The sequence below is a fragment of the Phascolarctos cinereus genome, unplaced genomic scaffold (genome assembly GCF_003287225.1).
Source record: "Phascolarctos cinereus isolate Bilbo 61053 unplaced genomic scaffold, phaCin_HiC Scaffold_4;HRSCAF=312, whole genome shotgun sequence".
Taxonomy (NCBI): domain Eukaryota; kingdom Metazoa; phylum Chordata; class Mammalia; order Diprotodontia; family Phascolarctidae; genus Phascolarctos; species Phascolarctos cinereus.
Window position 1 is genome coordinate 480,071,212 of NW_027555847.1, and position 72,089 is coordinate 480,143,300.

The 72,089-nt window shown below is 37.4% G+C and overlaps 1 protein-coding gene across 2 annotated transcripts; it reads left to right on the forward strand.

Moving 5' to 3' along the window:
* The first annotated feature begins 24,741 nt into the window (after positions 1–24,741).
* On the forward strand, positions 24,742–59,945 carry OPRK1 (opioid receptor kappa 1). Of its 2 annotated transcripts, none has more exons than XM_021005962.2 (4): positions 24,742–25,279; positions 26,005–26,327; positions 47,556–47,908; positions 55,658–59,945. In XM_021005962.2, the coding sequence occupies exons 2-4, from the start codon at positions 26,071–26,073 to the stop codon at positions 56,188–56,190; spliced, it is 1,143 nt and encodes a 380-aa protein (XP_020861621.1). In that variant the 5' UTR covers positions 24,742–25,279; positions 26,005–26,070; the 3' UTR covers positions 56,191–59,945. The 2 variants fall into 2 exon arrangements, with proteins under 2 accessions (XP_020861621.1, XP_020861620.1); XM_021005961.2 differs by lacking the exon at positions 24,742–25,279 and adding an exon at positions 25,503–25,913.
* The last annotated feature ends 12,144 nt before the right edge of the window (positions 59,946–72,089 follow it).

Sequence of the window (72,089 nt, forward strand, 5' to 3'; positions counted from 1 at the left end):
TCTCTGACTTGTAACATTTATCTATTCATCAGTGATCAGGTCTAGTCTAACAAAATGAAGTGGAAAATTGAGATAATTGAGCAGGTAAATGAATTGGGAAGCCCTAAACACTGTGGCCTCTGTTATCTGTAGAAGTTCTTTGTTTCAATTTTCTTGCCCGTAAAACAAAAACAAATGATGCCCATCCTGCCTACCTTGCAGGGTTGTTGTAAATATCAAATGAAAAAAGTATAGGTGAAAGTGTTTAAGTATAGGTTTAAGTGTTAAAGCATACAAATATACGGCACACCTATTATTGTTACTTGTGAAAGCCTATTTCTGCTTTGAATTATTTGACTAGTTCAGTACTGAAGTTCATGTTAGCAGTGCAATGCTGGCTCATCAAAGCCCATTGAATGGATATTTCTGCCATTATCCTGTTATAAAACTTCATCTTGAAAACAAAAAATGTCCCTTTTTGATTCCAAAAGTAGCTAAATATTTGATAGCTTGCAACATTTTAATTTTGTGGGAACATAATAAAATTTTATGTCTTTCTCATTGAAGTTTATGGGCAGTATATAAGTAATTCTCTTAACTTAAGTTGGTATTTTACTTTTGATAGGTTAAGAAAATATGAGAGGCAGCATGGTATGTAATGGAAAGAAGGCAGCTTGGCAGCACAGTGGATAGAACACTGGGTACGGTTGGAAAGATCTGAGTTCAAATCTGACCTTAGGTACCTACTAGCTATGTCATACTGGACAAATCACTCCTCCATTTCATCAACCTCAGTTTCTTCAAATGTGAAAGGGGGATGATAATACTATCTACTTCCCAGGGATGTGAAGACCAAATGATATTTATAACTGATACACACACACACACACACACACACACACACACACACACACACATACATATATATGTATATTTATAACTGGATACAATACCTGATATATAGTATAGGCACTTAATAATTGCCTGTTTCCCTCCTAAGCATTCTTACACATATGGAAATAACTTTTAATATCTATTTTAAATCTTGCCTTTAAGACAACCTTCCCTCCAATGTATGTAAGTAGATAACAACAACTAAAGAAGGCAAATAAAATTACTGTTAATTATTTGTTCACTTAATGTCTATCACAGCTAACATAATAGTTTTGAATGGATCAAATGTGTGTCACAGGGCTTCATTGTTTCTGTTCTGAATAATATATTGGGGTCATTTGTATTATTAACATGCATGGTACATTTAGGCCCATGTAGGATATGCAAACATAAACTTATCTAAATTATTACAGAAGTTTGTAATTTTATATGTGCTTTTGTAAAATATAAATCATTGTAGTAATGATTTATTTAATAGTCAGTCCTCCATTAGGCACGTATCTCTAAATATAATACTGTTCCTATGAAGTAGTAGGAGCTACTTTTCGGCATCATTTCCAGGAGCTTTATGGCCCAAGTCAAGGCATGCTTCTATTGCTGAATTTCATTTCCCTTTTTGCTCATAGGAGAGTATTAGTGGTATTCAGAGGAACTAAGTGTTTCTATACCCTCTAGCCTCCCAAGGAGACACATGAAGTTCATTGGAAGCCCATAGCCCTGGCTCTATTCACTGGGGAAATGGAAAAACATCAGCTGCTCTAACCAGGACACAACATTACATTTTAGAAAGTGTACCAAGAACAGAGAAAATGGTTGAGGAAATTTGTTGCTATAGAGTTCCAGATGACTCAGTTACTGGCTCCCTTTAGTATTTGGGGATTGTATGAACACTGACAAAGACAGCTGTACAATAAGCTCATGACCTATTTACATGGCAATTGACATTCTTTTGTGCATAAGTATAAAATCATTTTATAGATTTCTTTTATTCTGAAATTTCTTTAAGTCAGCCTGCCTTCCTGATTATTAATATATAAATCGAACAAAAAGAATCCCTTAATCTCATCATATAGCTAGCTGTTGTGGGTCTTAATAACTGATACACCGTACGTTTAAAAAGGTTCATTTGCTAATATATATTATGTGCATTACATATAAGCATATATGTAAATATATTTTCCTTCCCTATCTTTCTTTAATTTTAGAAAAATATAAGAAAAACAAAAATATTCAAAAATATTTTAATATACTTACATGTAAACGGAAACATTTAGCTAAGCCACAATTTCATTTGCAAGTAAACTTATGTAGTCATATGTTCTTGCCTATGAGTCCTTCAAATTAAATCTTTTGACTGTAAAGATAGATATTAGGTGGTTTTCCTCTAAATATTCAATGAATTTAAAAGAAGGAATAATACAGTTGCCTTAAACACAACATCTAATGACACCACTATGTTTATCCTGTATTTATTCAGGAAAGAGTTCCATCTTCAGTATTAGCATTACACTTCTTTCTCAGTAGCAATCTATCAAATCTATCTGTGGTCTTGCTTCTCTTCTCAAGCGTCTCACAAGAAATGGTTTTTTAGAAACACATTAGGTTTTTCTCCATATAGAGATTCTTTGGACCTGAATATCCTTAAGAAAGAATAAGATCAACTATAAAGATGATATTAATAGGTGACTACTGTATTCCAGGTACTATACTTCTCGGTAAAAATACAAAAACAAACATGAATCCATCTGTCCTCAAAGAGCTCATATTCTATTCTGAGATGTGGAAACTCTCTCTAATGATGCAAGTCTCTCAATGTCTTCTCTCTAATTTAGTCTTTGAGTGCCTACCTAGCACTTAGAGGTTAAATGACATGCTCATGATCACAAAGTAAGTATGTGTCAGAGGGGGCATTTAAACCCAGGTCTTCCTAGCATTGAGCCAAGCTCTTTAGCCATTGCATTAAGGCTGCCTTTGCAGTTAAATACAAAATGAAGTAAAAGACAAAATAAATACAAAATAATTACAGTGTGGTAGAAGGGAGCAGAGCACTAACAACCAAGGGAATCAGGAAAAACTTATTGTAGGAGGTGGCTTTTGAGCTAAGTCTTGATGGGGGCTACACAGTTTCCAAGAGATAGAAGAGAGTCTTCCAGACAGGAAGGATGGCCTAAAGGTGCTAAGATGGGAGGATGATGATCATGGTCAGGACACAATGTAGACTAATTTGGTGGCAAGGTAAATTGTGTGTGAGTGAGTGTGTGTGTGTGTGTGTGTGTGTGTGTGTGTGTAATATGTAATCAGCTTAGAAAGATAGGTTAAAGTCAGATTGTGAAGGGTTAAAAATGCCAGTCAGAGCCATTGATGGAGGAAATCCCATGTTCACACTTTTGATTTAGGAATACCAATTTGGCAGCTGTCTAGAGATCGATATCAAATTCAAAGAGGAATAAGGGTGACTGAACAGTTCATTGGGATCCTTGAGGGCCACAGATTGACTTTAAAAAACCACATAATAACATTACCTCTGTTCTATTGCATTTTTATTTTACAAATATCTTCCAATTACATTTCAATCTGGTTTCTAGCACTTGAGAGTGTTGCAGCTGAAATTGCTGTCTGAAGACCACACTTGACATTTCTGGTGTATAGGATCTGAGGTCGGATGAGGTTACTGCAATAGTTCAGGTGAGAAGTGATGGGACCTTAAATTAAAGTGATTGTCATGTGAGTGGAGAGAAGGGGAGAATAGAAAAGATTTTATGGAAGTAGACATGGCAACTGATATGATATGTAGGATGAGTGAGAATGAAAATCTGTAGATGGCGTTTGGGTAACGAACCTGGGTGTCGAAACTAATCATAGTGGCCTTGGTAGCAACAGAGAAGTTAGTAAGAGTGGTGAGTTTAGGCAGAATAACTCATGTGCACAGCCCTAATATTATAAAAAAAATAGGAAGGATAGGGGGAAGATAGGAAAGAAAGGAAAACCTGTAACCATTTCCTAGAGGTAGTAGTGGAGCAGCATAGGTGGAAGAGTTATAAGACAGCAACCCAAGAAGGGGAAGTAATGGGAGGAAAAGAGAAAAGGGTAGTGGTGGATGCATAAGCTACTTATGCTGGCTTTATATTTTATCAAGTGAGTTAATCCACACTAAAAACTGGAAGTTGCAATTGTTAAATAGTGAACCATTAGTAGCTTATTTTTAAGTAAACCTCTTGAAATTATTTAGTTCAATAAAAACATTAGTAAAATGATGGTGACCTTTTCAGTCACTTATCTTTCATGACTTTACAAAGATAAAAATGCCACAAGGGTAAATGTATGCTCAGATTGAAAAAAAAATTATAGTATGTTTTAGCTAGAAGGGTCTTAGAAATCATCGATTTCAACAAACTTATTTAGAGGTGGAGAAACTGAGGCTCTGAGAGTTCAAGGTGTTTATCTGAGATCACCTAGCTCGATTCTGGCAATGGTAAAACCAAACTTTAAAAAATGAGAGTCATAATTCCATTTTAGAGCTCTTCTTTAACTTAGTTTTTCCTTTATATCTTTTGTTCTATGGATTTTTTTTTTTTGCCAAATGGAGAGCCACCAAAACTTAATAGAATGGGAAATGTTTGTATTTCAGGCACCAGACAGTTTTATTTTGAGACCTGATAAGAGGTTTAAGGGAAAGTAGGAAATGTTCAGATGAAGTTTGAATAATTTTCTATCTACGGTCAAACCTGAAACTGGTATAATTTACATAAAACTTAGTTTAATGAATTACTGTTACTGGTGGGCTTGCATTTACATACATATAGGTTATTTAAATATATACATATACACATACGTATGCACAAACATGTATGTATATACATGGGTGTAGGGTGTGTTCAGAGAAGACTAGTACCTCTCAGGTGAAGGCTGCTGAGCCCTTTCAGGCCTGTTTTCCATTTTTTATGCCCACCTGATCCACCTAACTCTCACCTGTGGCTTCAAGAAGCTGTAGCATGCACAGCAGCCACATCCTGGTAAATCATTTCAGCAGATAGGCTAAACTAGGTTGAGGGTAACCAAGGAATCTGAAATCCATTGTTGAGTTAGGGTGGTGTCTACCCCAAACACATGAAGACTTCCCCTGGCAGAGTATGTATGAGAACAATTTATTCCAAAGGCCATGACGGTGGCTGAAGCACATGGTGTGGAGCACTTAGAGCTTGGTTAGACATTGAAGACACCAAGGTCGTCCACTGCATCTTGAACCATCATGAGGCATCTTGACTCTACCCTGCCACTGGACTGTGATTACTAGAGAGAGTGAGGTTGAAGACTTTGTACAACTCTACTTCACTTAAATCCAATTAGCACAAGAATCAAAAAACATCACCCATATTACTTTACCATTTTTGCCTGTCTCAGTGTCCTATGGTGACAAGCAAGTGATGAAGCAGCAGGTGCAGATACACGGGAAGCTGTAGTCACAGCCTTGCACACAGGCAGCCCAGGCCACAGGGATATCTTCTCATTAGAAGTAGCAGTGGAATTTGGTGACCCCTGGATGTTTGTCTTTAAGGATCACATCGCTCACTTCCTGGTGTGAGGACATGGTTAGAAAAGGTGCCCTAGGGGGCAGCTAGATGGTGCAGTGGATAGAGCACCAGCCCTGAAGTCAGGAGGACCTGAGTTCAAATCCGGCCTCAGACCAAACACTTGACACTTACTAGCTGTGTGACCCTGGGCAAGTCACTTAACCCCAATTGCCTAAAAAAAAAAAAAAGGGAAGAAAAGTGCCCTAAAAATTGTCTGCTTACCCAAACCTGGCCTGTTTACCATGGTAGGCGGGGATAACTCAGTGTGGTCAAAACACAAAAAATGTACAAAAACTTCTGCAGAGATGATTCTACTCACCATTGGTACATGGAATATGTGCACACTTATAAACTCCACAACATCCTGTAGACCTGAAAGACAAACAGCTTTTGTTTCAAGAGAACTCAGCAGGTATAGCATTCAAATAGCAGCCCTAAGTAAAACAAGTCTGGCAAATGAAGGCCAGCTTTTCAAAGTTGGAGAACTGATTGAATGAAATGAGAGACATTGGTGCAGGACTGCCCAGCAGAGTATGCCCTTATCAAAGAAGATGCTGTGCTGTATGAGCAAAGTAGAATTGAAGTAGCTCAAAAGAAATGAGAGATGTGCAAATTTAGAGAATCCACCCCAAATGCCCAACCTGCGATAGATAATTCTGAGCTCACACTAGTCTGATCAGCCACAGTTGGACATACTGTTAACTTGACTGTAACATAGTAATGTCATTTTGGTCCTCTTTGACAATGAAGGACAATAATCAACCAATCCTGTATAGACATATATATATACATATATATATATATATATATATATATATATATGTATATATATATGTATATATATATGTATATCTATTGCATCAGGGGTCAGGGTAATGAAGCATTACAACAGGAAGGCTTTTTCCTTAGAAATTGCTTGGGTCATCCTTTTTCAGGACCATGGGCATCTTCAATACACCTAGAAAAGGCCTAAAGAGCATGTGCAGGGTACTGAAAGAAGTCTCCGCTGAGCTCCCCGAATTCTCCTACATTAGTCAATCTTTGGGGGTTCAAATATTGTTATCAAATATATTATTTCAATAGAAATGTTGCCTCTAAAAATAACTAATTGAGCCATTATTTCTCATTAACGGCTTATTGTAAAGAAGATAATCAAGTTAGATAAATTATAACTTAATAAAACCTAGAAACTTGATTTTGGTACTTCTCCCACATCCTTTCCACTAGATTCTCATGACACTACTCTATCCTTCTCTCACCTTTCTGACTGCTACTTCTTAGTCTCCTTTGCTAGACATACCTGATAACCTTAAGTATCCCGCAAGTCTTTGTCTTGGATCTTCAACAGCCTACCAGACAGCTTGTATTAGAAATCTCGTACGTTGTCTCATAGAATCTTAAATTCAACATGTCCAAAACTTAACTCATCTACCTCCTTCCCATAATTTCCCTTCTTCTTAACATCGTTATTACTGTCAAAGTCACCACTATTCTCCCAGACAATTCAGATTTTATCTTTGACTCTTCAATTTCTCTCACCCCCCCCATATCCAATCTGTTGCTAAGGCCTGTCAATCTTTCTTTTAATTTCTCTCTCATAAGTCCCCTTCTCTCATCTGATACTGCCACCACCCTGGTATAGGCTCATTATCTAATGCCTGGACTATTGCAATAACCATTTAGTTGTTCTCTTTGACACAAATCTCTCTCTACTCTAGTCTATCTTCCATTTAGCTGTCAGAGGTCCTCCTAAAGTTCAGGACTGACCATCTCACTCCCCTCCTCCTCCCCCTGACCTTTTAATTAGTAAACTCCGGTGGCTTCCTATCACCTCCAGGATCAAAGCCCTACATAATCTGCTCGCCTATCTTTCTAGTCTTCTTAGACCTTACACCATCACCCCCATAATCTGTGATTCTTGATATCTTTGCTGTACCTCACTGGCTGTCCCCCATACCTGGAATGTTTTCTCTCCTCATTGCCTCCTGGTTTCCTTTAGGTCCCAGCTAAAATCTCATCTTCTACAGGAAGTCTTTCCGAATCTCCCATAATTTTAGTGCTTCCCTTTGTTTTTCATCTCCAAGTTATTCTTCCTGTAAAACGGTGTTACATAGTTATTTGCATATTGTCTTCCACATTAGACTGTGAGCTCTTTGAGAGTGGGGTCTGTTTTTCCTCTCTTTGTATCCCCAGCCTTTAGCACAATGCCTGGAACATAGCAGATGCTTAATAATTGTTTATTGACTGGATGATTTCCCATTTTTACCTTCCCGTTTCTTGCCAGGTACCTACCCTAGAGCCATTCTCCTAGGATTTCTACTCTCTGGAAAGTATCTCCCAAACTAATCCTTGCTAAGATGTTAACAAGTAATAATTTAAGGAGTTATTACTCCTATAGGTATCAGCAAGTCAATAAGGGACCAAGGAGAACTAATAAAACAAAAACAAAACAAAACAAAATCCAAATCAATTTAACTCAAAGGATTGTTGCATTAATGGTATAATTTCTGTCACCCTGTTCAGCCAGACATTTCTGGTATCCTTCAAATCAGTCCCCAGAGGCCTGCCTACTTTCTCTATTCTTAAGACCATTTATGCCTGAGAGAAAGATACAAAGGACAGGTAATTTCTGAGTAGTAGAGGAAGAGAAAAAGAGGCCCAAGGAGGCTACTATTCTGGTATCTTTGGGCTACACTAACAACAGTAAGTGTTTAAAAAGGCATGAAAAGAGAGAAAAGATGTGAGGAAAAGTGAGGAATTGGATAGAGAAGGTGGATATAAAAAAACCCCACCAAACTTTAAAATTTGAGTTAAGAGCCCTGTAATATATACATTTTTACTTGGTAAAAATGATAATAGAGGAGGATAGGGAGAAAAAAGAAAGATGATGTGTCCTTGTCAAAAACTTCACACATAGCTTTTCTTGTGCGTCTTACGCACCCATAGCAGACACTCATTAGCAGTTTCAGCCACCAAACTCAGCTGCTCTGTTTGAAAACCATTCATTCCTATTCCTTGAAATATGTCAAATATACTTTACATGGAATATGGAAATTCCTGTCATGAGTCATATTATGGCACTTTCCATACCTTCGTATATAAAGTGAAATAGAAGGTGTTGGGAGTAACATGATTATTTGAGATGTCTCTAGTTGAAGAAAAAAATGTGTTTTGTTGATTATACATGCTGGTCAAAATTCTGTTTAGTTCATGTTTAGTGCTCTGCTGCATCTTTGCTAGGTACACACGAATGTAGTGACCTTAAAGTGACCTTTAGGACTACTATTATGCAATTCATTTCCTCATTAAAAAAAAGAAACTTACAGTCAATAATATGGAAGCATTCAATTCCTTATATAGGCAAATGATGGTAAATTTCCCAGATGAAAGAACACTTCAGGGATCAGCATTAACACTGGTTTTATCATCTCTATCAATCATTTGTAATCTTGAAGAAGTGGTATGGGGCCTGCTAATTTCATCCTCAAATGATACCAAATTGGCAAATGGAATAATGGTAATGAGAATAGGCCCAAGAGATAGTAGGAATATAGAGAAGGAATAAACATAATTCACCTGAGACAAGTATAAGCTAATAAATCCAGCAGGCAAATTAGGAATAGCAATTGTTATGTTTTTAAGTAACAGACCTGTCAAATAATAAGCAGTAAATTTGACACTTGGGTTTGGAATATGAAAATATATCATGAGGCATAAATTCTACAAAATGGAAAATCAGAATTCTATCATGCCAAATACTAAATACTTCAATGGCCCAGGGATCTCTTTTCAGTGTGGATACTCTTCATTATAGACCATAGTTCTCCATATTTCTTTGTGGCTTTCATACATATCCTTCTGTAAAGCCTCTGGAGAAACTACATTCAACACACTGAGGGTCTTCTGCTGACTAAACTCACAAAAACATTTATGAAGTACCTACTCTTTGTAAGGTACTATTCAGAGATTGGCTTAGAATATTTAGAATCAAATATTAAACCATCAACAATCCTGCATAGAAAAATGAAGAGATAAGGAAAATATCATGACCATTCCTTGTGCTGGCTATATCCTCTTAGTTATTAAATTGAATTCTAGTCATCATTTTCATGTCTTTTTGAGAGTTTTTATGTGGAACTGATTCTATCCAGGGAAAACAGTTTTCAAGTGAAATGAATAAAAACTCAAAAAATCTCAATTGCTAAGAAACAGACCCTGAAATTATTTAAATGTCAGTGATTGTGGCCTATGGGTTCCAAGTGAAAGCCAGTATTGTTAGGACAATGCCAATAATATTGACCCATAGAAATTTAAGCAAAGGAAATTGAGGACTATGGAAGGAAAGTGACTTTCTCAAGGTCAAACAACTAGTAAATGATAGAGACAGGACTAGTACCCAGGTCTTCTGACTCTTAGAGTATTGTTTTTCCCATTGTGTCAGCTATTATACTGTCAAAGATGAAAGTTATTAGCACAAAGGGTGACTCTGGGGCCCATAGCCTCCGGGTAACATTACTTCTCAGAGAAAGTTTGCAATTATACAGCAATGGACTCATCAGAGACTTTATTCAATGGAAAGCTCCCAAGGTAATAATTAGAGGGAAAATATAACTTTAAACATAATGTAATTTCTAAAGTTGAGCACTGGTGTGAGTAATCAAATCTTAGACTTCTCTTGGAGAAAGAACCGCGCTTAAATGCCAAATCAAAGTCCTGCATAAAATTGATTGTCATTATTATGAGTTAGGTATTTTAGCAAATGTCATCTATCCGATAGTCTGGACAGAGCTTGAAGCATGGTACAGCGGCAACATAATTAGATTCAGACCTGGAGGACTTGGATTCCGATCTTGACCTGGTAACTTATTACTTGAGCGTCCTCAGATATGTCACTTAAACTCTTAGGGCTCCAGTTTCTTTATTTGTAAAATGGGGATTTGGTTCTAGCAAAGAGATAGAAGACTGCTTGTTTGGCATTGTAAAACAAGGTTTCTGAATATTTTTGCTTAATTGTTTTCCTCTGTCATAAAGGAAGGTTCAGTCTGGGGTTGGTTGGAAAATGACTATGATATAAAACAAAAAAGCCCCAATAAAACCTATAAGAATAAAAATTTGAAAACTGTGAAACAGGAGGATTTATGGGAAGCAGTCATTAAGAAGTAGTGGCAATATTTTAAATCAACAAAATGTTTATCTTTTTAAAATAAAAAAAAAAGAAAATTAGTATTACTGTTGGCTGTAAGTTCTATGACCCAATGATATTCTAAAATATGATCTTCCAATATTAGAGTTAAAATATATGAAAAAAGCATGTGAATAGGATATTTTTATGGGAACAGCCTTGATTAGAAACTGGTTTCTCTAAAGAATTCTGCAAAAGAAAAATAACTGAATTTAGTTTTGCTTTCTTTGTGATGATGCACTTATATTACGTGCTGATAATTCATATGTGTAAGTGTGATCTTTCTAGATAGGTGATGCAATGAACAGAGCACTGGACCTGGGTCAAGAAGACTTGACTTTAAATCCAATCTCAAACCCTTACTTGTTTTGTAAATCATTTGACCTGTGCCTGCCTCAGGATTCGAACTCGGGTCATAGGACTCCAAGTTTAGTTCTCTTTCCATCCACATATGAAAGGGTGACAATTTGTGCCAGGAGAGGATGTACTCATTTGGGCAAATGATGAATCTCTAAAGAACTGGGATAGCACATTGAAATAACTTATTTTTAGAAAATAATTGCTTAAGATGAAAACAATCCATTTCTGGAACTAATGTCACAGCATTCTCTGGTCACATTTCCATTATGGTAGTCATCTAGTAAGATAGCATTCTGGGCTTTAATGTCTTTTATTGGGATCTATTACTTAGCTCAGTGCTATTTTCTAATTTATTCACTGCCTCTTGGCTTTTATAAGCACTACATTGCTTAAGCAGGTGAAAGATTTCTCATATTACACTCTCTTGAGAGATTGAATTATCGCATAATATTGCTTCTTTTCAACAACTTACTCAAGCTATAAATGTGAACACATCAAATTAAATTCAGGTAACAGTATTTTGGCTCCCAGTCATATCTCCATTCGCCTCTCTCCTTTTTTTTTCTATTTCTTTTTCTTCCTGGAAATATGCTCAGGTGTTTCTGTTTTTTTTTTCTTTTTTTTTAAGTCGGTTCTGATCTATTACCTTGTTCTTGGAAGCCAAAAACCACATGTCTTATTGTTGTATCACTCTCAGCGCCTAGCACTTTGCTTTGTTTATAGTTGGTACTTCATGTTTCTTTAAGGAATTATTTCATTTTAAAAAGATGGCTGCTAGATTTATATCCTGCTCCTTTGAACAAAAATCTATTCATATCTGTTTCCCCAGAATTATGTAAAAATGAGCAACATCTGTGCCCTAAGAATCCATGTGTAGAAGTATTTGCTGAAGCTAAGACTTTGCAGAGATTCCTCATTTATTCAATGTCTTTGGGATGTATCTAGATTATAGGATTATAGGATCAAAGATCTAGAGCTAAAAGAAGCCTTAGGGGTTATTTGGTCCAACTCCTTCAAAGTACAAAAGTGAAGCCCAGAAAAGTTGTCACTTGTTCAAAGTGACAGGACGGTAAGTCACACAGGCAGGATTTGAACACAGATCCTGTAATTCAGTTAGGATCTTCAAATTCTAGCCTTTTTGCTAGAGGCCTGCATTGCCCTGCCTCCCAATGTTGTACCACCATTAAGGAATTTTCCAGATAACTGAAAATTAATCTCTTCTTTGTTTACTTAGAACTTTTTTTTAGAAGCTAACAATTAAAAAAAAAATTAAACATTTTCATTTAAACCAATTCCATCCCTTGCTCTCTTCTTTCCCTTCCCCCACTCCCTGTACTTAGAATTTTTGATGCAAATCTTGGAATGATCTTTACACGTAACTTCCTTCTGAAACATGGGATCCTGAGTAGGGAATCTCACTTTTTTATGATGAAATAACTTAATGAATGCTGATTGATGATGAAGATCATGATGATCCAGAGCCAGATTGACTAGAAGCATTCAGACCTACTTATATAGACCTGCAGTTAAATCCTGAGCTGGTGGATGCCTCATTAGACACCAGCATCATCTGACTTCTTAGTTTCAGTTCAGCTGGTGAACCATCAGTTCCCATTCTCTATGGATGGCCTTCATTCCCACTGAGTTCCTGTACTTCAGTGTCATGACCATTCATGCTTGTACTACGAGCCAATACAAAGCCAGCTCTCACTTGTTTTTAAATTTGCTACATTCTCCTGCATTGACAGGCTGTCACTTTTCAATTTGTTGTCACTCTTGCCTCCAGGAGTGCTGTCTTCCAAACCACTATTTTGCTGCTTCTTTTCCAAATAAGCTGGATGTTAATATTCTTTATTGTGCTGAGTTCATATTAAAGCTCTTGAACCTCAAATCCAGAAGTATAAATAACATGATCATTAAGATAGCTTCTAAAGCTAAAAGTGCCCTTCAAGGGCTCATAGTTCAACCAACTTCCTCTTTTTTACAGATGAGGAAATTGAGGCCCAGAAAAGTGAATTAACTTCCCTACAGTTATGAACTAGGATTCAAACCCAGGTTTCCAAACTCCAGAGACAGTGTCTTGTTCTCTATATTATAACTCTACTTACCAAATTTTGCTTTTGATTTTGTCCAAAGACTTGGGATTTCAGTGACATTGGGAAATGCAGGTGAAGAAACTCCTTCCACCTATGTAGATTAGCCATTGCTCTGCCATGTGTAGCCTTTGAGAATTGCCTGGAGGCGCTGAGAGGTTAAGTGATTTGAACTTAGGCCTTCCTGACTCTGACACTAATGTGTTAGACTTAGGGTCAGGAAGTCCTGATTTCAAACGCTGCCTAAGATGCTTATTAGCTGTGTGACCTTGGATGAGTCACTTAACTTTTGTCAGCTTCAATTTCTTCATCTGTAAAATGGGATAATAATAGCACTTACCTCATAGGATTGTTGTGAGGTGAAATAATGAATATATATTAAAAAAGAAATAATGAATATAAAGCACCTTGTAAACCTTAAAACAATATATAAATTCTAGCTATTATTGTCCACTAACATTTTACATAAGACAGCTTAATTATGAGGTTTTGGAAACATTTATTCATTCAACCACAAACAAATTGTATGAATCAAATGTTTAATTCCTTTCCAATTTGTCTCGGGTCTTATAAAGCTTGACTAAGAAGGGCAACAGTGCACAAAGGAGTAAGTAATAGGAGATTCTGTGTCCCGTGAAGGGAAACTGAGGAGGCTTGTAGTATAAGAGAAGAGAATTGGGTACTGAATGCTTAAAATTTCATTAAAGTGTAGGATCCAGGGCTGGAAGACACCTCTGAGATACCTGTATTCTGATAAATCCTTTAGTGATGAGGAGAAAACTAAAGCCCTGAAAGGTACAGTGAGGCACAGACTACATGTTAAGAGTGTTTCAAGGCAGAGGACCTGGATTCAGACCCCACCCACTGTTTACATGACCACAGGTAGTAACTTGCTCCCACTGAGCCTCAGTTTCCTTCTCTTTAAGATGGGGGGGGTCGCTAGATGACATCTAATGTTCCTTGTATTTTTCACTCGGTGATCTTATAATCTATGATTTGTTCGAGGCCTGGTGAGTAACAGAGCAGTGATTCTAATCTAGGGTTTTTGGCTCCCGAACTATTGTGTTGTCTATTATCGAATATCACCTCTGGACAGTTTCTTGGCACCTGCTTCAAATCATTGCCTCAGTTGTTTCCAGATGTACTTGGGTAGCTGACGTCATAACTATACTTTATCAATTATCTTAACAGCCTTAATGCCCACGTCGACAATTTTCTAACTTGTTAGGAAGTATATTCAAAAATTATATCTTTGTTTTCCATGAAAACTGCTGATGAAACATTCAGACGCATCAATATGAGACCACTAAATTGACCATTTTAGCCATTCTGACCAAATCACCAGTTATTTTAGCAGAATGAATGGTTTATTTAATTTTTTTTTAACAGAATTGCCTATTTGTTTGGCAGACACTTAAGAGATGAAGGGATATGATTGCTGGTTTTAAGTATTTGAAGGGCTATAACTACCCGGACAAAGGATTTGATATGCTCTATTTGGTACTAGAGGGCAACTAGTAGCAACAAGTGGAAGTTGAAAAAGGCAAATTTAGCCTTGATGTCAGGAGAAGCTACATAACAGTGATAATCAAAAGTGGACTGGGCATCTTCAGGGTGCAATGGGTTCCTTCTTGCTGGAGGTCTTTAAGTAAAGGCTGTATATATTGTAGAGGGAATTCTTTGTATATAGGTTGGACTAGATGCTCATTGAAGTCCTTTTGGACTTTTGACATTTGGGGACTCTAATTTTGTAAAATGACTCATTTTAGTGTTGGGTAGATGTAGATTCAGAACTTAATCATTGTCATGCAACTTCTGATAGTCTAGCAACAAGGAATAGCTTGAATTACATTTAATCAACATTCGGTATAATTTCCAATACAGTGCAGTGACAAATGACATTGTGTCATTAAGCTTCAACACTAAATGAATAATGAATGCCTCACTGCTTTCTAGTTGTCTCCCTCTATTCTCAATTTATTTTGTCTCCTAATTTGGTATTAATTCTAATAACATGGAGCTTATAGTCTTATTTTGTTTCCATATCCATTAACAATGAAATCAATAGCTTTGTGTTTACTGTTTATTTTTCTTCATATTCAGAGACCAGAAATGGCATTGAGAGCAAAGTGATGGTAAAGGTGACTAAGACAAGTCTCCTTTTAGTATGTGTTAGTAGCATCTGTGATTTATATGCTACCATTGGACACTATAGTTTGGCCAACTGAGTGAGTTAGTCTGTCTCTATCCCTAGAAATGCTAGATCAGACTGTTATAAGTATATATACATACATACATACACACACACACATATAGTATGCATGTGTGTAAATGTGTGTGTGTATATATATACACACACACACATATATGTATGTATGTATGTATGGGTTTTTTCCCTTTGTTTTGCGAAACAAATGATGACCTCCCATCTACAACCTATTTTTCAGGGAAGAGAATTCTTCTAGTTTCACATTAATCATATAGATTTAGGCAGCCTTGGGATTTCTACAGTTGTAATATACAACATCCATTGCCCTGACCCATTGCTCAAGTGTTTTCTGTGATTCTACTTACATTGCTAATTTCTGCTTAATAGGCACATTGGCGCATTCAGAAATTCAACATACAATCCTTTTTGAAGTGATTTGGAAAACTGATGCCTTCTTATTTTCTTCTCACTTCCTTAATGTGGACAAATATCTGTCACAGGTCAAATTTACATATTGCACGAAATATTCCTATAGTTTTTACGTAATCACCTCCATAATTATTATTAATCTCAGTATCAAACAACGTATTAACTAGTTCTTATACAGCAAGATGTGCCAGTGTGTGGTTAATAAGATCAAAGATTTATAAATAGAAAGGACACTTGAGGACATCTAGCTTGACCCCTCATTTTATAGATAGAAAAACTGAGATCTAGAATTACTAGCCCAAAGTAAAACAGGGAGTGACAGAAGAACTTGTATTAGAACCCAGGTCCTCTAATGATAAATGCTTTTCTTTTCCTATTGTTGTATACTTCCTATTTATTTATGCTGTTGACTTGCTGTATTTTTGTTTGTCTTATGACTCACATTCGCCTTACTTCCCAATAATATGGCTGTGCAATGTGGTGGAATGAAAAAGGAGAATTGAACAGGATGAACAGGGAATCATCTGACTAGCTAAGCCACTCAGCAGGTTTTCATTCCTGAGTAAGTTACTCTGAGCTGGAGGCCATCTCCAGTCATCCTGATCTATATCTCGCCACTGGACCCAAATGGCTCTGGAGGAGAAAGTGAGGCTGGTGACCTTGCACAGTTCCTCCTCACTCAAATCAAGGTCAACTGCAAGTCATATCATCGATTCCCTGATGTCATGGTCCTCTTTGAGAATGAAGGACAAACACAACTCTGAGCCTCAATTTACTCACTTGTAAAATGGGGATAACATTATCTAATATCTATCTCAAAGAGTTGTGAGGGTCTAGTGACATAAAACAATATGGAAAGTATTTACGTAAGTCTTAAAGCTTCATATAAATGCTGGCTAATGTTATTAACTTTTCTGAGTCCCGTGTGTTCTTCTTCCATAAAAATGGAGATATATATATTCTATCTATCTCATAGGACTGTTATGAAGTTCAAATAAGATACTACTGCATGTGAAAGCATCCTTATAATTATAAATTTAATACCTTAAAAATGTAAGGCATTGCCATTATCTCTAAAACATTGTTATTTATATAGTACAGAGCAGATTTTGAGTTTACCAAAACAAGGCGAATTCAAAATTATCTACACCATTATGTAACATGCATATGCCAATTCTATCCTTGTTTGTTTTTATCATCTCCCAAAAGCAATATTTTATCACACTTACTCCCTCTGCTGTTCATATTCCCTAATTCTCATATTTCATTGAATTTTTGAACATTAAAGAAAAGGGAAACCAAAATCCATCTCTGTAGCACTCAATCCTAAAATCTGCTTGCAATTGTCTCAATTCAGTTTAACCTCTCTTTCTTGAGGGCCTACTATGTGGAAGGTATTCTAAAAGTTCCAAAATTCTCTCTTTGGTCTGGTTCCTATTCTAGGTAAATCATTTAAATACTTTATCTTCTTTTCTGTATTTTCCAGAAGCAAATTTTAATCCTGTTCTAGGACCACCAGAGCCTGGCTGTACCCTCTGGCTCTCAATTTAAATAACATACAAAGTATAGCTGGAGTTTGAAGCAGATCATTGTCATAACAAAGAGGAATCAGGCAAAGCTTATGTGATTATCTACTGGCAGCTATTGTGGCTGCCTTGCTTTGTGAGGAACTCAGTTTTTAGATTCTGAGAGCTATTGAAATAACTGTTTGCTTTCTAGCACCAGGAGCATATTCAATAAACACTATCATCAGGGGAAGGCTTGCAATGAGCTTTAAACTGTTTCCTGTTATTTTTACAGTTTTATGTCACCTTCTGTTTGCCTCCTTGTCTCTGATACATAGAGTGCTATTAGCATATTGTTATACTAAAACAAGTCTCCCAACTCGTAGATTTTGTTTGTGTTTTTAGCTTATCCCATGGGTATTCTTTGCTGTTCTGTTTTTCAAGCTTTTTCAACAAATATACTTATATACAAGGAGATGGAAAGGTAGTACAGTTGGTAAGTTGACTTGTTATTTACTGACCCAAATTATCATAGCTGTGCAAAACATTCCATCAATTTTCCCTTCCATGCCCTCATACTGGTCCTTGAGGGGTACAGAAAAACAAAACAAAACAAACAAACAAAAAAGAAAATAGATACCATTCTTTACTCCCTGCAGATCCAAGAAAGACAGGGTAGTACAGGAGCCAACCTTGGGGCCAAAAGACATAGATTCAAGTGCTACCCATGAAAAATACTGACCATAACTCTGGGCTGTTACTTAACCCCCCAGTACCTTCAACAACTAAGTGTTTTAGAAAAAGTGCTAACCTTCATTGGTTGGGAAGGTTTTAAAATTAAGAATGTCCCTATACCAGTGAAATAACAGTTGCAGTCTTTATCCTTACCACTATGTCTACCTAGTATGAGTGGACCAATAAATAGTTATTTAGAATATGACCTGCATTTCTTTACCCTGCTTGTGTGATATAAGTGAAGGCAAAAGTAGAGAGCTATTCTACCTAGCACCTAGCTGCTAGGTTATTGGCTAACTTGTTAGCAAATGGAACCACTTAAAAAGTCTACTTGCCTTTATGATAACAGCAAATTAAATATGGAGCCTGCATCTACCCAAGACAATCAAATTGACCATTTTAATCATTTTGAGCAGATTACCAGTTATTTTAGTCAAATAACTGGTTTGACTGATTTCTTTCCCTCTTCATTGATTTGTCTACTTGTTTGGTAGGCACTTGAGGGGGGGAAGAACATCATTATTCTCTTCAACTATTTGAGGAGCTGTTACAGGATATAGAGACCAATATAGGAAGGAATTTTTTCCTGCTCAGTGAAGGAATGGGGCAGTCCATGCAAGGCTGCTTCATGGGATCTGGCCATGTGGGGTCAGGATTGGGCTGGTACAGTTCCCATCTGGCTTTTTTTTCTGGGAGTATTGAACTGTTTCGCTCCATCTTTTTGTGGGTTCTGCTGCCCAAATTGAACAACTCCCAAAGGTGGTGCCACTTTTCAAGTGAAGTTGGGAAATGCTATGTGGGTGGCCCAAGAAGTTCACCAGCCACAGAGGAGGACTTCATAAGTATACAAATTCTCATCTTACTTTGATTTTGCAGACATGACCTAAAAGTCCTGTCTTGCTGTGCTATATTCTCAGATATTATGGTTATTCATGAAACAAAGATGCTGACTTTCTTCTTTAAAACTGATAGCTACCACAAAACAAAATGGAAAATTAGAGCATTGTAATATAGTGACCTAAGTGGTCTGGTGGTTTGAGATGGCTTTTCAAAACACTTTTAAAATTTCAGTCTTGATGAATTCTGAATTGGATTGCCTGTATCTAGGACACTTTTCCATTTGAGACTCTTTCCCAGTTAAATTTCATGTTTCCCCCTTCATGTCCTTGATATTTACAGTCAGAATGAATTACAAGCTATTTCCCAAAGTTGGTGTGACATTTCCAGACTCTAAACATTTGTACAAGTTATCCCTCATGCCTAGAACATGCTCCACTTTTCATTTCTTCCTTTTGAATTTTCCTTTTCCTTTAAGTTTTTTTCTAAGGTACAACCTTCTTTACGAAACCTGAGGACCACAGGGGAAAAGATTCTATTCCTCCTCAAATTTTTAGCACCTTGCTCCAGTCCCTTCTTTGCACCCATTATATTCTTCCTTATATGATATTTGACTGTGTTCGTGTGATAAACCCCATAATAGAATCTTAGCTTCTTAGGGAAATGGACTATGTCATTGTTTTAACTTTGTTTTCTCTATACCGAACACAGTGCTTTGCATGTTGTCTGAGCTAAATGTTTGCTACATTTGAGTTAACCTCAAGGAGTTTTATTTGTCTTGCTGATGAGTATTCATAGAAATAGATCCCAGCTTTGTGGACCAGTGAAGTACAGCATATGAAGCTGTTTCTCATCCTACCAGGATTTTGTATCCATCATCTCATGATAGCTATGGAAGAAACAGCTGCTACTTTGGCTTGTGATTTTGACTGCTAAGAGTCATGACAGCATGAACTCCTTGTTATCAGTGAATGCATTCAGTTGTAAAAGAAACATATTAATACAGTTGTGTGGGAAATTAGTTTAAGTCAATCCTGAGCAACCAAATGCATGAAACGTGGATCCCAACAACTCTTTAGGAGAGCAGGAGTTATGACAGGGAAAGATTATACTAAGTGGGGCAATTAATAGATCAGGAAAAGGATCCCAGTTGTCAACATTTATCCTCCCTCCCTTTATTCAAACATGGGCCAATCTGATGACAAAGAGAATCACAGGGTTTAGAGCAACAAGGGGCCTTAGAGATCGAGTGCCATCTCATCATTTCATAGCTGAGGAAATCTGAGTTGGAGAGGCATGAATGGCCAAACACTTTGCAGAGCACAGTGGGCATTAATTCAATGTTTTAGGAAAGCAAGATCAAGTTACCTAATGCACAAAATAGAATGTCAATTGTAAAAATGTTTTCAGCAAGCATTTACTTCTGAAACACATATCCTGGCCAGAAGGGTAAACATTTGCTCAAGTGCAATGTGTCTGGGCAAAAGACAACCCTGGTATGTAGGTCTTCAAGGAGATTGGAAAGGAAACAATGATAGTCAAGAGCATAAGAACTCAGCCCCCTTCTTCCCAATGCTGTTTGCTTTTGAAGGGACCCTGAAAGCAAGAAACAGCTGACTCCCTGTGGAGAAACATAATCGATCTTGTTCCGGGACTAAAGAAACAAAAATTTTAAAAAAGCCAACATACAGAGAGGGAATTGGGACCTGAGACAACCTGTGTCCTGCTTGCTTAGTAGCTGTAGACAAGTGAAGCACCTCAGATTTCCTTCAGAGCTCTAAGGCACCTGTGAGTTCAACATATGCATCCAGCTTCAATTCTGTTAGGAGCCAGGGTGATTTTGCAATATTGTCCTAGAACCGAAGAGCTTGGCCCCAGGAATAGCACAACCACCATTGCAGATTTATAGAATCATAGATATAGATCCAGAAGAGACTTTGAGGCCATGGAGTCTAATTCCCTCATTTTATGAGTAAGGAAACTGTGGCACATAGATATTAAAGTCTCTAGGTGGTGAAGTGACTAGAAGACTAAACTGGGAATCAGGAAGACTTAAATTTAAATCTAGCCTCAGATCCTGGGCAAATCATTTAATCTCTGCTACCTCAGTTTCCTCATATGTGAAATGAAGATAATACCACCTACTCTCAGGGTTATTGTGAGGATAAAATTTGTGAGATAATATTTGTAAAGCACTTTGTAAATGTTAAGTTCTATGTAAATTCTAGCTATTGTTATTACTAATTACATGACTTACTCAAAGTCACACAGATAATTTCTGATGTGGAATTTGAATTGAGTTCTTCCCAATTCTAAGTCTGGTACCCTCTCCCATCACAATGCCTGTCAGCATGACATGGACCTCAACTTGCCTTTTGGATGGGTTGGATCCAGGGACCAATTGGAATTTATAATCCACATCTATGTTACATTTGAATAATGCTTCTGCTTTTATTACATTTTATCTACACTTAGTAAATTCTTAAAAATTAATTACTTATAAAAAGTAAATAAATGAGAAACACAGCCAGGGTCATAACAATGGGAGTTGCTAAGTAGGTGGAAGGGGGGGGGGCAACAAACTGAATAAAATAATGAGAAGGAAATATGCGTACCCCTAGACTGATGAAAAATGACAGACACCTGGGAACTAGATACCCATACAGGGGCAGAGCAAAGAGTGATTGCCAGCTTCTTCCCTGAGATCCTGACAGGAGGTACAGGCAGGGTGTCTGAAACCCACAGTATTACCTGGTAATGAGAAGGCCACGTAATTCTTTTAAAGTTATGCTATTTTCCAAAATTATATATACTATTCTATTTCCTTAATTTTTAAAATTTCAGATACTTTATGCATAGCCCTCCTATTATAACATATTCAGTTGTGATTGATTTTTTTTCTCAATGGAAAAAAATTCTGAACTTGGAATCAGAATAGTTTGAGCTAGTGTTTGTCATTGCTATGAAATGACCGTGTTTATTTGCACTAATAACTTGTTTCTAAAAGGCAACTCAACTTTGTTAATTTCCAAGACAACATGAAGGAGAGCCCTGCTACTTTAGATAAAGGCAATGCACTGAAACACATTTTAAAAAAATCAAATCAACACCAATGTTCAGAGGAAGATAGCAGGTTGAATCCAAAGTCTCAGTGCTGAAGGTGACTTTAACAATCATATATATACAAGTAACTTCCTATTATTCATAAAGGGATTATATGAGCCTATCTTTGCCAAGAAAACCCTCAAGTGGGATAGTGCAGAGTCAGACAAGACTGAAATGACTGAACAACAATAACAACAGCAGTAACAACAAAAAGAGAGTCACATGCTCTAGTATTGCTCAGAGCCTCACTCGCTGAAGCAAGAAAACTAATTAGGGGGCAGGGATGCATTGCCAAACATAGAGCAGGCTAAGGAAATGGTACTGGAAATGTTGCTAATTCCCTGGGAAAGATTGTTTTCAGCCTAGATGTCATAGTTGTTCAGAAAATGAAACTGTGGCCTTGACGTAGGGCAATAACGTTACCCTAGAGTCTGCAGTTCTCCATTAATAGGGTTCCTTTCTACCTACATCAGGTGGGTATGTTACTCTTCCTTCTTTCACATATTTGGGGCGCATGATGGGGAAGCGACTTTTTTCCAAGCTAGATAACAAAGATCTATCTTCTTCCAACCTCTATAACACCAACTTGTTCTTTCCCCCTGTGTTGTTGTCATTTCAGTCATATTTGACCTTTTGTGATCCTATCTGGGGTTATCTTGGCACAGATTTACCATTTCCTTTCACAGCTCATTTTATGGATGAGGAAATGAGGCAAACAGGGTTAAGTGACTTTCCCAGGGTCACATAGTAAGTGTCTATGGCCGGGTTTGAACTCAGGTCTTCCTGACTCCAGGCCTTGTGTTCTATCTACTTCGACACCTTGCTGCCCTTCCTGTCCCTTAGCATAATACATAGATGTGTTAAAGTTCTGTGGTAAGTTTACTTCTGTGTGGAAGAGATCAATGACCTAAAACCAACTTTGTGAATTGGACACAAATTGTAATTATCTGTTCTAATTCTACTAATCAATAAAAATTAAAGTGATAATAGTTGACTATAAGTATCCTGAGGATGTGGAATGTGACATATATCTGTATATTTCTCCCAATGATGGATGCTTAAGAAATCTTTATTAAATAATGAAGTGAAGGCTATCTTATATTTTGCATCATGCTTTTGGCTTTTTTCAAAGCCCTTTTTCATTGGCTTAGAGCTGGAAGGAAACTTAAATGCCATCTAGTCTGATTTCCTTCAATTTAAGAGTGAAGAAAGTGAGGAACCAAAGGGCAAGATTACTTTCCCAAGGTTAGACAGTAGTAACAGAATCAGCATTTGAACTCAGCTGGATTCCTCACTAGTATTCTTTTCTCTACTATACCATTTAATGAAGACAGTCTAGAATTAGCTTTATGTTAGCATGTCACCTAGGGTGAAAAAATATTAATAGTATGCATATATACAGGCACATGGTTGTGTGAGTGCATATAGGTGTGTGTGAATATGACTGTGGGTGTTTATATATACATATATACACATATACACATGCACACATAATATATATGTGTGTGCATATATATATATACATATATATGTATATACATACATATATATGTATATATATGCATGATCTAAATCCTTATTCAGTACATAACATTTTGAAAGGTTATTTGTCTTTATAAACTTTATTCAATCCTGTAATTAAATCTTATATGTTTGAAAGCCAGACTCCACAGAAGCATCTGGTCTGAGTGTGTACAGAGAGACACTCTAGTTTCCCTTAGCAACAAGATCCACCTGAAGGCTTTTTAAATGCTCCTCCCATTTAAGGTTTCATTGTATTCTAATCACTCATTTGGCAAAAAGTGTAGACAGGATAAATGTTTGCATATTTGTATGTATATATGCATATGTATATGTATGTATTTGCATGTTTATATATATGCATGTTTGTTCATATAGGCATATATAATATTCATATACAGGTTGTCCCAAAACTCTTCATGCACTTTGAGATACCCTATATCTCTCTCCATCAATTTATACTCATCAGCAATATATATAGCTGTATAGACACTCTATGTCTGTATACATACATGTATAGTACATATGTGTATATCTAACTAAAGCAAAGTTTATCTTCACTATTATTTGCCCATCTAGAACACTCAGTGAAGTGTCACAGTACAGTGATGGGTGTATGAGGAGTTAACAAAGTTATTGTTAGAGTCAAGATGAGGGAATTGAAAGGAATTGAATAAACAAAAATATTCTATTTAAGTCTTAAATCAGATTTTGTGATGTTCTCATTATAACTGAATCTTTTCCATTCACCTCCTCTGAGCTATCTTAGGAAGAGGTAAATCAGCTCTAACTTTTCTTCTGACCCAAAGAAACTATTTCGGACAAGTTGTCCCTACAGTTACAAGACCATAGATTTAGAGCTGGAAGGGACCTCAAAGGTCATTCATTTTCCAGATGAACAAAATGAGGCCTAGACAGGTTAAATGGCTTGTGCAGTGTCACTAGTAGTAAACAGAAAAGTTAGACTTTGAACCCAGAGCCTCTTAGTCCACTTTCATGGCTCTTCTCTATGCAGTTCAATATATGCCATGCACAGTACCTTCCAACATTTTTCCCCCCAGTATCAACCTCCTTGCTTATATAAATACTGAAAGAATCTATCTGCTAGTCATTTCCAAATTAAGGGAAACAGACACAGCAATCCCTAGATTCTAGGTTACGAGAACAAAACAGGAAAGCCATGTTGAAGCACATTCACCTTTCAAAGAAGTGTGTACTTTGGGGGTGATTTTTATGAATTCCAGAGGGCATGCCTGGATTAAGCCAGTAAGGTCAGTGTTTCACAGGCAGCGAACCCTGACTATGTTGCTGTACGAACATCCTCAGCAGGGACTCTAACTAGCTTTGTCTTGAAGACTTGGCGATGGGGGCAGGAATTTTGCCAAGAGTGTAAAAATAGGTGCAGTTTGCAGCAGGGTCTCTCTTTCTTCCTTGTCTACCTTGCTTTTCAGAGTCTCAGCCTTGGAGTTGAGTTAGAAGTCATGTGAGCCTGACAACCTGCGAGCTGCAGCGGAGACGGAGCTGAAAGAGAGTGTGTGACCATTAGTTCAGAGCGCTGCTGGCTGGAGAGGCTGGCAGAGAACTGGCGCCGTCAACAGGAGTCAGAGCCAGGGGAACTACAGGGGGGAAAGGGAGAGTCGGCAGCGGTTGCTGCAGCTGTAGCGGCAGCCGCTAACTCACGACAACAGTAACAACAAAACCCCATTGCTTTGCTCCACTTGCGGTTCACCTCGTGGCGCAGATGTACCAGTATATACAGAGCTAAGACTGCCCGGCCAGCTAGTTCCTGGGGAACCTGAAGGAGCTCGCCCGGACTTTGAAGAGGCACTGTTCAGGGGCAGTCCTGCAAGGGGACAGAGGTGAGCTTCGTGGGGCTACCGGGTCTTTTTACACTTCATTGTCCTTGGGGATTCTAAGTCCATCCTTCCCCCGCCCTCTTTCAGGGGTTACTTCAGGGGAAGAATTCGGGGTCAAGGCGCGTTTGTAACGTATCAAGGGAGGAAGGGTCCACTCCCCTGCAGCTTTATAGCATACCACCTAATTCACCAACAGCCTGCCAACGAGCAACTCGTGTGTGTGTGTGTGTGTGTGTGTGTGTGTGTGTGTGTGTGCGTGTGTGTGTTTGCAAAGGTTTTGGTACTAGATCTGTACTCTCACCTTCCTCAATTGGATCTTAAAGCTCTGTCTAGACACTTTCGGGGGGATGGCGAGCTGATGTTTCATCCTGGGGGTGGGGTGGAGCGTGTGGACCTGGGTCAGCATAAAAAGACTCTCCCTTCAAGGTAGCCCTGCGGTGCGTATAAGAGAGTTGTGGATTTGGAGTCAGAGTTTTCTTCTTGGCACTGCGACTTAAAACACTTGGGTACCCTTGAGCAATCATTTGCCCTCTCCGGGCTTCAATTGCCTCATTTGTGCATCTGAGAAATAAAGGGTTTGGACTAGATCGCTAAAGTCGTTTCCAGCTTCAAATCTATGGTGCTGTGTTCCTTTATGGTTCGTAAAACTTGAGATTTGCGCAAGGAAAAAGTTTTCCTCGCATTTCCCCCAGCACCTATAAACGCTCTTTCTCTTCTCCCTCCCTCAGGCTTCGCAGCTTCTGCTGACTTCTGGCCTCCTTGTCCCCTTCGTTCTGCTCCAGCCTGCCTCTCAAATGGAGTCCCCGGTGCAGATCTTCCGTGGGGATCTAGGCCCGACCTGCCCGCCAGGCTCCTGCCTGCTGCCCAACAGCAGCAACTGGTTTCCAGGATGGGCAGACCAGGATAGCAACGAGAGTGATAGCTACGAGGATCAACAGCTGAACCATACGCGCATCTCCCCTGCCATTCCCATCATCATCACAGCGGTCTACTCCGTGGTGTTTGTGGTGGGCTTGGTAGGCAACTCATTGGTCATGTTTGTGATCATCAGGTAAGGAGAATGAGAGAAAACAGGTGGGAAGGAACGAAATGGACTCCCTGTCTACTTTTTAGGGAAACCAGAAAACCGGGAAATGGGTGGATGGTCCACTCAGGCTAGGCAATCTGGAGCGCCCCCAGGAGACAGGAAACTCTTACTGTGGTCAGAGAAAGAACAGTACAAGATTCTGCCTCTTGAGGGGGACATCGTCAGTCCCTGCTAGGTGCTGCATATGTGGGGCTTTTGTTGTTTTTTTTCCCCCTTATGGAAAGGTTTCATGAAAATATATTTTCAAAATCCTCTGGCAAACACACGCACAATTCAAGGTTTTCTATGAGTCATCAAATTAGTGTTGTCGATTGTAGAGTTAAAATACAATATTTTATTAAAGTCTGATATCCACATAAGCCATTCTAGTAACTTAAATTCCACTCTATAAATTACAGGGGGGAAACAAGATTGTTCTGTTGCAATATTAGCAGCTTCAGTTAATAAGCTGTTTGACTTTCCTAATTATATATTTTGAGGGAGGGCATTATGGATTTGTGAGATTTTACAATACTGCTTTGATGTCTTCAGATGAAGATCATTTTTGGGGGGTTGTATTTTGATGAGAATCATTCTAGGTTTAGAAATGTCCCTGGGTGACATGAGTCACTGACTGCTGAGATAATTTAACAAAGCTTTGCCCACATTCAAAAAAGCTTCACTTGTGTCTTGATATGGAACCTTGATAAGTGAGACATATATCTCTGAGACCAAGTGAATGGCAAAATAAGTGATAAAGATGTGGCTTATCCAATATAAAAAAGAGGAGGGAATGGCAATGCACCGATTTCTCTTTTAATCACTAACTGGATTTAAATATAGGGTCTTTATCCTGTTCCTAAAGAACAGAAATTACAGTAAGAAAGCTATTTGATCAGTGAATTTTATTTTTGCTTCCAAGTATGAGGTTATATTTTTCCAAATACGTATGTGATTACATTTTCAAAAAGCACAATCTGTCAGTTAATCTTCCAAGTGCATCCTTTAAAATTTATTTCACTTACTACTGGGATTTGTTCAACGACCTCAGTATACTTGTTTCTTGTAATTTATTTCATGTTTGCAGGAGTTTAATAAGTATAATGGAAAGGACTAAAACAACAGGGAACCTACTATAAGAACAAAATGTGTCTCAGTCTTTTTTAATTTTACTGTTAATCTCCATGGAAAAAACTTTGTGACAGAAGGGAGATAGGAATGAAACTTGTGATTGTGAATGAAATTACCTCTATAACTTTGGTAGAGGATGTTTTAAAATTTTTAAAATGTATACAGATTAAAGTTATTAATAGTAAAGCAATATGTATTTCTACTTCAGAAAATAGGAATGTGTTTATTGTGAGACTACATTATTATAGTATTTACTAAATGATTCATTGAGATCTTTAGTTTGGAACAAGCTTCCCTCACCTTTGTGTAGAGTGGTTCTTCAATCTTGGCTGAAAGGTATGAAAGAATCCCTAGGACATATGAAAAAAAAATAACCTTAGTGGTGGTATTCCAGAATGCCTATCATTTGAGAATTCTAAATGTCAGAAGCAAGCAAAAAGTAGTATGCAAAAATTGTTCATGAGTCACTTAGAAATTGAATGGTAAATATGCATATAAAATCCAAAGCAATCACAAATTAAAATATACTAGTTACAGATATATTTAACCTCAAATCAAGACTAGCTAAGTGAGGTTCTTGGCAAAAGAAGATTTTTTCTTAAGATCCTTGGGGGATTAAATCCAATAATAAATAGAGAAAGAATTTGTTCTTTGAATATATTCTTGAAATGGTGGTAAAAGTTGAGGTTTATTGCTTAAGAGTATATGGAAAAGCTAAAAATAGATTTGAGTGATGGACAATCAAGGGTTTAACCTTTATGCAAAGGTTAAATTACCAGGAATATTTAGCTTAGAAAAAAATACACTAAAAAGTTGAAAGGAAGCTAAAATAATAGTGTTATAAGGTCAGTTTTCCATCTTCTCAGACAAAAGAACTAGAATACTCTCTATTATATTTGTATACACACATATACATACATATATTATACAAAATGCATTATTTCATGTTTGTATATATGTATATACAAACATATATATGCACACATGGATGTATGTGTGCACATATGTATATGCACATATATGCATGTATGTGTGTATATATATATGTATATATATGTATATATATCAACAATCATTCAGTTTGATACATGGGTGTAGTGACATTGAATTTGGTAAACAGTGGAATGTTTTCCTAGAGAAAAGCAATCTCTCTCTGTGAAGGGTTCAAATTCTCCCCACTCCCCCCAATTCCCCCAAAACCTCAAAACCAACCAAACAAAAAAACCCCAAACCTAAAACTAAAAATTCCATGGCAACTTGACTATCTAAAGTGTCTCACTTCAGTCTAGTAAATAATAGGTCAACCCAAATATGAGAGCCAATATAGTATAATTGCTGGTAACCTGGTCTGAAAGTCAGGAAAATCTGGGTTCAAGTTCTGCATGTGAGACACATCATGGCATCCTTGCTCACACATGCACATGCACACACACACACACACATATACATACAAGCTTCTATTACTTAGGTATTTATGTATGTTTATGTAAGTATTTATAAAAAGCTGTATGTTTATTTGTATGTGGGCAGCTAGGTGGCACAGTGGTTAGAGCTCTAGTGCTGGAGTCAGAAAGTCCTGAGTTCAAATCCAGCTTCAGATACTTCCTAGCTGTGTGTCTAGGCAAGTCATTAAACCCCATTTGTCTCAATTTCCTCATCTGTAAAATGAGCTGGAGAAGGAAATGGCAAACTACTTTAATATCTTTGTCAAGAAAACCCCAAATAGGATCATGAAGAGCTGAACATGACTGAAGCAACTGAATAAAAACTGTGCATGTATATACACAGACATATCAATCAAACATTTTTAAGTGCCTGCTATGTGTCAGGCACTATGCTAAACCCTGGAGCTACATATGATATGTAATCTGTCATCTATCTATCTATCTATCTATCTATCTATCTATCTATCTATCATATATCTGTGTATATCTCTCTCTGTATGTATATATACACATACTACATACACATACACATATGCATGTATCCCCCCAAGCTAGATATGTATACATACATATATAATACACACATATATTTGTGTCTATATACATATATTTGTCAAATTTCTCCCACCTTGCATATCTACATGTATTTATATGAGTGGAACAATTGCTTTGCCTGCAGTCCAGCTAATGAATTATAAAATATAAAGGACAGAGGCAGGCCAGGACCTTCATGGAAGACAGTTAATTTTTGGATTGTTAAGAACTGCACCACATCCACTTTGCTGAGACTCTTTAGTGCAAGGCACTGGGGGAATGCACTGGAAAAAGACAATGTTTGACCATCGCCAAGGCTATCTAGAATTGGAACTAAGTACAAATGTCCCCAAAGCAATCAAGTTCATTTGCTAGGGAAAACAAATGTTTATCTAGGGGCAGAGTTGATGAAATTACAGAATCTAAGATAGATAACAAAATAAAGGTGTTAAGGTCTTAAATGAAGTTCAAAAAGTGTTTATATGTATTACTTGCTCATAAGTTATGATGTTCTTTAGGCAAGATGGCTGAAATAAGAAAGTGCCGACCATTACTCCTTTACAAGGTATGTAAAAGTTAATCATCCAAGCTTGATGGAATTAGAAGGAAACTAGGCGGTGACTGGCCAAATGATCAGTTGCCCCTCTACTGGATTTTTAAAAAGCCAGAAATACTTTCTAAAATGTAGGTTGAAGTAGGACTCAGGAATGTAGGCTTTGTGCATCAATAAGAGCCAGTCTTGGCTTTTGGGAGCTGAGCTGTGAGGGGAATAGACTCAAAGGGTCCAGTTCATTTCTCCTTAGAAGAGATACTACACCCAAGAAGAACAGCATGAGGGTATTACAAGGTGGGAGAGAGATTTGAGGCCATGAAGTGCTACCAGTGTGAGTTACTAGGTTTTGTTTGTTTCTTATATGTGTGCCTTTCCACTACTGCATTCTTTGTGGATACCCACGCTTCCTACTTATGATGTGTGTAGTTGTGGTGCCAGTATAATTCAGGTTTATGAGACTAGTGTTCTATTGCTTTTATGCTTATGGGTACCTCTTTGCATTGAGCTAATTGTACCTATCAGCTGCCAACTAAAGGTAAACATAACAGTGCCACTTGATAGGAATCTTGAAGGACACAAGGGACTCCTGGCGGTAGAGGTTATGAGGGACAGTATTCAAGATTTTGAGGATGACTTGTACAAGGTCATAAAGATGGGAGATGGAGTAGTATGTGTGCAGAGCAGCAAATAGACCAGTATGGTGAGACCATAGAAAGCAAGGAGATGGGTAACATGTAATTAGACTAAAAAGATAGAAATTAACTTGATGAATGAATATTATAAAACTATGCTTTCATGCCTTGATTATCCAGATCAACTGGTTTTGATTTTTTTGTAGCCTCAAAGCTTAAGTTTGCATTTTTAAGCACTTGATTGTCTAGGCCATCATGTTTTTTTTTTTTCCTCTTAGGTATTTTTTTTCTGGAATTATCATATATTGCCACTAAATGATGGTCATGGGTTCATGGCTTGACTCATAAAGATTACTGCATAAGATTATATAGCTTTAGAGGTATAAAAGGACCTCATAAATTATCTAATCCAATCTCATCATTTTGTAGGTGAGAAACCTAAGACCTAGAGATGAGAAGTGACTTTCCCAGGGTTACATAGGTTGCTGCAGAGCCAGAATTAAACTCAAGGTCCTGGTCCCAAATTTGCTTTTTATTTTTGGGGGCTCCATTACATCTTGCTGCCCCTACCTATACAGCTGAACTTAACATTACTACAGTAGGTTTAGTATATTTAGAGAAGGCTTTAATGAAAATAATTCAAAGGTATAATCTGGTACCTTTCTCATTAATCATTGTTCTCCTTTATAGGCTCATCATCCACATCAAATCTCTCTAGCTGTGTCTTCCCCAAAGTTCTCTCATGGGCCCTCTTCTCTTCCCATTCTATATACCCTTTCTTGATAACTTCATCATCTCCCATGGGTTTAACTTTCATCTCTAGTCAGATGATTCCCAGTTATATATATCCAGCCACATTATACCCATTGAGCTTCAAGTCCCATCACCAACTGGCTATTGGATATTTCAAACTATGTGTCATAGAGACATCTTAAACCCAACATGTCTAAAATGGAATTCATTATCTTTGCCCTTAAACTCTTCTTTTCCCTTCCAAACTTCTTTATTTCTGTTGAAATAAATTCTGCTCATCCTCCCGGGGTCCCAAGTTTGTAATCTCAGAATCATCTTGGACTCCTTACCCTACCTCACTCCACATATCCAATTAGTTGTATAATCTTGCCATTTCTATCTTCACAACATCTCTTGCATCCAACCCCTTCTCTCCACCCAAACCACCTTAATGAAGGCCCACATTACTTTTTGCCTAGATTAACTCAATAGCCCCATATTCTGTCTCCTTAATACTCTAGTCCACCCTACACACTGCTGCCAAGTAATTTTCCTTAAGAGCAAATCTGACTATATGACTCCTCTACTCAAATGATTCCATGGCTTTCTATTGTCTCTGGTATAAAATATAATCTCATATTTAGCTTTTATAGCCCTGTACAACTTGGTCACAATCTATCTTTCCAGTATCAACAGATGTTACTCTTTCTTTTATACTCTCTGGACAAACTGACTTTCTTCCTGTTCATCATACACAATATGCAATTTTCTTTCTCCATGAGATTGGTGGTACAGTGGGTAGCTGGGCTTAGAGTCAGGAAGAGCTGAGTTCAAATCTGGTCTCCCACTGTCTAGCTGTGTGACCCTAAGCAAGTCATTTAACCTCTGGTTGACTCAGTTTCTTCAACTCTGCAATGGGAATAATAATAAGCTCCTACTTCCCAGAATTGTTCTGAGGATCAAATGTGATAATATTTGTATAAGTGATTACTTGACATTACTTGACATATCTTAGGTATCATGTAAATGCTTATTCTTTCCCCCCAGCACTTCCTCCTTTCCATGCCTTTTCATTGCCTATCCCCCCATACCTGGGATGCACTCACTCTTTACTTCCATTCTCAAAGAAGCCTTTCTTGATCCCTCCAACAGTTAGTGGCCACTCTCCCAAAATACTCTCTATTATTTAACTGTTATTATTTAAATGTAAATATATAATACTGTAGCATAAATATGTTTATTTTATATTTGTGCTGCATATATTATAGGTTTACTTTTTTTTTCATTAGACTCTAAACTCATTACAAGTTTCTTATGGCAGAGTGATATTCCATTACATTCATGTATTGCAATTTGTTTATCCATTCCCCAATTGATGGATATCTACTTTGTTTCTGATACTTTGCTGTCAGAAAAATATTGTTATAAATGTTTTGGTGTATGTTGGGGCATTCTTCATATCTATGGCATCTCTAGGGTATAAACAGTGTAATTCCTGTTCAAAGGGTATGGATATTTCAGTTATTTAATTTCACTAATTGCAAATTGTTTTCCCTAACATTTATTCTAATTCCCAGAAGCATCAACAATACACTAGTGAGCCTATTTTCCCACCGCCCCTCCACCACTGACTATTCCATCTTTTGTCGTCTGTGCCAAATTGCAGAATGTAAAGTGAAAATGGAAGGTTATTTTGATATGCATTTTTCTTATTATTAGCTGATTTTGAGCCTTCTTTCAAATAGTAAATTGTTCGAAATTCTCTTGAGAATTGTTTATTCATATCTTTTGACCCCTTATTTGTTGGGGAATGGCTTTTTGGTCTTTGTATCTATATCTATGTCTCCAAAAATATAGATACATACCTAAATATAAATAGATGGAGGTATAGATAGATGTCTGTTAGTTGTTTACCTAACTTCAATATGAAAGCCTCATCTGAGAAAATTTTTTTTCAATTTTTGTTCTTAGCACAATGCCTGACACATGGTAAGAGTTTGTTGGTTGATTGATTGATTTATCTTTCACCCTTGTCATTTTCCCACAGTGTTTTTAAAGTAGTTCTTCCTAATCTGTCGTGAATCCTGTCTTATAAGTAAACAGTAAAGTCTTTCCTTAGCCTTGGAAGATACATCATCAGGTTTAAATTGACTGTCTTATTTCTTCTTATTCCCCCACTGAAGAAGTTCGGTTACAAAAAGGCCATTTTCTCATCCTTAAGAGTGTTTTAAGAACGCATTTCAAAACAAACAAACAAAAAAAACCACCACTGGAGGCTTGGTTTCATTGCAGCTGTCTACATTGATTAGTTAACCAATTTAATGCACTTCCCTTTAAGATACATAATCACATCTGAAGTTGAAAAAGAAGTTTGAATTAGCAAGTTGATGAGCCATAAGGCTCAGTGGTTGTCAAGCTGGAGTTCGACAATCAAGTCACGAATTCCACTTCAAAAATACCTTGCAGAGCATGCCAACAATTTCATTTTTTTCATGGATCAGGATTGGTTTTCCATAGAAATTTATATCCAACTGAGAATAGTCTCCCTCCAATCAACCATTCTACTTGCTTTCTTGAGCAGTAATAGACCCAGTGCAGACTCTGTGGCTGTCATTTCCTACATTACTGATTTGATTTTTGGATCTACTTAGTATCTTGCCTTAGGAGGTTACCTCCTTGGCCACAAGTGCTATCATGCTGTTCCTTCTCTAGTTACTTCTGTGATTTGGTTTTTAAGCCAAATTAGTGATACAAGTAATTCTACAGACTTGAATATATCATCACCAAAAGTTGGCTTCACAGTGATAGAGACTTATTCCTCAAGGGGATAGCAGTTTTTGGTTGGGAGTAGTGGTGGTTGTTTGTGTGTGTGTGTGTGTGTGTGTGTTTGATGAGAAAAGAATCAGATGAATTGTATGGAATCACTTTGACATAAAAGATATTTTTATACAGTAGAAGTAATAATAAAAATAACTTAATTATTATAAAAATCCAGAAGTCTAAATGTTTTTTTTAAAAATGATTGACCCCAAAGGAAACTAACACCTGAATCAGATTTAGAATAATAAAGTATTAGGTTTAGAAGAGACCTTCATAATCATCTAGTTAACCTTGCACTCAATTTAGGATTCTTACTGGGGGCAAACTATGAAGAAAGAAATGAGTTGCCTGAATGTAAGGATACACTATCATAGTGTCTGCATAAGTGTGATTGTATCATAATATGCTACCATTTTTATGAAATGGAAGAATTTCATAGAACATATTTGCACATTCAAAACTATCCAGATGTTCATCATTTTGCAGATGAAAAAAATCAAGTTGTTTGCAACTTTCAGTTTTCAACTGGAACTTGGGTATTACGAAAACAAATTGTGGATGTAGTAGAATCATGAATTGCAATGTAGTTGAGCTGAAGATAGATTCATGAACATTATACTAGCAGCAACTATAGTGCCCATTCCTAACCTATGTCTACCCCTCTCCCTCTCTCCCTCCCTCCCTTCCTCTCTCTCTCCCTCCCTCCCTTCCTCTCTCTCTCTCTCTCTCTCTCTCTCTCCTCTCTCTCTCTCTCTCTCTCTCTCTCTCTCTCTCTCTCTCTCTCTCTCTCTCTCCCCTCTCCCCCTCCCCCCGCCTCTCCCACTCCCCCCCCCGTTTCCTCTCTGTCTCTCTTGTTTGGGATTGTATAGGCACAGGTGTAGCCATGCTTTTATTGGTCAGCAAACATATAAAACACTAATTTTGGCAACTGCAGCAACAGCAACATCTGTCTGCCATAATATTCAGGATAAATGTTCCACCACCTTCCTGATTCAGCCTGGCCCCCTTTATCTTTTATTTTTGCACACATTGCGTTACTAAAGGCAAGAGAGAAAAGATATGGAGGATATACGAACCTGGCTATTTCATAATAAATGAGTAATAAAAGTAAGCTAATTGGAAATGATTGGACATAATTTAAGCTGCTTGACTAACTTAGTTGCACATTAAGTTACTACTTTTGCACATAGGCATTATCAATTTTTATTTACTGAATTTTGTTTAAGCCAAATCAAGATTTTTTTTAAATGCCAAATTACTTTCCCTTAATAAAGAAACAAATTACAGTGACAAAGCATTTAAATGAACATTTAGTAAATTTCATCGAGATTCTTTGAAGGTGTTTGAAGAATTTAGTGAATTGGATCCTGATTATGTTTTCAAATTAGTTACTCTGGCAACTCAGATGTAGCATCCATTAATTCTGATTATCTTAGATATTTTTGAGCATAAAACCATGGATACTACATATCTAAAAGACAGGGCTAAGAGAAAGGAATAATTATGTGTGCTGATAAATCAGTGCCCCAAATTTTGCCTAACTTGGTACATCTATTACATTTCTGAAAAATATAGGGTTACATTCTCCCTGAAGTTTATCATTCTTTTGAAATAATTAGGTACTTAGATAATTATGCTAGCCTTTCAAATCCCAGGGTACTACTCAGTGGTTTATTGATTGATCAGTGCTACTTTACAATATGACATTGTCTTCTGGATTATCAAACTGTTCCTAAGATCAGCTGCACCCTTTGGGGGACCCATAAAGGAAAAGTATCATTTTTTCAGGTGCCTTTTTTCACCCCAGAAGTGTCTTTCTACAAGCCTCCAAAGATAGGTAGAAACACATTAACATGAAAAAGAAAGAAAGAGAGAAAGAAAGAAAGAAAGAAAGAAAGAAAGAAAGAAAGAAAGAAAGAAAGAAAGGAAGGAAGGAAGGAAGGAAGGAAGGAAGGAAGGAAGGAAGGAAGGAAGGAAGGAAGGAAGGAAGGAAGGAAGAAAGAAAGAAAGAAAGAAAGAAAGAAAGAAAGAAAGAAAGAAAGAAAGAAAGAAAAAGAAAGAGTGTTAGCCTTGGCATCAGAGGATCTGAATGTGAATCTTGACGCTGCCACCTACTATCTTTTCGGCCTTGGCCAAGTCTCTTAAGTTCTTTGGGCCTCAATTGCCTGACCTCTAAAATGAGGGATTTGGACTAGATGACTTCAGAGATTCCTTATGGCTCTAAATCCATGATACGTTATACCAGGGTAGTTCTTTTCAGCATATTCCTACTTAGACTCTCCTCCAGTACTATTTTGCCTTTATATTAATGGTTTCAGTTTCATGTCCAATGTTGTCATACTTTATATACACACCTGTCCACATACGATAGGCTCTTCTGAGCCTCCTCTGTCTCTCTTTGGGCCCTCACTGCCTTCCACTTACACCCCTCATCATACAGGAATTTTGTTGTTATATAGAGTGGTCAGAACAGTATTGAAAGAGATTGTTCAGGTCCTACTAATTATGCCATTTCCTTGTCCCAATATTCTTAAGGGTCCCCATTGCCTAAACTTTGACTTGGTCCTTAAGTCCCAATCCACCCATCTAGTCATGTCTTCAGGGGTGTGCTAGCAAGTCTTTATCAAGTGGCTCTCTTAAAAAAAAGAAAAAAATATATAACCATGACATACTTTTAAATTTAATCTGCATTATCAACATATTCTCTACCACTTTCTTAATTAAAAAAAAACCCAACAAGACAAGAAGTCAAGACCTAATTTGTAATATTTGCTGCTTTCAGAGGTGGTGATGGTCACACTGAAAATTTAACAATTGATTCTCTCCAGCTAGTATGAACTGTCTCCAGTATACCCCCATTTACCTTTCCCTATTTTCCTTCATAATTCCCATATTTCATGATTTTCCACTGGCCCTAAGATCGTTGATAACTTCAAGTTTTTGTCTGCGTTACTCTTGCTACCTGGAGTTCCTATTTTTTCTTACTCCTTCAGTCCTTTAAGATCCAGTTGAAAACCTACCTCTTCCACTTGACTTTCTTAAACAAGCTCCCATTTATAAAAGTATTATACTTAGGGAAATGGTGTGGTTTGATAAAAACAAATCACAGAGTCTTAGAGTTAGGAGGGAACTCAGAGGCCATTTTTTTAAACCTAAGCAAGAATTCCATCTACAACATCTTGCCTTAAAGACCTTTAGTATGGAGAAACTCATTATCTTTCATAGAAACTCATTCCACTATTCATGGGAATATAGATCAAGAAGTAGAAAGGTACTTAAAGGTCACCAAATCCAAACCCTTTTTACAGATGAGGAAACCGAGACCTACAGGGGTGAAATGACTTGATTAAGGTAACATATGGAGTAAATGGCAAAGGTTTGATTTGAATTAAGGTTCTGTAATTCCAAGTTAGTGCTTCTTTCACTGTTCCCTCATCTTTGAGCTCTAGTTATTAGATATTTTTTCCTTAAATTGAGCTAAAATTCACCTTTCTGCAACTTCCACCCACTACTTCTAAGTCAGGCTTTGTTAGCCAAGCAGAGCAACTCTAATTCCTCTTTCTTGTGAAAACCTTTCAAACACTGAACTCAACTACCTTGTCTTCCCTAAATCTTTTTTTTCTCTTAACTAAAAACACCCCTGGTTTCTTTAACTGATCCTCAAAGCTATTCACTTCATGATGGGTCAGTTGGCCAGGGTTCAAGTCTTGGGTCTTTCACAAACTCCAAATGTATCTTGTATAGGTCAGTTCATCTCTCTCCAGTCTTTTTTTCTGTAAGAAAAAAATTGAAACATTTATGTGGTACTTATGGTATGAAGTCAAAGTACATAAGGTTATGTATAACTGTTGCTGTGGTATGGTGTTTAAAATAGCTCCTAAATAAGGAAATATAATTTGTATTTAGAGGCAATCAGACAATAGTCCCCTGAATGTTAGAGTCAGCCCTAGTGCTTTCCTGCTGCCCAATGCTCAGCAGGAACAATGGACAGAGAAGGAAATAGCTGGGAGAACAGGACGCTGTCATTTTAAGGACTGCCTCTGTTTTCTGGCCTTTCTGGCCTTCTCCCTATGTCTGTTTCTCAACTGTGGAGGGCCATATTTCTCCAGCATCCTGTTTGAGGATCTTGATTCTTGGCTTCTCCACAAATAATTCAGCTCCCTTTCTGATTTGCATAAAGCAATACAGCTGTCTTCTTAGAGAGGCCAACTCATTAATTTTATCTGCTAAGAGCTATCTACTTTTGTTTTAGGTTGCTATATTTTTGAATGGCCTTTAGCCAGATGCCATGGGAAATTATTTCCTATTCTCTGGGTCAAAGAAAGCAGGGAAAAATGCCCTCCACTGCCTGATTCAGAGCTCAGGTGTAAAAAACAATGGCTGCCTTGTTGTTAACCAAAATCCAGAAGTGGAACGTCTAATCTCTCCTTTCTGTTTTAATGCTTCTCAGCTTCCTTCCTCAGCATTCCCACATGGCACATCGTATGGCAGTTCTATAGCTGTTAACATTGTTAAGTGTAACAGAGGGCTTACTTAGGTCACAGATTGCATTTTTTAGGGCCATATGTTACTGTGATGTGTGCAATGAGCAAATGAAGCAACTTGCTATTGATCCACCTCCAGGCTTTCTACATGAGCCAAACATTCTCTCTGGGATGCCCACCAGTTTACTTGAAACAAAAATAGACCTACTAAAAGGCCCCATCTATGGAATAAAAAGCATGTTTGGTTTGAATAAAATGGAGAAGGGCAACTGGGGTGAATAAGCTACTTGCAGATTTTCCCCAGAAAAGCAGCACTGTACAGCCCTGACGCATAAAGATCTAGGAAATCAAAGAAATATTTGCTAAGTGGAGGGGCTTTGCTAGACAAGTGTTCCCTGGGTGCGCAACTACATTCTAACCTCCTTGCAGGCATGGCCTCCTATATTTCTTGGCATCTCCCATAGCAGTTCACACTGGGTCTAGTGCTGTCGTAGAACATTTTCATTTTATGGCTTTCGGGTTACCACAGATCATTGTTTGTCCCAATATAGGCTGCCCCAGATACAGACTACGTACTTATAATAATATATGACACTGATATGCTGCTTTACATATAGTCATTTACATATACCCATTTATATTTGTTTATATACTCATTTAATTATAATGCAATATACATGTGCATGTATACACATGCATGAACATGCATATGCATACATATGCACAGACACACATACATATGAATAGGCATATGCATATACGATTACATCTACTCCATCTTGGCCATCACCCCAACTTCCTTCCTACTAGGAAAATTGTGCTCTGATTCTGGTAATGACTTGGGCCCTGATAGGTGAGCTTTTGATTTAAATTGTACCAACCTGAGTTTCACCTTCTTCCTGGCTACCAGCTCCAAACCAGGGTGCTCCACAGAGTACAGTACCAGACTTCTCTCTCTCCCCTCCACCCCCAACTGCCAACGTCCCATTTCTTTGTTTTCTTTACCCATTAGAATTTAAGCTCCTTGAGGCCAGGAATTGTTTTGCTTGCTTATGTTTGTATCCCCAATGCTTAGCACAGTGCCTGACATAGAGCAACTGCTTAGTAAATGCTTTATCTATCGGTAGGTCTATCAAATGACTCTGGGGAATGGGCACTACTAGTATTATTCTCATTTTTACAGATCATAAAATTAGGGCTGTTTAATGATTTATCCAGGGTCCTGGAGCTAGTGAGTATTGGAGGCAGGATTTGAATCTACACTGACTTCAGATTCAGTGACTCTCCGTTGTACCCTCCTGCCTCTCTATCATCAACATTATGGCAGTCTGTCCCATTATCTTTGCCATCCTTGAATGTATGGAGTTAGTACTCCATATAATGTATTAATACCACCTTCTTCCCTGTAAAAAGTGGGGGTCAGGGGAAGGAGTGATTATGGAGGGTAAATATGGGTTTCCTGAAAGGGCAAAGAAAACCCTAATAAACAAAGAAAAATAACATCAATTATAGGCCCCATTCAGATTTTATATCAGACAAATTTAGAGATGAAAGTATCTATTCTCAAACTCAGTATTTTCTCAATTCTCCTCTTCTCGATGTGCAAATATATAGTAACAGGAAGAGGAAGGGAGAATAATATTCTTCCATGTGCCTCTGAGATTCTGAGGTGGCTGGGCTCAGAGTTGAATGACCATCAAATTAGCATGGAAAAATTATCATGATGCTGCCTCCATGAGAGACTCCAAAGTCTCATCTTGTTGTAGAGATAACTTTGGGTTCTTGAAAGGTATGTGAGTGGAAGGTGAAGTCTAGGAGGGTCTATCTAGTTAAGCACAGAGAGGCTTATTGGTAGAAGATTGACCACAAGAGGATGATTTTTTTTTTTTTGAGAGGAGAGGGCATCAAAGTGATTCTGGAAATGAAATTAATCTCATGAAATGAATGAGAAGAAAATGGGACTGAAGAAAGTTTAGTAAACCAGCTAAGGCATATCGCCTTAAGAACATTTATAGATGACACTAAAAATAGTACAGATAACAAACACACACATGTGAAACAGAATAACCTTTCAACTTTTTGTGGGAATTTATTTTAATCAATGATGTAGTAGAACTCTCACGTCTGGACTATATCACCTCCATACGTGACGTATTAGACAAGGAAGTACCCAATGGCACTTAAGAAAATGAAGACAGGAGAGGGGCTGAGTGTCACTTAATACATACACAATCTTTAATCTTTTAAGGTGCTATATGACAGATTCTTAAGTTATTTCAAAGAAGGGAAGATTTTAAATAATAGTGAGCATTTATATAACACCTTAAGGTTTGCATAGTGCTTTACAAGTATAAACTCATTTGATTCTCACAACAACCCTGGGAGGAAAGTGCTATTATAATCCCCATTTTACGACTGAGGAAACTGATGCAGGCAAAGGTTAAATGACTTGTCTAGGATCACATAACTAGTTAAGTATCTGAGGCCAGATTAGAACTCAAGGTCTTCTTGATGCCAGATCTAACACTCTATCTACTGTTTACCTAGCTGCATATAGTGGAAGAGATCACAGATGATACTTTTAACCAAGAATAGATGACCAAGAAGATAGCGGCAATTAACTTTCCTTTATGCCAATTTTCTTATTTCTATAAAATGTTTATGGTTATGGTCTATGGAGGCACTGAGGGTATCCTTGTTGAAACCATGAAAGCAGGCAGCCTCTCCATCATGGGAAATATTTTGTGCAGAGTACAAAGAAAGAATTCCCTACTGATAGTACAGTTTTCCAAATATGTTGAACAGTAGACAACTGAATCTCATAATTTGTTGTTGTTCAGTTGTTTCAGTCGTGTCTGACTCTTCATGACCCCATTTGGGATTTTTTTGGTAAAGATGTTGGAATGGTTTGCCATTTCCTTCTCTAGCTCATTTTATAGATGAGGAAACTGAGGCAAACAGGGTTAAGTGATTTGCCCAGGGTCACATAGCTATTATTGAACTTAGGAACATGAGTCCAGGAACTCAGGACATGAGTCTTCCTGACTCCAGGCCTGGAAGTCTATCTACTGTGTCACCTAGCTGCCCTTAATCTTATAATACTTTGCTCTCATAATGCTACATAACTTCCTTATTGAAATATATAGTAATGGATCAGACATTAATCTAATTATCTTTATTGGAGAAATCATCTTTTATTGCATAAAACAAGAAGTGGATAAAAAATAAATATCGCTTAGACTATGTAATACAGCTAAATGGGTAGCCAGTCATACTTAGGTTTGGCATGCGTTTCTTTTCGACACTGGAGGAAAAGTGCAGCTTACTCCTCAGGTGATTGCAAATGCCTTTTTGTCCCCTGTGGTTATAATAGCAGACATAGTGAAAGTAGTTCTTATCAGTCCTCAGGGAGTACTTGATACTCTTGGAATGAAGCTTTTTTTTTTTTTGCTATAACTGAATTTAATTGATGCACAAAAAATGTCAGCCTTTGTAATTTAAGCTTATGAAATTTATTAGCATTGTAGCTCCCCTCATATTCCATCTGTTAGTGTGTCTTAGTCTGATGGTTAATCACTGATTATAAAGAACTACAGAAAGATTTTGGTCTTTTTAATTTTTTTTTTTACTATACCTATGATTTCATTTATATTGGGAACTTCCAGTGAAGAAACTCTACCAAATGTATCAGTTTGTTGTTGTTTAGTCCTTTTCAGTCATGTCTGACTCTTTAAGACCAAATTTGGAGTTTTCTTGGCAAAGATACTGGAGTGGTTTGCCATTTCCTTCTCCACCTCATTTTATAGATGAGGAAACTGAGTCAAACAGGATTGAGTAACTTGCCTAGGCACACAGCTACTAAGTGTCTGAGGCCATATTTGAACTCAAGTCTTCTTGATGTCAGGCCCAAAAGTCTATCCACTATGCTACCCAGCCACCCAAAGCATATTACAATAGTACCTGCTCAGAAACTTATAGTCTTAGAGTTGTTTGGGGGTCCTGATAGGTTAAGTTATTTACCCTGGGTGACTCCATCAGCATGTGTCAGAAATAAGATTAGAACTCAGATCTTCTTGATAACCATGCCACCTTACCATCCACTATCCCAAGCAGCCTGTCAGTCTTTTACGCAATTTCATAAGTCTTTACTCCTCTCTATCAAGTACGTAGCACTTCATTCACAGCTAGTTTTCATAGATGCAAACTATAATCTCTTTTAGTTGGCATAAAACATTATTGTTATTCTTCTAGTTTTTATTGTATAATTGTAAAGTTTTTTACTGCTATTTTTAGTGTGATGTATATTCAAGTATTATAAGAATAATGGAAAAAAATTCCACTTTATTTCCTGTTGTATCCTTTGACATTTATATTTAAAGAACTAAATGAATGGATCCATTTTTACACCCGTGTTACTATTTTAATCTCATGAATCTTACTTGCTTATATTTCTCATATGCTACACTCATATTTCTTGTGTTTTTAGCTTTGTGTTAATTACATGAATCCTACTTCTTGTTCTATGCCACATCCTTGACCAAGATGTTATTCATTTTTGAAGGAATATTAATAAAGCATACCTAACCACATAGTGGATAGAATACTGGGCTTGGAGTTAAGACCTGGATCAAATTCCAGGTGCTAGTTACCAGCTGTGTGAGTGTGGGCAAGTCTCTTCAACCTCTCTGAGCCCCTGTTTCCTCATCCATTAAAGGAAAGTGGTTATATTAGATAATTTCTAAGGTCTCAACTAGCTCTAAGGCAATGATCCTAGTTCAACTGAAATGAAAAGGTAGAGATGAGATTGACTGTTTTCTTTTTTGAACTTTCCTGGTAGTTTGTACTTTTGTTCACTGCCTGTATTTGCTTTGCTTGCTTTTATGCATGTCCATTTTCATCTTATAAGTCCATTCAGAGCAGGTATTACATCTTATTTGTCTGTATATCTCCTTCAACACCTTTTAGAGTCCTTTGCAGATAGTAATGATGCCTAGTAATTGTCATTGTAGAAGGCATTTTGGATGATTAGGAATGGGTCGATTTCACTCTCTCTAAGCATGCTTGTATGACTTATAAAAAATTTGAAGGACGTAGTTTCTGGATAATTAATCATTTTATTAATTGTGGTAACATATAATTAACAAAAGGGTCAGTGGCTCTCTCAAATGCCATCGTTCCCTAATGGAACCCCCTCAATGCTTATATGCCCTTGGAAGAGTGATGTTCCTGAGGGTGGCAATCAACTTTGATTGGTAACAATTAATGAGAGAATGAATATTATAATGAGAGATGGACTTATTTTAATGAGGGTCTGAGGGACTTGACTCTAATCACTCCGTCTTGGTCAAAGAGACTTATCTATACCTATATCACTCCACCTATGGTCATCTAGACAAAAAGGACAATCTGCTTTTTCCACAGCTGTCTTAGTAAAACACAATGGACCAGAATCCATCAATTTACCTAAACTAAAATTTATTTACCTTTGGAACAGATACGAGTTTTCCCTCTCATTATCAGCCCTGTACTTCAAAGGCTGCCTGGATAACCTTCAAGGGCTGATTTCTGAATGAGGAAATAAAAAGGGGGAAAACTTTTGATCCTAATTCAATAATTGGTTATTAATATAAGAGAAAAATAATAATTTCTTTCACCTGACTCCAACATGTAGGCTGACTTCTCCAGAGTTCTCAGCATGGTTACTCATTCTCCAACCTCTCTCTTGCCACTAGTGGTGAGGAGAAAACCCAAATGCTCCTATGTCTGAGTGATGGGCCTACTTGAGGTGAGATAGGATGGAGGTTTTAGTTTCATGTGGCTTCCTTTCTTTGACAATACAGAAAGCTTAAAAACACAGATAATAAATAAAATTCATAAATGCTCTGAATGCTTTGGAAATCTGTTGATTAACAAGCCATTTTGGTGGTCTAGACAGCTGACTTTAGTAAAATCAATTATTTGCAGGTCCTCCCTTCCCCTTCCATACCTCCTTATCACACTATAGCAAAAATATCAGGGCAAATACAATTCTTTATCTAGAAAGTCATTATTTAAACATTTGAATGACCAGTAAGCACAATTTGAAATAACATACATATACTTAATAATCAATCTTTCGACTCATTGCTTGTGAAGGGAGAGACAGAGAATGAAGTAAATTTGTCATTGTTTCAGTGGTTTCTCTGAATTGACATAATTCAGTCACTCCCTGATGGATACTGCTAATAAGCCTAGTGTCAATCCAGGGCAAGGAAAAGGCTCTAGCTGCTTAGAGTGAGTCTCCTGGAAAACATATTCTTTCTGCTGTTACTTTTATAGCTCCTACTGCTGCTCATTGTCTGCATTCCTCTACAGAGAAATTTGAAAGCTGCCACTGTACTGGAAAATTCTACCTTCCAGTCTTTATCTTGACTCCTCTAGCTTCCTCTCATCACAGGTTGGGAAGAAATACAGAATGTCCCAAAAAATCTTAGTGCAATCTTAAGCTGAAGCTTGACTTTTGGGACACCTTATACAACACTTTAGCTACCGGGGTGCTTTTTATAAGGCATCCAGTCCAAATATTGGCAGAACGACTATTACAGTAGTCATTTATTAAATGTTCTCATGTGTTGAATTGAAAAGAGAGAGAGATACAAAGTAGAATTGAGAAGATGTGAGAAACAGAGGAATGAGAAGTTGAATGTACTTACCATTCATTTTATGTAGACATACACACACAAATACAGAGACAAAGAGAGACAGAGACAGACAGAGAAAGATGGAGACAGAGAGAGAGAGAGAGAGAGAGAGAGAGAGAGAGAGAGAGAGAGAGAGAGAGAGAGAGAGAGAGAGAGAGAGAGAGAGAGAGAGAGGAGAGTGAGAGAGAAGACAGAGAGACAGAGACATGCATAGAGGCAGAGACAGTCTGTCAGAGACAGAGACAGAGAGAAGCAATAGGGAGAGATACATCTTCAACCTATAGGATCCCAATATTATTCAGAAATATTGCTTTACATTTCCTTTGGTTCTCTTTAGGACCGTAGATCTACATCCAGAAGCTCAGAGGTCACCTAGCCTAACTCCCTCACTTTACAATGAGGAAACAGAAGCCCAAGGGAGGTTAAGTGACTTGCCCCAAATCAAACAGTGGGATGTAAACCCAGGTCCTTTGACTCCAGGGTTAGTGCTCTTTCTCCTGTCCCAGGCTGCCTCCTTTTATTCTGTGTATACTACATTTTATTCTTCTCAACAGGATCGCTGAGGCTTCATCCTACTCATATAAAGTGGATTTATTAGAAGTTTGAAAGGAGGGTGTTTTTTAACCTTCACCAGGAGTCGCCTACCTCTTAACATCACTCTATTTATGTGACCAGTTATATTTTAAAAAGTTATCTTAATTAAATATCTTTCCAATGCATGGCATTATTCCCATATCACCATTGTTTCATAGGATAAAAACCAGAGGCTTAATGAGTTATTAATAATGATAATAACAAATAGCATTTATATGTAGTACTTTAAGATTTGCAAAGCATTTTACAAATATTTCATTTCATCCTCACAATAATCCAGGGATGTGGGTGCTAGCCTTATCCACATTTTACAGATAAAGAAACTGAGGCAGGTAGACCACATTCTAGTGTCTGAGTTAGGACTGGAACTCAGAGTTTCCTAACTCCAAGTCTAGTACTCTATCCACTGTTGACCAGGGAATCAGGAAACCTAGAATCCAGTTCTGCCTCTATCCCTAACTAGCATGGTGCCTTATACACAATAGGGGCTCGCTATTGACTCAGGACAAGTCATTTAAGCTCATTTTTTTAAATCTATAAAATGAAGTAATAGGATTAGATAGTCTCTTAGGTTCTTTTCAACTTAAATAACATTTCCTCCATTTCTCATGAACAATTTGCCAGCTTTATGTAAGGGATGTGTCAACTTGCTGTCACTTCCAATATCATAATTTGCTTTTGACTCATGTTCTAAGACTTAAGAGCCCCTAAAACTATTAGTCATAGTTTACTTGTGTTATTATTAAGAGATACTCTTTGGTAGCTTGAAGCTTTGGCAGCTTTCCTTTGGAAGGAAGAATTTATAAAATAGTGAAAAAATATGTTACTATTTTGTAAAATATTTGTAAAAAATATGTAAAATATTTTTGTTTTATGCACACACACACACACACACACACACACACATATACATACATAGTTGTCTTCGTGTTAAAGAGAAGAAAATTAAAATGTTCAATGACCCATGACTAGCTTAATGTTGCCTGCAACCAGATTGTACACCGAACGGAGAGGCATGAAATAACTTGTGACATGGGCCAGGCGGAGCAGAATTACTGACTCAGTTTATTCATCTGAGGGTACAGAATATATAGAGAAAATCTAGCCTAACTTCAAAGAGTCCTCCCCGTGAGATACTCCCCAGAACATCTGCTGAGGATGTGACAACATGAATTTCCTCGTTATCAGGATTCCTAGATTGGGTTGTATTTTCCAAGGTTTTCCCAGGCACCTTGGTGCCACCTGCATAGAGGAGTGAATGTGTAAATCTAAGGTTCAAAGAGTGAGAAGGAATATCTCAGGGACCTCCTAATCAGGAAGGAATTGGAGAGCCATACCACTTAATCATTGAGCCCTTTTGGGTAAAAGCCTGGGCAGAGGTCAAACTCTGCCTTGGGTCTTAAACCCTTATCAGACTCTTAAGATCGGCCCTCAACAGCTTAACTTCAGAATAAAGTACTATATTAAATTTATCCCAGAATTTTTAGTTTCCACGGTTCTAAAGGGTTAGTCTTTCTGGTCTCTTCTAGCTCTAATATTCTATGGTTCTGTAATTTAATACATAAATCTGACATTGATTGAAAAATTGAATTTTCTTTTGTATTACAGATATACAAAGATGAAGACAGCAACCAACATTTACATATTTAATTTGGCTATGGCAGATGCATTGGTTACTACCACTATACCGTTCCAAAGCACTGAATATCTGATGAATTCTTGGCCTTTTGGAGATGTGCTGTGTAAAATAGTGATTTCTATTGACTATTACAATATGTTTACCAGCATATTCACATTGACCATGATGAGTGTCGACCGTTACATTGCAGTGTGTCACCCTGTCAAGGCTTTGGACTTCCGCACTCCCTTGAAGGCAAAGATTATTAACATATGTATCTGGTTATTATCATCCTCTGTTGGTATATCTGCTATAGTCCTAGGGGGCACCAAGGTCAGAGAAGGTAAGTGTGGTCAGTGTTTAACTCTTTTAGTCTTACCCAAGCTTCCCTCCCTCCTCCCCCACCAATTGAAAATTCTGGTACAGAGTACAATCAGAGATAATCAACTGAGGGAATAAATTAGAATTCAGAGTGATCAGGAAAAGCTTCTAGAAGAAGGTGGAATTTTAGCTGGGATTTGAAGGAAACCAAAAGATAGTGATGTGGAGGGAGAAAATTCCAGGCATGGGAGATAGTGACTTTCTTCTATTTCAGTAATCATTTTAACCCATAGTAAGGGTACCACTTATTAGTTGGGACAGCTAAGTGTTGTTGTAGAAAGAGTACTGCATTTGTAGTCAGGAAGACTTGAATTTAAAGCCTGCTTAGCTATGTGACCCTGGGCAAGTCACTTAATCTCTTTCATACTCAGTTTCTTTATTTGTAAAATGGAAATGTAAAGAACTTTGTAAACCTTGGAGTGCTACTTAATCTATATCTGCAACTTATTATAAGCAAAAGCTATTTAGGCTTGAGCTATTTCATTACTTCAAAACAACCATGATACCTCAGTGTGAACGTTCCTACACTTCTTCAATTGGTTGTAGTCATTAATTGCTCTGATAAACAAATAGCAACAATAACAAAACATTATCCAGCAGCCATCCTTTTGCTGCCCAGACCTTTTGAATTCAGCTAGATGTGTCCTCTGATGTTAGATATCCATTCTGTTATCAGCTTGATTTAGACTCAAAACCTTTCTGCTTGGTAGGATCTGACAGATGTTACACATCTCTGATACAGCCCTTGAAAGTCTAGGGTCAACTTCATTATGATTATTTCCAATTTATCCTGTATATAGCTTGTTTGTATGTGTCCATTTGCAATTTTTTCTGCCATTAGACTGTAAACATCTTGGGAACAGAGGCTGTCTTTTGCCTTTCTTTGTATTCCCAGCACTTAGCACAGTCTGGCAGGCACATAGAATACTTTTAATGAATGTTAATTGGCTGAATGAATGAGACATCAGAATAAGACTTAAGTGTAGGTAGACATGACATATTCTCTAGAAAAAGTAACTGAAATTTATCTATAGCAATTGGAGATTTCATGGTAGTTTACCTATATCATCTCATTATACTCTCATTACATCCCTGGGAAGTAGGTGTTGCAGGTATTATCCTATTTTATAGATGAGAAAAATAATCCTGTTTACCCATTGTCACACAACAGAGATGGACTTTGAATCCAGAGAAATCCTTTTTTCCAAATCCAGCATTCTCCTTTCTATGATACACTGCCTTATATATATGCTATACAAAATATAGGATAGCATGCCTTTGGCTGGAATAAAGTGTATTTGTGATTATATTTGTTTATATGCTTTATTTTTAACTTTGTACAGTAGATTTGATCTGCAAAGTTGTTTACAAACCAAATATAACATAAATTGAGTAAAGTAATAATAATAGCATTTATATAACATTTTAGGTTTGCAAAGCACTTTACAAATATTACAATTAATCCTCACAGCAACCCTGAGAAGTAGGTGCTATTATTATCACTATTTTTATAGATGAGGAGTTAGACATTAAGTGTCTTGCCAATGGTCATACAGCTGATATCTGAGGCAAGTACATTTTGATACTGTATATGTATATCTATATCTATATATCTGTATATGTACATATATATATGGAGATATTGATGGAAAAGACTCTTAAGATACAGAATAAGTTTTAACCATCATATTGTTTAGATTTGTTTTTAAAGTACAGGTAATTCAGACAAGCAGTTTACACTACACTAATTCATGACCAGTCATTATTCAATTCAGTTTACATGAAAATTTGGTTTACATTAAACCATTTGGTCACTAGAGGAAAACAAGAGAAAAGAGAATCCTTAAAATGATATTTTATTGAATACCAAATAGCCCCAGTAAGAAAAAAAACAAACAACAGAAGAAAGGAAGAAAAATGGTGTCTAAATCTGTAAAGATAGGAATCACTTTTTTCGCCCAGGGGTGAGCAGGATCATTCTTGTCCACACTGATTTTGAGCTTTGTACATAAAAGAAAAAAAGGAAATGGATCTGACAAACATAACACAATTACTTGAGTGCATACCCAAAGGACATGCTGACTATTTGGTGCCCCATGGAACAAATCCAAATGCTAAACCACTCATAAGACAGACTAGGACTTTCCCTTTCCCTTCTCAGTAACAAGTCAGCACATCTTCAGCAGCACCGTTTATTTAGCTTTATGCATGTGAGAGTCCAGTCCACTCAGAATCACAGTAATAGAATTCACAAGTGAGAGATAGACAAACTGTTCAGGTTTAGGTCATTAGCTCATGTCCCCAGCCAAAATAGATCATTATTCTTTTCACTCTATTTCTACGTTTTTGTATCTCTAGGGGAAAAGGTACAGTTATGAAAAGAACTCTGCTCTTAATAGAATTTCATTTTTGCTGGCAGAACAATCACTTTGAAAATTATAGATGATGTTTCTCTCCCCAGCAATTGTGTAAGTGCTATAGTTCATGAATAACTGTGGGCACAGATAATTGACTACATATGGCTGTAAAATACTTTCAAGGTCATGGCTCAGGCACAAGTCCTGAAATAATAACATATCTTATATGGTAAAAGTAATTTAATAAAACACATGATGTTTTTCTCTTATAAAACTGTGGACTGAATTTCCAACACAGACACAGAGGGTTATAATTGATAGCTATTTCAAGATACCCAAATAATCTCTCTCTCTCTCTCTCTCTCTCTCTCTCTCTCTCTCTCTCTCTCTCTCTCTCTCTCTCTCTCTCTCTCTCTCCTCCTCCTCCTCCTCCTCCTCCTCCTCTCCCCACCTCCTCCCTTTCCCTCTCTCTCTAATCTTTTCCCTTTATCTTTCTCTTCCTCTCCCTCTTCTCCCTCTCTTTCCTTCTCTCCTTTCCCTTTCCCAATTTCCTCTCCTCCTCCTCCCTTTCCTTCTCTCTCTCTTTCTCTGTCCCTCTTCTCTCTCCTATTTTCTACCTCCAATTGTCTTCTCTCCTTCTACCGATGCCAGTTTGCCCCTCCTTAGAAAACCTGCTGGCCCTCTGCTTCTGGGAACTCATCATATTAATGCTGGACATTTGTGTGGCCACCTGATACACTTAACTCTCTACATCTCAGATGAAAATCTCAAGCTTAAGAGGTCCACTAGCTTTAGCCACTTCTAGTAACAGTCATGTCAGATATACACAACCATAACTCTCTCTTAAAGGGAAGATATATTATAGCCTCAAACACATCTGGAATTTGTTTCTTATGACCTCAGAGAAACACCCATGATAGTCTGTTTTAATTCCTAGGTCTTTGTGCATAATTAGAAGTCAGAATCAAGGTAAGGAATCACAGATATAAATTTCCTGTAATGTGTGAAGAAATGGGCTAAGTGATAGGAGAATATAAGCACATTGAGGGCAGAAGCTGTTACTATGTTGCATTTACTGGACACTAAATCAGCACAGAAAAAAAAATATTGCTTTTGCGGAGTAGTAAGAGTATAGTGGGCATCAAAAATTTTCCTTTATGAAAATTTTCTAAGAAATGAGTTTTTGTATATTACATAGAATATTAAGCATGTTAGGAATTTTTTGTGATTGACAACATGATATAGTAGAAAAAGTACTGGAAAAAAGAGTCAGAAGACCTAGGTTTGAATTCTGGCTCTCATATTTACTATCTGCATGAATCTAGGCAACTCATCAGATTAAGGTTGGTAATGAATACAGATTGCATTTAGAGGTACAGCATCTAGGAGCCGGGAGTTAATAATTTCATTATCTTGGTTCTCCCAAGGTCAGATGACAACTGGAGTTTTGTATTAAGTTCTCGACAACACATTTTGGGAAGGTTATGAATATGCTGGTGAGCAACCACAATGATGAACATGCCTCTAGCTAATGCTAAATGAGGATAGATTCAAGAAACTGTGAGTGTTTAGCTTGGAAAATAAATGGCCTGAGACTTGATAGGCACCTTCAGGTGTCTGAAGGACTGTCACATGCAAGAAGGATTATACTGTTTAGTCTAAGAGCAACTAGTGGGTATTTCTGAGACAGATTAAGACTCGGTGGGAGGGAAAAAAAATCTTCCTAACAATAAGAGTTTTACAAAAGTGGCAAAGCCTGCTTTGGGTGGTAGAAGCTTCTCTCTCCCTGGAGGTTGTTTTTTTGTTTTATTTTTTGGCTAGGCAATGGGGTTAAGTGACTTGCCCATGGTCACACAGCTAGTGAGTGTTTTGTGTCTGAGGCTAGATTTGAACTTATGTGCTCCCAAGTCCAGGGCCAGTGCTCTATCCACTGTACCACCTAGCTGCACCTACCTGGAGGTTTTTAAATGAAGGCCTGATGACCACTTGGGTAAGAGGTGGCATATAGATAGTGCTTGCTTAGGTGCAGGGTAGACTCAATGGCCTCTGAGAACCTATAATTGTAGGCTTAAATTCTGTGAATTTCAGGTTCATCTGTAAAATGGTGGGGATAATAATGGTTACTTGCTATACTTATTTCTTCAGGATGTTGTTAGGAAAGGGCTTCATTAATCATAAGGTATTATAAGAAGTTATTATTATATATTTAAATTTATGTATTTTCGGAACTCATAGGTTTTCTCAACTACTAACTCTTTAAAGTACCCTTTATTAGTATGTTTGGCAGTTAGGTGGTACAATGGATAGGGCACTGGACCTGGAGTCAGGTAGACCTAAGTTTAAATCTGGCCTCAGACACTTACTAACTGTATAACCTTGGGCAAGTCACTTAACCCTGTTTGTCTCAGTTCCTCATTTTTTTTTTGTTAGGCGATGGGGTTCAGTGACTTGCCCAGGGTCACACAGCTAGTAAGGGTGGTGTGTCTGAAGCCGAATTTGAACTCAGGTCCTCCTGCATCTACGACTGAACGATAATAATTATTACAAAGATTCATATACTTGCACTGGAGTCTTACAACTGTGACTCATCATGGCATGGCTATGATTGTACCAAAGGTTATGAGAGAAAGTCTTGAACTCAGTTCAACTACTCAGCTGAAATGTCTTCAGGTGTGAGCTTTATGATGGATTTGTACGTCTGCTGTCTGAGTATTCAACTAGACAGGTTTGGAAGAGATAATTAATGAATAATAGCCAACAGGTGAGTAATTTTCTTGGTTTCAGAAACTAGTAAAAATAATCTGCTGAAGCATGGGAAAGATTTAGTCATTCAAAAAGCATTTATCAAGTGACTAGTAGGTCAGAGACAACTTGGTGTAGTGGGTAGAGAGCTAGCCTGGGAACCAGAAAGTCCTGGGTTCATGTATTATTTCTGACACATACTGACTGAGTCACCCTGAGTAAACCACTTAAACTTTTGGTGCTCTAGGCAACTTTGTCGTGAAATTGCAGAGAAGGTATTAATCTGTACTGGTATAGGGGGTTCCCTAAATCAATAAAATCATTGGTTCAGTCCCTTTCTCAAACCCCTGTATGCATGACATACAGAAATACAAAAGTGAGATAGCCCTTTCCCTCGAAGGGCTGCAGTAGGATAAAAAGTTTACCGATAAGTAAATACAGGAGATATAAAAAACAAATAGCAAGTGATTTCAGGGAGATCTCTAGCAACTAAAGGTTTCAGGAAGGATCTCTTCAAAGAGGTGACATTTGAATTCAACTTTAGGGGTTCCGAGAGGTGGAGGTAATGAGGAAGAGTATTTCAAGCATGAGGGACAGCCTGTTGTATGGGAGGGGGAATATACCTCAGCCTAGAAAAACAGGCTGGAGCCAATTCTGAAGGACTTTAAATGCCAAATAGAGGACTTTGTATTTATATAGACCAGAAGTTCTTAATCTGGGGTTTGTGAACCTAAATGTTGGAGGGGGAAAAAGCAATTTCGTTTCACAATTATATGAGATTATTCCATTTTCTTCTACTTTTTAATAATTTTTATGTTAAAGTATATTTGTTGTTATTCCATTGTGTCTGACTCTTTGTGACCCCATTTTGGGGTTTTCTTGGCAAAGATACTGGAGTGGTTTGCCATTTCCTTCCTCAGTTCATTTTTTAGATGAGGAAAGGCAAACAGAGTTAAGTGACTTGCTTGGGTCACCCAATTAGTAAATGTCTGAGGCTGGATTTGAACTCAGGAAGATGAATCTTCTTGACTTCAGGCCCGGCACTCTATCCATTGGGCCACATCCATTTAGAAGCTAAAAATTACCATTTATTCTATTGGATTTTCATCTACTACCTTTGACTTGTATCTGAGTCAGCAAAAGGGATTGCCTGTAAAACATTTATCCTTATTAGTATTCACAATAATCTCATGCTTTGTAATTTGTGGGATGAGTTGTAGCATTCTGAACACAGCATGTTTTACTTTCATTGTGAGTTATTCGTTCTGGAAGGCACTTTATATTTTTAGGAAACATTTTTATGCTTTTTATGGAACAGAATTTTCTTATGTCAGAAAAAAAAATCATTCCATGACATTGTTGTTCACAATTCCTTTGCCCATTAGTAAGATTTTGTTTTGAAAATGTAAAGAAAAGAGTCCCTCTCTGTACTATCTCAACTGTTTTCTCATACACCAAAGGAAAAGGTGTGAACAAATAGGGCTGAGAAAGAAGGGAGCTGGGCAAACAGCCTCTGAATGTAACATTAATAAGGTTAGGACTAGGTTTCTGCTTCTTCCAATATTGAACCAAATCTATTTAACCAAAATGAAACAGAGAAATGGAAATAATTTTCTAAGTTAAAAGAAGAAAATTCACCATAGCCTTCTTCTTACATACTTTAGTATAAAGTAAAAATAAAATTTTGCCACCATTGTTCAGATAATTTCATAAAATTTTAGTTAAGTCAAAATTATTTTGTCCACATTTTAGGCAACAGCCCAAATATATCATCTGGGATCTTAGTTACTGAAAATTATTTTATAAAAAATGTGTGAAAGTCATTGGTGAAAAGTTAGTTTCTTTTTGGAGTCTTTTTTTTTCCCTTCAGAAGAGAAGCTGGAACTGATGTCTTCTCTCTCAGACCTGGAAACCAGAAAACCAGGATCTTTCTTCTTCAAACTCTCACCTACTTCTCTCCTTATTCAGGTGAAGAACATTGATCTTCACTAATAAGAAGAGTCCCTTACAAGTGGGTTTTGAGCCATAGATTACATTTATATTTAGGTCATTACCAGATTTCTTGCAGCCCAATCAAATTTCTTCCATATTTGTGAGTCTTTACAAAGTTTCATGGCAGGGTTCAAAGTTCTATTATTTAACACAACTGGATATTATCGTATGTTGTCAGTGGTTTAAAAATGGAAAAAAATACTTCAAAGAACTTTATAAAGGCTATTTTCCATAAGAAAAATATCACTTTAGTTACATATTGAAAATTAACAAAGAAAAATCCATTTTTAGTCATTAGAAATCTTGTATATTCCAAGGAAATGAACAAGGATTATTAATCTTATATATTGACTTACATTGCAACTAAAATACATTATGTAACCTGTGTATAATTGGCTATTTGGTACTCTTGGTCTCTACTGAAAGGTAATTGCCTTAAGGGGTGTAGCTTTTATTTGTACTTTGCCCATTTTGCACGATAATATCTTCTGCATAATTCACTTATGAAAATATAAAGGCTACTGGGCACATTTTAAATAATTGCAACAATGTATCTATAATAATTTATGGAATGTTCTAACCTTCTCTTTATTATTATTTTTTTCTGTTATTTCTTCTAGATATAGATGCCATTGAATGCTCTTTGCAGTTCCCAGATGTTGATTATTCCTGGTGGGATCTCTTCATGAAAATCTGTGTCTTTGTTTTTGCATTTGTGATTCCAGTTCTCATCATCATTGTGTGCTACACTTTGATGATCTTACGCTTAAAGAGTGTGAGGCTACTTTCTGGCTCTCGAGAGAAAGATCGCAACCTCCGCCGAATCACCAGGCTTGTTCTGGTGGTGGTGGCAGTCTTTATCATCTGTTGGACCCCCATTCACATATTTGTATTGGTTGAGGCCCTGGGGAGCACCTCCCATAGCACAGCAGTCCTTTCTAGCTATTATTTCTGCATTGCTTTAGGGTACACCAACAGCAGCTTAAACCCCATTCTGTATGCTTTCTTGGATGAAAACTTCAAGAGGTGTTTTAGGGACTTTTGTTTCCCATTTAAAGCCAGGATGGAGCGACAGAGCACTACTAGAGTCCAAAACACAGTGCAGGACACTCCCTACATGAGGGAGGTTGATGGGATAAATAAACCTGTATGACTAGTCGTGGAAATGTCATCCTATAGTTCTCCAGGAAGAGAGGAGTTCAATGATCTAGGATTAACTCAGATTACCACAGCAGTCTGAGCCTGAAAACAGAATTTTATTTTTGGAAAGACTTTTAGAAGTTCTTATGTTGTGCAGTCATGGCAAGAGCAAGCTGCTATGGCAGTCAAGCTCAGTTGACACCAAGTTTAAGACAGGGTTTGAGGACAAAAAAAAATCTAAGTAGGAAGGTACCTTCTTTAAATCGAGGAAATCAGACTATCTGACTGTTGTTGCTAGGGAAAAGAAAGTCAGATTTCCATCTTCTGATGCTTAGACTATGTTCCCCACCATTTTCTATGGCCTTATATGCAGAGATATCATTCCTATAGTTTTTTTTTTTTTAAGAAAAAGCATTTGCTTCAGAATGAAAGTGAATATTGTAAGGCCAGATTCTTGCAGAGTGGGAGCTTCAAAAATGATGGCCACTGTGAAGTTGTTCACCTTCATGGATAATAAGCATTTGCTTTGGTTGTGTGGCAAAAATTTCAGCTTAAGCATGGCCTGAATTTATATCTAAAGTGTGCAATGTCTCTGTGTATTGTGAAAGTCTTTTAATATTTACAAAAATAAAAATAAATTCTTAAGATGCCAGGAATACAGTTTCTAATATATTTTAGTGTATTTGGCACCTACAGATGATGCTTACTGCTTTTAGCTATGACTCTCTGGTATTTAAGGTGACAAATTATCAGATGTTAAGTCATGCCTTGGAAAATATGTTAGGAAAATCTTCCCTTGATCATCTGTGTACAAGAAGAGAACTAGTCAGAGAGTCTTTGGTTGATTGAAATATACCAGAGCTTCATCTTGAAATATTTTGCATATGTAGATAAAGAATGGGCTGGACCATCACTAGCTCTTCTTGATATGTGTGTCTAATTTGAAAATAAGCCAAGCAGCTAATTCATTCATTTGGAGTGATGACATTGCTGGCAATCATTATAGTAGTTGAAACATTTCTCCAGTCATTAAAGTATTTCCTGGGAATTAATCATAGGACTTTTGGAAGTAGTCCATTTCTTTCAGATAGCTAGAATACCTGTATACCTGCTTACTCCCAAAGAATTCATTTTTAAAGTTTCCTGAAAAGCATAAGATTGATCCCATCATCAGTATAGACCAGCAATTATTTACAGAGAAAGCCCACCTTCACTCTTCCTGTGGTGGGACAGACAGTGAAATGACATTCATGGGCAGAGTGTGGAAATGATATGGTTTTGTTTTGTCATGCCTTAGGTTGGATCACTCTACTTAAAGAAGGAGTAATTGAGGTAGAGCCTTAGCAATCCATGTACTGTGATCTTGCCACTTGGACTCAAGGCTCTAAAGTGAGAAAATTTCAAAATAGTATAGGTGTAATGGGAGTTGTACCTCATTTGTCCATTCTTTTTATCTCCAAAAGCTAGGGTACGTTCTCCCTTGTTCATTGCTTTGACATATGCCTGGGCCAACAGGTAAATTTGGGACTAAGGCTTTTTCCTCAGTAGGTACAAGTTGAGCCCCATCTAGGGTTTAAAGAGGCATGGAAATATACATATCTATGAAACTCTAAGGTATTTTAATTCTTGTGGGAATATTCCTTCTTTCTCCTACAGTCTTATGTCTATGCGATGTTGAAACTAAAACTTGGCATTTAAGGAGTTAAACAAATGTTTTCAAGGTTTACCTCAACTGTATTAGCTTGCCTATATCTTAGATCTCCACAGTACCTAACGTAGTGTTCCTAAATTATTTGGACTGTGTGACTAGATATATTTCTAATTGAAAATTAAGGAATTTTTATATCATATTTCATTGAAATATCTAAGCATATTTGTGCTTTTATAGTCAGGTATATATAGCCAATTTTAACATTTATTGACTATAATGTGATATATTCAAATACTTCAGCTGCCATACTAGATGGATATGTTTATATACACCCACATATATATACACATATGTATACAAATATATGTGTGTGTGTGTGTGTGTGTGTGTGTGTGTGTGTGTGTGTGTATACAGTGGCTTGAGGACATGTTACTAGGGGAGTGTAATGAGGTCTTAAGCATATTATACATAATATTTATAAATATCAAAACAATCTCACTTATTTCCTGGAACATTAAACTTGTATGTTCATACTCTAGGCCCCCTATTGCTGTTTTTACCCCATGGAGTAAATAAAAACATGGCTTGGAATGAGATTCTAGGAAGTGCACATGAAGTGTCCTCGTGCTAGTGCCCTGATTGGCACTGAGGTCATCTGAGCCTTGTGCATGAATGTAGGACATCTCCCCATCTCTTGTGCCAGGGATGCTCGGAGAATTCTTATGACACTCATTAGGACTATGGGTGCTCCCTTGCTATTGCTGCCAATATTTCCCCCAACACTTTTAGGGGATTTCTGCAGTAAGATTAACAGTAGGAAGTCACAAAATACATAGAAAGATGCAAAGTTTAGGGATATAGTAATAAGAGAAGGGTGTGATGCATGAAAACCTCTTTGTCAAAAATATAGCCTGGGTTTTTATGCTCCTCTCTCAAAAATATTTTTTGATGTGTGGCAGAAGTGACAATGGTTGTGTTAAGTGCATACTCTCAGATGATGGCATTGTCAAGGGTCCTCTTCTATTAATCCCCTTCATGTAATATTGTGATGCTCCACTCCTCTCATCTCAACAAGAAAGCATAACAAAATACATGAGTGTCTCTCTGAGGTCAGAAAACAACCTTAGGGACTGCTTCCCCATGTTTTTTCAATTTCTCCACCTTCCTAGTTTTCCCAGTGATCATTTCTATCACATGGGTTTGTTACAGAGGATTAAGGGTTTGGAAAGAGATACAGTGAGATAAATCAGTCATCAGTGAGGAGGATAGATAGAAGAATAAAAAGAAAGCCTCTTGAGTGTCCAAGATCATTATTATGACCCTGTCCAGAATAGTTGTTCAGAAATAGCATTTTAAAAAATTACAATTATTGCAAATTGAGAGGCAGCCATGGTGCAGTGGATTACTGGACAATCTAGTTTCAGGACCTAATTCTGATACATCCTATCCGTGTGACTGATTAAATGACTTAACTTCTCAGTGCTCTAGACAAGTCTTATACATTACAAAGTGCCAACCAATTTAGGCAAAGGGAACTTCTTCACCTGAGAATTTCCTATCTGAATGAAATCATAGGTATAATCCCTAGCCCTCTAGTCTATTGATTTATAGTGATAACTGAAAAGAAACTTCAGAAAATTTCAAAGTACAGTCACTTAATTTCTAACAATCAAGTGCTATCTGGGAGTGCATCTCTGAGCAAAACTTGGCCCTCATCTTGTACAGTGACTCTCATCCCTTTTATAATTATTTAGTGTGTAAAATGTGGCATGACAAGATGTATAATTGAAGTAAAAGGAATATATTTGGCTGGATTTCTATTAACACTTTCTCACGGAGAGAACTGTGACTGGGCTGTATGGTCCTTTCATAAGAATTGTTTGATTCAGCAGAAACGTGAAAACAATGTCTAAAAAAAGAAAGAGCTTTTTTTGCCCTAATGAATTCTTCTAGTCTCCAGAACAAAAGTATCTTCTTGTTTCTTTTCTAAGCTCTGATAGAAAAAATATATGCATATATTATGTACATACTTATATTCTAAAATGGTGATATATTATGCATTGTGTATATGGTTGTGCCTTGTGATAAAATATTGTACTGAAAAAAAGAAACAATCTCTCAACATTCATTTGTTATGTTGATTCATTTATTCTACTACACTCTCTAGATTTATATTAAGAAAAATAAGGTATAGTGATGTCATAATAATGTAGAGGTGATTTGGAACTGTTCCTTTCCCATGGAGAGAATATAGAAACATTAAGAGATAATTAGAATATTGGAATTGAATTACTTTGGAAACTGCCAAAATTCTATCTTTTCCCCCAAAGAGCATTGAATTAGAAGTAAGCAGAAGACGTGGATTCAAATTCTAGTTCTACTTCTTACTTTTGTGACTCTGGGAAAATCTTTTAACTTCTGAGAGTGTCACTTGTGCACTTATAAAATGAAAGGGTTGGTAGATCATTGATAGGGTAATTCTCACCTCTAAATGTTGTGGTTGAATTCAGTTTAATTGGAAAAACACTGAAGAGACTTACTCTGTGCAAAGCACTGTTTGATAGGCTCTGGGAGCAAAAAGACAAAAACCAAAAACCTAAAACTAAATAGCCCTTGTCTCTAAGAAGCAAGGATCCTAAAATTGTAACTCTAAAATTTAGGAGAAACAGCAACAACCAAAAAATTGATTTAGAATTAATTGGAAGTCCTCTTTGTTAAAGTGCTTAGTCATTTAGGGGTTCCAAATGAGTGGAGGAAGACTTTTATTTAAGGGGACACATGGATAATTAAGAATCTATTCCAATTATCTTAGTGTAATACAGAGATATGCCAAATGTTATCTAGGGTTAGTGGCTGAGCCAGATTGTCCCCGGAAAGCCACTGTTAAATGTACTTTACTCAAAGGTTAGGTAGGGCATAGACAGAGTTGGCACATCAGGTTGATCTATTTCTGTCCCTTCAGCTTCTGATGAGAAGATAAAGTGCTATCCCTGTTTCTTTGCTACTGATCTTCCCTTTGGGGTTTCTCAGCATCTCAGTTGGATAAACCAGGTTGAACCTACTCGTGTTTGGTTAGTTGGGGTTTTACAACACATAGATCTTGCAGGGTTTCCTCATCCCATACACATATATAACTTTATATAGTAAAGGTAACTCAAAGCCTTCTTGTTTTTGCAACAGAATTTAAGCAAGGAGAGGATTACAATATGCTTTATGACTAATTCTTTCCTTTAAGCCTTCTATACAGCAGTATGCTCATGTAGCTGAATGCAGCATGTGGTCAAAACTCACGGCTAGTCCAACTGTTGCTTAACTGGGCTTTAATTCGACCTCCCCACATAACTAGGGAGGGCAGATTCATTTGAAATAGACTTCTGTAAGGTAAGCTAGCCAAGAATGAAGGCATGGTGTTGAAGTATGTTTTATGCCAAAGTGAAGCTTCTTTAAAGCTCTCTTAATCCTGAAACACTCTGAAGAAAGGAAAAATAAAGAAAATTTGCTTTTTTAATCCTTCATCCTTCCCATGCAAAGGATCTGTCCTGGAACAGATGACTTCAATTCTTGACAAGAAGAGAAAAGACTTAAGCAAATGACACCACTCTGCCAATAAGGCCTCAGTCGCTATTGCCACATACTTTAATCTGATCTTCTCTGAAAAGATCCTAAAGTTCTCAAAGGGTACATCTCTCATAGTGGCTACTCAAAGTATTTTCATGACATCACAATTATAGCATCTTCAAGCACAATTTAGTTCAATTCAATTTAACTTTCTTCAAGTCCCTACTGTGTATAGAAACACTAGAGGGCCTGAAATGAAGAGAACTTGCATACATCAGAGATCTAGGTCCTCAAGGAACCAGAGGCAGGAGTGTATGCCCCTGGCAAGATTCACACTCATCAGAGATACACCTAAGTAGAAGTAGTATTTGTGCTATACACTGAAGGGTGAATAGGGTTTTGTTTTGTTTTGTTTTAAAGAAGAAATAGGGGAAAGAGATTTTAACATAAAGTCAGTCAATGAAAAATTATCTTTTATGTCACCTCCCCCCCCAAAAAAAGTCTCTGTTCTCAAGGACCTCACAGTCTAATGTGGGAGACAATATGTAGACAACTATGTTCAAACAGGCACAGCTAAGTGTCACAGTACATAGAGGCCCAAGCCTGAGTCAGGATGACTTGAGTTCAATTTTGGCCTTAGATACTTACTAACTGGGCAAATCATTTACCCTGTGCAAGTCACTTAACTTTGTTTGCCTCAGTTTCCTCTTCTGTACAATGAGCTGGAGAAGGAAATGGCAAACCACTCTAGTAAACCCCATATAAAGTCATGAAGAGTTGGATATGATTGAAACAAATGAACAACAACAAATGTTCAAATAAGATTGATGATGATAAGCAGTTATTATTTATATAATACCTATTATGTACCAGGTATGAACCTTAGAAATTTACAAATAAAAAGATAAATATAGAAAATAAATTTGTATCCAGAAGATAAAGCACAGGTTTTAATTTGGGTTTTAGGAAGATCGCTTTGACAACTGAGTGGAGAAGGACTAGATGGGGAGAGTAGATGCAGGGAGATCAACCAGTAGGTCACCATAAAAGTTCAAATACGAGGTGATGAGGGCCTGTATCATGGTGGTAGCAATGTCAGAGGATAGAAGAGGGAATATACAGAGACACTGGGAAGGTAAAACTGATAGACCTTGGCAGCACATTGGATACTAGGTGAGAAAGAAAATGATTAGTGAGGTTTATACTTAGTTTGCAAGCCTGGGTGTCTAAGAGGATGCTGGTACCTTTGACAGTAATGGAGATGTTAGAAAAGAGGGGGGTTTGATGGGAAAGATAATGAATTCAGCTTTGGATATGTTGAGTTTAAGATATCTGTAGGACATCCAGTTCAAGACGTTCAATAGGCTGATAAAGATGAGACTAGAAGTTAATAGAGAGGTTAGGGATGGATAAATAGGTTGAGAATAATCAGCATAGAGATTCTAATTGAATACATGTGAGCTGTTGAGGTCACCAAGTGAAATAATCTAAAGGAAAAAGAAAAGAGGGCTCAGGACACAGTTCTTTAGGACACCAGGAAAGCAACGGGAGGAACTGATTATAGATTGCTTTCTTAAGGAGTTTTGCTTCAAAAGAGGAGAAATATAGGACAATAGTGAGCATGGATGGATCAAGTGAGAATTTTTTGAGAATGAGGGAGATATGAGCATGTTTGTAGGCAGTAGGGAAGTAGCTAGGAGAGAAAGAGAGACAGAGAGACAGAGACAGAGAAAGAGAGAGAGAGAGAGAGAGAGAGAGAGAGAGAGAGAGAGAGAGAGAGAGAGACAGAGAGAGACAGAGAGACAGAGAGACAGAAAGACAAAGAGACACAGAGAGAGACAGAGACAGAGAGACAGAGAGAGACAGAGAGAGAGAGGGACAGAGAGAGAAACAGAGGGGAGAGAGAGAGAAAGGAAATAGGTGAGAGTGGGAAAGATTGAGAGGACAATCTTCTGGTAAGATGGAATGAAATATGGTCACTTGTGTATGTAAAGAAGTTTGCTTCTTTTAACAAGGAGAAAGGCCACCTCTTTATGTATGATAGTGGTGAAGGCATAATAGTGACAGAAGGCATATGGGTGATGTGAGATGAGCAGAATGGGGAGAGGAAGTAGCTCTCAGAGAATGCCTTCATTTTTTCCCCTAGATAAATATGACAGTTCTCAATTGAGTGAGAGAGGGAAAGGGAAGTCTGAGGGAGTCTGGGAGGCCTGTGAAGGAACAAAAAGGCTTGGAAAAGCCTTTGCAGTGAGTGGGATAGTGAGTTGATTATGGGACTGTAAAAAGATTGCCTTGATACAGTAAGGACCCAGTTCAGATTATGTTATGTAAATTTTCAGTGGATCTACTCAGAATGATTTTTCTGTAACTTTATTTAGCAACAAGTGAGTAGGAATAAACACAGTGAATGATGGGAATAATCCAGGGCTAAGGCTTGTCTGGGAAAGATCTCAAATGGGATTAGGGAACAGGGGATTTAAGAAAAGAGAACAGTTTAGAGTTCAACTGGTTTTTTACTGGGTCAAAAGGGGGAAGGGAAGGAAGTACAGCCAGTGCAGTGGTGATGGCTGGGGAAAGAACTAAGGTATTAAGGAACTGGAAGTCACAGTGAAGATAAGGAACAGGGTTTGGGGTTGCAAGGCAGAGAGAAGTGGATTGACAAGAGATTGTGATGAAGGAAGGGAATTTAAGAGTCAATGGAATTAAGATGGCAAGGTGAAAAGTAACATTTTTGCCTTCAGTCCTCCATAAGCTCCTTCACAGCAACAGAGAAAGTAAAATAGATCAAATTCTGATGGGGAAAATGAAGAAAAATTCATAGTGAATCATTTTTCCCAGCCCAGGGCAGCTTAGACAGATAGAGAAGTCTATCGATGCTGGGGTGGGGGTCTTGCTCAGAACACATCATAGCAGGATGGCAGTAGCAACAGCAATGGTAGGGAGCATTGGAGCACCCAGCAAAAGTAAGGGGACTGAACACCAGAGCAGGAAACACTTGGACAGAAAGAGATCCCAGGGCACCCCTGTATAAGCACAGGGAGGAGGAATGAGTGCTAGTTGGCAGCTCTTTCACCCATTACCCAGTCCCAGGTCACAGTTCCAAGGCAGAGTATTGGTTGCAAAGGAGCAGGGACTATCCAATGATATGATTGCCATAACTGATTACATAAAACAGCCTACACTGCTCTTGGCAGTAAATATGGGCCTCAGAATTGGGCAGCAGAAGTTTACGTTTATATTGCCTGTGAGCAGTAATAGTCTTCATAATTTGCACCTTCTGATGTGTTCTTCATTCCAGGAACCACAGAACAAATGGCAAAACATCTAAGACATAACAAAGTACTCTTGGTAAAATAAAGAAGTAAGATAATTATATTCACTCTACCATTACACAAAAATTATTTGTAACTAGTAACAACCTGGGGAAATTAACCAGTGATGGGGATATGAAAACTATTTCTTTTATGCATAACTAGGTATTGTAAAGGCAAGAATCAATGTCCCTCCATCTTCTCCCTTGTCTCAGCCAGTATTGGCATTAAAATTGGGCTGGAGTCCTCTGGTATTATCATCATGACATGCTCCTTCTGCTGCAGGACAGTAACATAAATACCTTACTTTGTGATTGTTTTTGGCTCTGTGGCCTAAACTAGATTTATGGCAACCATTAATACATAGAGAAGAAAGGTAGAGATGAAAATTTAGTGTAAGTTTGAAGATGCTCAACAAGAAAAAGGGTTTGCCACATCAAGCTTTGTTATTCATTATTTCTCCAGTGCTTAGCACAATGCCTGGAATATCATAGGATTAAACATATAATAAATGTTTATTGGATTATTGGGTTAAGTTCTCAAATTGGTTTTATGAAGAACATGACACAGGTCATGTCCTTCTGGAGCTATGCTTGAATCAAGGAAAAACAATAGACTTGCTTTGCCAAAGACAAAGAAGGATTAAGAGCTTAGTCTAGTATAATGAAATGCCTCACCTCAAAAAATTCCAATTGTAATAGTTTCCATTTTGCATAGAGCTTAATAATTGCAAGGCAGATCTATAGCTTTTACTTATTTTATTCCTGCAGTAGACCTATGTAAACTGTCAACCAGACTGAATTGGTCTCTAACATGTGGATGAGTGGAGTCAAACAACAGGCTGGAGACAGGAGAGTCAGGAATCAAACCGAAGTTTAATTTCAAAGTGAGGGAAATGGCTTGCAGTCAAGGACACATGTGTCAAGGCCCCTCCCCTAATGGGGTGACAAGAGGCAGTGTGGGGAGATGTCAATACTTACATGTATGGCTGTGCAGTGAGCTATATCTCTAACAATTAGGGGTTACCAGAAACAATGATACAAATTTGATTCATAGCAGGACTTCATGGCCAGAACATGATACTTGTCCAAGCGCATGGAACATCTTGTACTGGTCAAAGCAATACAATAATTATGTAATTTGCCCAGAGGGTAAGATCATCTAGAGGGTAAGCACAAAAGATTGTTGTTATGCCAAGCTCAGGGCACAGCTTCCTTGCTGGGCCTTAGCTCTGGAAAACAGGATATCTCCTAATATTTTGACAAAGCCTATCTTGAAAGTAAAAGAGAGATTTTACAAATTGTAATAGAAAAGGCTACAGTCAGAGGACCTGGGTTCAAATCCTGGCCCTGACATCTACTATTCACATGAATTTAAATTTATCACTTTACCTCTCTGTGCCTCCGTTTCTTCATTTGGAACATGAAGGCATTTGATGAGCTAGTGTTTTATAGAGTTGATTATTTTATCCATTTTATTGATAAGGACACTGAGATTTAGCTAGTTGAAGTGACTTCCTCAGAGTCAAATCACTAGTGAGCAGCAAAGCCTAAAATCAACCTCAGGCCTACTGATTCCAAATCTATGGTTCCTGACCCTCGCCTATGATGATTTATATACATTGCTAAGCCTCAATGTTTAAGGGTAAATACCATTGTCTAGATAAGCCTTTGAGATACAATTTGGTGAAACAGAATTAATAGCAGTTGTTCATGGATTTGTTGTAATGGGTAGGTCTGGGGCAGGAGTAGAAGAAATATTTTCTCACATTCCCTAATTTCAAATCATACTCCTTTGTAGACTGCATGGCAAAGTGCTTTAAAATGATGGCTGTGGTTGGTGTTCAAGTTTTGGTTCCCAAGATAAAAACAAATCAAAGCAATTGGCAAGGAGTTAAGAAGCCCTTGGCAAGGAGGTCATCTGAGTTTTCAGGAGCTTCTCACCAAGGTTCTAAAAACTACTTTTATATTTTTCTCGCCCACAGGGCCCTCAACTGGGTCTCTGATCGATCTATTTGAGAATAGTGTTAACTGAAAGAGTCCTTGCTTTGTACCATAGGTTCTTTGCTTACAATAGTCTCAGCTGGTGCTGTGGTATTGTGGTCGGGTTATCTGATGCCTCTCTAATTGTCACTACAACAAATGGGTAGGATCCAGGAGGCTATAAGAACATAGGTTGACCTCCACTTTCTCATTTATACTACTGTCTACTCTCAGTGAGGGCAACAGTCCAAAAATGATAGTATTCCTCCATTGTAAGGAACTTGGATTAAGTTTCTTTGTGGGGGCAGCTAGGTGGTGCAGTGGATAGAGCACCGGCCCTGAAGTCAGGAGGATCTGAGTTCAAATCCAGCCTCGGACCAAACACTTGACACTTACTAGCTGTGTGACCCTGGGCAAGTCACTTATCCCCAATTGCCTAAAAAAAAAAGTTTCCTTGTGACATTCTCATGTTAAGCCTTAGCAGGCATGGTAACCAAAATGGAATCTCTTTTAGTATCCTTCATTGAAAACACAAGTATTGTGAACCATTGTACTAGATACTATAAAGATCTATCTTGCTTGGTTCCCTTATTCCATTATTCCCATGGATGTAGAGAGAGTGGATTGATGTCAGATTTCATAAGGCAAAACACTGACTTTGAGTGAGCTGTCTCATGTTTGATATACATCCCATCTTCCCCTTCACCTTGGAAAATCCCTAGTTTACTTCAAAGCTCAATCTAAATACTTCCTTCTAAGAATACAGAATCATATAGTTATAGAGGTGGAAGAGACCTCAGAAGCCAAACAGTTCAAATCCATCATCTTAAAGATAAGGCAACTGAGGCAAGGTGACCTTTGCCATGGGTAACCCAGCTAGTACATGTTGAGGCCAGATTAAAACTTGGGTTAATAGGTGAGCCTAAAACTTTTTAGGGCCTAATTCACCTAGATTAGATTCTCTTTACAATTTAATCAGAAAAAAGTTCTCCCAGTTGGGTGGTATCCCACCCAAGATAGTGGAAAATGTTCCCAGGGGTAGGCCAATCTCAATACTATTGTCAGCCCTGTCTTTCAGAGGCCACCTTGCTCTACAAAGATCTGGGCTTTGAATGAGGAAGCAAAAAAGAAAGAACTCTGGATCCCAATATCAATAATTTGTTATTAATACTCATTTGTTTTAGACATATATAAGAATATACAAGACAATTTGAAGAGAGACTGAGCAATCAAACAAACATTTATTAAGCACTTTCTGTATTCCAGGCATTGTGTTATGTATTACAGATACAAAGAAGTCAAAAACACAAAAATAATCACTGCCTTTAAGCAGTTTACATATTACTGGGAGAGACAACTGGTAGATACATAAAAATTCATATGAAGCAAAAGAAAGGTAACCTTAGAAGAGAAAGCTCAAGTGGCTGAGGGTGGAGATCTGAAAAGAAATTTGGGATATTAAAGTATTCTAGACATGGAGGAAAGCCCAGTATAAAGGCATAGAGTCAATAAATGTGCAAAGAACAGTAAATAGGTTAGAATCACTGGACCATAGAGTATGTGAAGGGGGATGAAGTGTAAGAGGATTGCAAAGGTAGGAAGGAGACAATTTGTGAAAAGCCCTGAATGCCAAATAGAAGACTTTGTATTTGACCCGGTGGTAATAAGGAGCCATTGGAGCTTCCTGAACAAAGGGATGACATGGTCACACCTACACTTTGAGAAAATCACTTAGGCAGTTGTGTGGAAGATTGGTTAGAGAGACTTGAATAAGGAGGGCCAATTAAAAAGCTACTGCAATGCTCCAGGTAAGAGGTGATGAGAGCTTGATGGTAGCTGTACGAAATGAGACAGTAAAAAAGATTGATTTTGAAAGACGGCAGAATGAAAGCAGTGACTCGCCTGAGCTCTCCCCCAAGTCTTTTCAAATACCTCTAAAAAGTGACTCTGAACAAACTCTAGAGTGGCAGAACCCACAAATAGACAACAGTGAGGCACATTTCCAGCCCAAGACAATCTGAAAAGCCAGCAGGAAAGGTCTATTGCACAGCCTGAGAGAAGCATCCAGTGTGCAGGACACAGCGAAGACCTGGCCTGAGCAAAACCAGAGCAGGCTTCAGGAGACTGAATCACCAGCAGCAGTGGCACATTCAAGTCTTCTCAGACTACAGACACCAGAGACAACTTAGAAGGTCAGCTAGAGGGGTCTGTTGGAACCAGGTGAGAAAGAAGCAGTCCAGCACAGGACCACGTGGCATACAATATAGCCCTGGCAGCAGCAAACTAGGAACAGGCTCTGGGATAGATTGAATCAGTACCAATAAAATAGGTAAACCTTTGGATAATTTAATTTTAAAAAAAGAAAGAAGAAAACCAAATTACCAGTATCAAAAATGAAAAGAGTGAATCCACTACCAACGAAGAGGAAATTAAAACAATGATTAGGAACTATTTTGCCCAACTGTATGACAATAAATTTGACAATCTTAGTGAAATGGATGAATATTCACAAAATTATAAATTGCCCAAATTAACAGAAGAGGAAGTAAAATTCTTAAATAACCCCATCTCAGAAAAAGAAATTGAACAAGCCATCAGTGAACTCCCTAAGAAAAAATCTCCATGTCTAGATGGAATTACAAGTGAATTCTATGAAACATTTAAAGAACAATTAACTCCAATACCATATTGACTATTTCAGAAAACAGGCAAAGAAGGAGTCTTAACAAATTCTTCTTATGATATAAATATGGTGCTGATACCTAAACCAGGAAGATTCAAAACAGAGAAAGAAAATTATAGACCAATTTTTCTGATGAATATAGATGAATATAGAAAATAAAATATTAGCAAAAAGATTACAGCAACTTATCACAAGAACAATACACTATGAAAGGTAGGATTTATACCAGGAATGCAGGGCTGGTTCAATATTAGGAAAACTATCAGCATAATTGATCATATCAACAACAAAACCAATACAAACCACATGATTATCTCAATAGATGCAGAAAAAGCTTTTGACAAAATACAACACCCATTCCCATTAAAAACACTAGAGAACATAGGAATAAATGGAGTCTTCCTTAAAATGATGAGTAGTATACACCCAACACTTTCAGCAAGCATCATATATAATGAGGATAAGCTAGACACATTCCTAATAAGATCAGGGGTGAAACAAGGATGTCCATTATCACCACTGTTGTTCATATGGTACTGGAAACATTAGCTTTAGCAATAAGAGAGGGAAAAGAAATTGAAGCTATTAGAATAGGCAAAGAAGAAACAAAGCTATCTCTCTTTTCAGATGATATGATGATATACTTGGAGAATCCTAGAGAATCAAGTAAAAAAACTGCTTGAAATAATAAACAACTTTAGCAAAGTCGCAGGCTATAAAATAAACTCACATAAATCATCGGCATTTCTATGTATTTGCAACAAAGCCCAATAGCAAGAGATGGAAAGAGAAATTCCATTTAAAGTTACCATAGACATTATAAAATACTTTGGAGTATACCTACTGAAACAAACCCAGGAACTATATGAACATGATTAAAACTACTTTTTACACAAATAAAGTCAGATCTAAATAATTGGAAGAACGTCAGAATTGGGTAGGCTGAACTAATACAACAAAAATGACTATTATGCCTAAGCTAATTTACTTATTCAGTGCCATACCAACAAAACTACCAAAAAATTATTTTATAGAGCAAGGAAAAATAATAATAAGATTCATTTGGAATAACAAAAGGTCCAGAATATCAAGAGAACTAATGAAAAGAAATGCAAGGGAAGATGGCATAGCCATTCTAGATCTTAAATAGTATTATAAAGCTGCAATCATCAAAACAACTTGGTACTGGCTAAGAACTAGAGTGGTGGATCTGTGGAATAGGTTAGGTATGCAAGACATGGCAGTCAATGACTATAGTAATCTACTATTTGATAAACCCCAGCTTTTGGGATAAGAACTCACTGTTTGACAGAAATTGCTAGGAAAATTGGAAAAGAGTATGGCAAGAACTAGGCACAGACCAACATCTTACACCATATACCAAAATAAAGTTAAAATGGGTACATTTAGATATAAAGGGTAATACTATAAGTAAACTGAAAGAGCAAGGAATAGTTTACTTGTCAGACATATGGAGAAAAAAAGAATTTATGACCAAAACAAGATATAGAACATTATGAAATGCAAAATGGTTAATTTTGATTATATTAAATTGAAAAGTTTTCGTACAAGCAAAGCCAATGCAACCAAGATTAGGAGGGAAGCAGAAAACTGGGAAACAATTTTTAAAACCAGTGTCTCTGATAAGGGCCTCATTTCTAAAATACATAGAGAACTAAGTCAAATTTATAAGAATACAAATCATTCCCCAATTGACAAATGGTCAAAGGATATAAACAGGCAGTTTTTAGATAAAGAATTAAAACTATCTATAGTCATATGAAAAAAAATGCTCTAAATCATTACTGATTAGAGAAACACAAATAAAAGCAGTTCTGAGGTACCACATCACATGTATCAGATTGGTTAACATCACAAAACAGGAAAATGCTAAATGCTGGAGAAGATGTGGGAAAATTAAAACACCAATGCATTGCTGGTGGAGTTGTGAATGGATCTAACCATTTTGGAGAGCAATTTGGAAGTATGCCTGAAGGACTACAAAATTACACATTACCCTTTGACTCAGCAATAGCACTCCTAGGGCTGTATCCCAAAGAGATCATAAAAGTGGGAAAGGGACCCACATGTACAAAAAAATTTATAGTAGCTCTTTCTGTGGCAGCAAAGAATTGGAAGTTGAGGGGAAGCCCATCAATTGGGGAATGGCTGAACAAGTTGTGGTATATGAATGTAATGGAATACTATTGTGCTATAAGAAATGATGAGGAGGCAGACTTCAGAAAAACCTGGAAAGACCCTGTCCCTCCTTAGAAATGTTTGCTTCTGATTACCCCCTCCCTCAATCTGCCCTCCCCTCTATCATCCTCCTGCTCTCTTGTCCCCTTCCCCCTTATTTTCCTGTAGGGCAAGATAGATTTCCATACCCAATTGAGTGCATGGACTGATGCTGAGTGAAGTGAGCAGAACATGGAGAACATTGCACACAGTAACAGCCACATTGTGTGATGACTAACTTTGACAGACTTAGCTCTTCTCAGCAATGCAAGGATCTAAGACATCTCCAAAAGTCTCATGATGGAAAATGCTATCCACATTCAGAGAAAGAACTATGGAGTTTGAATGAAGATCAAAACATACTATTCACTTTTTTTCCTTCTCTTTTGTTTTGTTTCTTCTTTCTTGTGGTTCCTTTTATGGGTTCTAATTCTTCTTTACAACTTGACTAATGTGAAAATGTTTAATATGAATGTACATGTAGAGCTT

Coding starts and splice junctions, on each gene's coding strand:
- OPRK1 (XM_021005961.2), top strand. CDS start 25,893: ATGGTGCTGTGTTCCTTTATG. Junction 25,914..26,004: donor TGGTGCTGTGTTCCTTTATG/GTTCGTAAAACT, acceptor TCCCTCCCTCAG/GCTTCGCAGCTTCTGCTGAC. Junction 26,328..47,555: donor GTCATGTTTGTGATCATCAG/GTAAGGAGAATG, acceptor TTTGTATTACAG/ATATACAAAGATGAAGACAG.